This window comes from Alnus glutinosa, chromosome 3, assembly GCF_958979055.1.
Source record: "Alnus glutinosa chromosome 3, dhAlnGlut1.1, whole genome shotgun sequence".
Lineage (NCBI taxonomy): Eukaryota > Viridiplantae > Streptophyta > Magnoliopsida > Fagales > Betulaceae > Alnus > Alnus glutinosa.
The window spans coordinates 24,588,298-24,649,245 of NC_084888.1; the positions used below are offsets into that span (position 1 = coordinate 24,588,298).

The 60,948-nt window shown below is 36.3% G+C and overlaps 3 protein-coding genes and 1 non-coding gene across 7 annotated transcripts; 3 read left to right on the plus strand and 1 right to left on the minus strand.

Annotated features, from left to right (window-relative positions):
* The first annotated feature begins 12,452 nt into the window (after positions 1 to 12,452).
* Positions 12,453 to 15,702, plus strand: LOC133864286 (FCS-Like Zinc finger 8-like). 3 transcript variants are annotated; one of them, XM_062300569.1, is made up of 3 exons: positions 12,453 to 12,605; positions 13,940 to 15,051; positions 15,153 to 15,702. In XM_062300569.1, exons 2-3 carry the CDS (start codon positions 14,015 to 14,017, stop codon positions 15,301 to 15,303), a joined length of 1,188 nt encoding a protein of 395 aa, XP_062156553.1. In that variant the 5' UTR covers positions 12,453 to 12,605; positions 13,940 to 14,014; the 3' UTR covers positions 15,304 to 15,702. The 3 variants fall into 3 exon arrangements, with proteins under 3 accessions (XP_062156553.1, XP_062156552.1, XP_062156551.1); XM_062300568.1 differs by having other exon boundaries at positions 12,459 to 12,718; XM_062300567.1 differs by having other exon boundaries at positions 12,460 to 12,707.
* Positions 15,703 to 32,876: 17,174 nt separating this feature from the next.
* Positions 32,877 to 49,786, plus strand: LOC133863537 (MAR-binding filament-like protein 1-1). 2 transcript variants are annotated; one of them, XM_062299515.1, is made up of 4 exons: positions 32,877 to 33,251; positions 47,304 to 47,344; positions 47,457 to 47,597; positions 47,887 to 49,786. In XM_062299515.1, the coding sequence occupies exons 1-4, from the start codon at positions 32,987 to 32,989 to the stop codon at positions 49,600 to 49,602; spliced, it is 2,163 nt and encodes a 720-aa protein (XP_062155499.1). In that variant the 5' UTR covers positions 32,877 to 32,986; the 3' UTR covers positions 49,603 to 49,786. The 2 variants fall into 2 exon arrangements, with proteins under 2 accessions (XP_062155499.1, XP_062155497.1); XM_062299513.1 differs by having other exon boundaries at positions 32,878 to 33,251; positions 47,301 to 47,344.
* Positions 35,942 to 41,330, plus strand: LOC133863538 (long-chain-fatty-acid--CoA ligase 1-like). Its single transcript, XM_062299516.1, has one exon. It carries the CDS (start codon positions 39,129 to 39,131, stop codon positions 39,807 to 39,809), a length of 681 nt encoding a protein of 226 aa, XP_062155500.1. The 5' UTR covers positions 35,942 to 39,128; the 3' UTR covers positions 39,810 to 41,330.
* Positions 49,787 to 50,405: 619 nt separating the features above from the next.
* Positions 50,406 to 50,479, minus strand: TRNAR-UCG (transfer RNA arginine (anticodon UCG)). Its single transcript has one exon. It is a non-coding gene; the product is annotated as a tRNA-Arg (tRNA).
* Between the last annotated feature and the right edge of the window lie 10,469 nt (positions 50,480 to 60,948).

Here is a 60,948-nt window from a genome sequence, read left to right on the forward strand (position 1 = left end):
TGCACACACACATTTGTTTATATTTGAAGTCAATTTTAATTTTTCAAATGGAGATAATGAAGATAATAATAATATTCAGTTATGTTGTGGGTAGAGATTTTTTAGGCCTTGTGATGAGCATTGAGCAGCTAAAATTCCAATCAGAATTTAAAGATACAACAATTTTGCATCCCCATTAGTGAGAAAACTAATTTTTTAATAAAAATATTATAATTAATATTTTTTTCTAAAAAAAAAAAAAGCTTCACTCAACCTTGTTCCCTTAGGCCTTAAAATGTATCGAGCCGGCCTTGGATAATGATTTATGAGCTTTATGATGAGTTAAAGATTTCATGATATGCTTGAAAGTGTTAGGAAAAGAATGGGATACGAAATGTTGCATAAGTGTGTGAAAGCATATATATGATGATTATGGCACAGATGCATAGCATGGAACAAAATCATTAAAGTTAAACGTAAGACCGTTTGGATTGAAGTTCCATCGGCCACTCATGTGAAAGACCAGTTGGGTAAAAGTCTCATTAGCCTCATCAACAAAACCGTTTGGGTTGAAGTCCCATTAGCACAATGCAATATAAGACTGTTTGGGTTGAAGCACCATTGGCAACTCAAGTGTAAGACCAATTCGGTGAAATTAAGTCTCATTGGCATCAGCAACAAAACAAGAAAAACGGATAAAAGGCAAGCATGACATGATTTATGATTTATGTTAGTTTTCATACTAAATTTATCAGTATGTATATGATTTTGAATAGAACGAAACATATGTATACCATTACGGCTAGTTTGCATATAATGATTTATGAGATATTTCATACTAGAAGTATAAATATGTCTATGACTTTGAATGGAATAGAATATATGTATATTACTGCGGCTGGATTGCATATGATGATTTATAAAGATTCGTGTTTAGATGTGCTTATATGCTTGTATTTTCTAAAGGTTTAGAAAGCTTGTATATGAATATAACTGGGTATGATGTCGTTTGTTTCTTGCTTAGACGTATGTGTAGGCTTGTATTTTTCAAAGGTTTGGAAAGATAATATACGTGTATAGCTGAGTCACATGATATATATATATATATATAGAGTATGATGTAGATGAGTGTGTAAGTGTGTGCTTTAAAGCGGGAGATTAGAACATGTATTTATATTCACAGCTACATGGTATAAATTCATGTATTTATGGAATGTAAGTGTCAACTACGAAACGTTTTTAAAAGGTAGCATTATATCAAGTGTGTCTGTTATTGTAAACGTATGGTAGAAGGAAAAAAAAAAAAAAAAAAAAATCAGCTCATTACGAGAACTTAGTGAGATATATACTACTGAGACCATGGACTCATTACTACACTAATGCGGACGTGGCAACCACCACGATCGTATAAATGATGATGTTTTGGCTGCAAGTATCGCAAACGTAGATGAGGACCCTTTGGTACTATATTTGAGATATTACGACTGAGGCTTCTCCCGTCTGTTGCATGCGTTGGACTTGTGGATAGTCCATCTTTTGAGTTGTTCTATTTTTGTATATAGCCACATGTATCATATGTGACGCCTTTCGTATAACTATTTTTTTCTTGATATGTAAACAATAGTTGATTAAGCCTTAAACACATAGACAATTAAATTGCTCTAATGTTATAATTATATATTTTAATTAATTTCATTGGTTTCCGCTGCTATATGATATCTCTAATTTGTTAACCATATCTTATGAGATGTGTTAGAGTTATGTTGGTTCATGGCTAATTATCATGCCACTGCGATGATCTATGTTGTTTACACCAAAAAATAAATAAATAAATAAAATAATAAGAAAAAATATCACAATATATATATATTAACTAACATATATGATAACATACTTGTTACTATGTTAGTTAATATAATGTATATTAAGTTTGTAGGGAAAAATATTAAAAATCTTCATCAACTAACAACCGATTTTAAAATAGCTCCATGAATTTTGAAGTGTTTTAAAGTGACCCATCAAACTACCAAGGTGTGCTAAAAATGTAATTTTTTCTAATAATACCCTTATTCTCTTAAAAACTAAAATAAAAAAAAAATAAAAAATAAAAATTAATAAAAAAATATATATTTTTTTTTATTTAAAAAAAAAAAAACTAATTTTTCGTATAAATGTAAAATCAATCCCTGTAACTGGCTTAAATTACAAATCGCTCCATACGATATAAAAATAATTCAGAGGCCATCAGAGTAGGCCAAAATAACAATTTAGTCCCTACAGTGAAAACACTTGATAGATTTTGTTAGTGTCCATGTTAGCACTAATAAAATAATGACATGTGTCATCCTTAGTAAAAAAAAAAACAAAGGGAAAAGTGCAAAATTAATTCATGTGGTTTACCTGATTTACAATAAACTATATGTGATATCAAAATGAACTCAAATGCCCTTGTGGTATACCAAAAATACAAATCACTCCCTACAGTCAAATTTCGTTAAAACGCTTGAAGAATTTCGTTAATGTGCCACGTCGAAGCTAAGAAAATGACGATATATGTCAAATGTTAATAAAACTATATATATATAAACTAAAAAGTTAAAGAAATTAAAAATTTTAATTTTTAAAGTTTTTAATTTCTTTAACTTTTTAGATTTTTTTTTTTGTTTAAAAAAACAGATAATTTTTTATTTTAGCTTTTAAGAGAATAAGGGATATTATCCCAAAAAAAAAAAAGGCATTTTTGGCACACCTTGATAGTTTGATGGGTCACTTTATGACACTTGAAAGTTTATGAGACTATTTTAAAAGAGTAATGATTCATTGCCATCTTTTTATACAACTTTTCACCACCTTGTCATATTGGCAAGGTGGTCCCCTACTACTTTTTGAGTTTTAAAAATAAAATCAGGTGGGGGACCACCTTGCCAAATAAGTAAGGTGGTGAAAAGTTGTATAAAAATGTAGCAATGAATCATTACTCATTTTAAAATTTGCTATTAGTTGAAGGGGATGTTTAATATTTTTTCCAAGTTTGTAACATTAACAATATTAGTTAGTATATATGTTCTAATGAATTAGTATGCTATTAGTAATTATTAACATATAGTATACATCAATGCATGTATAGTTTATAGTATGCATTGTATTTAAGTATCTAGGTACTTAATTATTTTATCAATATGAATTTGTATACTTATGTGACATTATGTGACTATAATTTATACTTTTCACTAAATTTGTAATTATATATTTATAAATTATGAATTATGATTCTATGGCACAATGTCACATATAATATAATGATTATATAATTATGTAATCATATGGCATAATGTTATATCATATGATCATGTGATCTAAGTTCTAATAATAATACTTTACTTGTGATTATATAAATATATATATATATTGTTGATTCCAATGTAAATAACTTAATTTGGGATTATACAAATCACATTGTCATTATATATAAATAATTGGGTTAAATACAAAAAAGCCCCCCAAACTACCACTCATTCTCCAGATGGCCCCCCGAACTACCAATGCTTGCAGTCCAGCCTCCCAAACTACCAATTGCTTGTTTTTTCGCCCCATCCGTCAGTTTGTGCCATCTAAGTAGATGGAAACTGAGTCACATGCACGGCACGTGACTCTTTTAACTCAAAAGCCCGAAAATACCCTTCTCCCTGCCCATTGAAATTTCGAAACTGTCCTTAGAAACAATAACTGAGATATTCTCTAAGTCTCCTGCGATATTCTCGAAGGAGACGGTCTCGTGCTTTTCTATTGTTCTCGACCGGTCTGCCACAAATATTTCTAGGATTGTCCATCGCTGGCAGGTGCGTGCTCTTTGCAAAGCCAGAAAGAAACAGACAGAGAAAAGGCACTTGTAAAGCCAACCCAAAAATCCACGACAGATCCAAAACAAAAACAAAAGGACAAACCAGTTAGGAAATTACTTGGACACTGTCATAGCCAGCGAGGTGGAGTAGAGCGTACTAGAGCATGCAGCCATGGCCTGCGAAGAGGACGAAGCGGTTGTGGTTGAACTAGTATGGGTTCTTGGGGTTGTACCTCATGACCTCGTCGTACAAGACGTGACCCATCAGAGCGCACCCCATGGGTAGACCAGGGTGACCCGAGTTGGCCTTCTCCACCGCGTCCATCCCCAGGAACCGAATCGTGTTCACGGACTTCTCCACCAGGGAGGTATCGGTGGTCTTGTCCACGGTGGTGGGCTAGGCAACAGAGATTGGACCCGGCAAATCGGCGGCATGGTGGTGGGAAATGGCTTTGGCTAGGAGGGCTTGTGAGAGCGTCAAAGACGAAGTGGAAGCCATGGCCTACACACACACACACACACACACATAGAGGTGGTATAGAGAAATGGTTACAGAGATACATGAATTAAGAAAGATTAACAAGTACATTCATTTGAAAGGAATGCAAGATGAAACGTGAAGAGAGCAGTCTCAATGGCATGAAAAACATATTAGAGCTGATGAAATCAAGTGACTCTGTTCATCTCTGTTTTCATGTTCTAAAACAGAGCATGATAATAGTTCATGATGAAAACAAACCATGATGAACATAGTTCACAATCATTAGGGATCTTCCACTTATGAAGTTTCCATCTTTTGTTTAGTTAATCAGCCTTATCAACATCTGTCAAGATTCACTTGCAAGTTTCAGCTATAGTTATATTACATATTTTGCCATTTTTCTTCTACTGGCAGTCTTAATGGCATTTAGACATGTCTAAAACCACAAATCTCAAATTATTCAACTATGCCAAGCTAATATAAGTCATCTCTCATCATGTTCATGAGCCATACGTCTAAATTTCTATGTTTGCATTTTCCCTTAAACTTCCAGTTTTCATAGGTTAAAGTGCTAGCCAGGAAGTAGTTTTTGTTGGTGTTGTTATTGTTTTGTTGTCGTTGTCCATGAACGGTAAAACGAAGAGTGAAAAAACGATATTGGGTCGTAGAAAATGAAAGAGAAAGCAAAAAACAAAAAAGAGTAAAAGGAAAGCAGACCGACCAACAGAGAAGTTGACAAAAGCAAACAAAAAACATAGCATGGAAGAAATGCAAGAGAGAGAGAGAGAGAGAGAGAGAGAGAGAGAGAGAGAGTTACGCCAAGCGGGAGAGCTTGAGACACAGAAATCAATGCCCAGAAGCTATTCCTTCACTGGGTGTGGTTGAAACTAATTACCTCCTCCTCCTCCTCCTCTTTACACTTTGTTTTCATGATGTGTTTTTTAGGCCTAGTTTATAATCTGTGAAATTTTGGTTCTTGTCCCTTTTCGGTGGTAGAAACTAGAAACCATTTTTGCTGAAATAGCAGTAAGAGACTCACAAAATACAAAAGGCTAAAAAAAGGAGGACAAGCAAGCCATAAGAACGAACAAAATACAAAACCTTCTTTGTTAATGTTGTTTGGTGCGTGGACGTACGTTTGGTCCTTCTGATCATGATTGGTGAGGGTCTCTTTGCTGTTGATTGTGAGCCCTCAGTGATTCTTCCAGAGTAAAAACAAAGAGGAAGAAGAAAGAGCGAGAAAGTCGGAGAGTTGCCGAAATGATGACGTCGAACATGTTTTGAGAGAGAACGAGGAGGTAGGAATTTCAAAGTGGAAGGGGAGGGGTATTTTCAGGCTTTTGGGCTAAAAGAGTCACATGTCGTGCACGTGGCTCAGTTTCCATCCATTTAGACGGCACAAACTGACGGATGGGGCCAAAAAAAAAGTAATTGGTAGTTTGGGGGGCCGGACTGCAAGCATTGGTAGTTCGGGGGACCATCCGGAGAACGAGTGGTAGTTTGGGGAGCTTTTTTGTATTTAACCCTAAATAATTTATATCATATAATTATTTACTTCTAACATATAACACACAACATAAATTATTTAATATACTAAACTTTATAACATATAATTACATACTTCTAATATTTAACAGATTACATTGTTCAATATACATTTATAAAATATTACAAAAATTATTGAATATACTTATAATATGTAATATATAAGTATATAACATTATAACATCCACTTATATATATATATATATATATATGTCGAGTCTTATTGAGTTTATGAGTATGTATCGTATAATAATCGAGCTTAATTTCATATTCGCAAACGACCCGTTTAATATTCGAATCGAGCTCGAATATGATCATGAATAACTCTATTCATTTAAGGTATTAGTCTAATCTAATATAATCTCTTGATTAGAAGAAAGATTTGATATAACTTAGGACCCAAGCTCATTCTCATTCAAAAAGCATAAGTTCAATTAATGCTTTATCATAATATACAATTAAACATGATTGTATATTATGGAAACGGATCCTCTCCAATTTTATTTGAACGGGAGAATATATAGTCTTTGTAAAAGTAAGGACAAAATTGTCCTTTCACATTTCTTTGGACAATTTTGTCCTTATTTTTATATGAAAATTAGAAATAATGACGTTCAATTGGAAAGAAGTGTGAACTCAATAAAATATGAAGCATATTTTGAACTCATAATTATACAAAGAGGAATGCTACTTTTTACCTTTCTTTATTATACTTATTTTATATTGGTTGACGTAATGTGTTTTAAGTTGCTTCCCAACGTCAGTCACTTCAAAAAAAAAAAATTTTTTTTTAATTTTAAAGAAATCATAAATCTTTTATAAAATCATCTAAAAAAAAGTTTGCTCCGCAAGTACAATATCTCTGATAGGCTCAGGGCAATATCTATCCCATACACAATCTAAGGACTAGTTCACGGCCAATTTGGCCAACTCGTGGGCAGCTTGGTTAGCTGATCATCTCACATGCCAAACTATAAAACTGGTGAACTCAAAAAGTGTAGTGCGTATATCAGCAATCAAGTGACCATAGGTGCTCTAACCTAGCTCTCATTATTCACTGCTTGGATCACACCTAAGGAGTCACATTCAAACTCCATGTGAGAAACCCCTATCTCCCTGCAGAAATTGATGGCCCTCTACAGAGACACTGCCTTGGCTACTATGGAATCATGGACATGATATACCATTTAAACACATCACGTCACCGGATGTAAAATAAGAGTAATAAATAAGTATCAAGGCTAATATTAGTCTTAAAAAAAAAAAAAAAAAAGTATTTAATGCGATTATGGCATAATTAAAAAAGAGAAAGAGAAAGCGAAAGTGTCAAAACTTAAAGCTATCCAATGAATCCTAACCGAGTAACCGGTTACCAATAATTCAGTCCTACCCAATCCAAAAATAAATGGCTCAGTCCTTGCGAAGGACCAAATTGATATTTTTTGTCATTTAGTATCTGACACGTGTCCGGCTGCACTAGCTTTAATTCCACTCACACAGGCACGTGTCTGTCACGTGATGTAGACCCGTGTATGAACAAAATTAGGAGCTCCATTCTTGGCCGTGGATTGTCTTACTGTTGTCATGGAATCTTCGCATCGTCGCCGTCAGATTGCACTAGACCGCATCACGCTAGCAAACACGTGTGGGTCATTTTCTTCTGTAAAAAAATAAATCTGAAAAAGCTGACTCACGCAAAACGACAAAACAGAACTGTGAGTTTGTCATAAAAAAATTAGTTTAAGAAAACAAAAAAAATTTGGAGGGGCTTGTCTCTGGAGGAGGAATCATGGAGTTTATGGTTAGGTTAACTCACGCCGTTAACTGGCATTTCCTGGCCCCACTTTGGATGACGTGGCAGACACGGTTCTGTTTGGACCACGATTTTTTGCATTTTCATCTCTTCCTCCTCCTCTTCCTCCTCACGCCGTTAATTGGCCTTTTCTGACCCCACTTTGAATGCGGTGGCAGACACGGTTCTGTTTGGACCACAATTTTTTGCATTTTCATCTCTTCCTCCTCCTCCTCCTCACGTCGTTAATTGGCATTTTCTGACCCCACTTTGAATGACGTGGCAGATACAATTTCTTCCTCCTCCTCCCGTATTAAGATTATGAAAAATGTTAAATTTATAACACCAATACAACAACTGTACAATAATCCCTCATATGAGGGTGGGTCCCACATACTGGGGCCCACCCTCATGTGAGAGGTTGTTGTACAGTTGTTGTATTGGTGTTGTACAAGAATCAAATCCCTACGATTATATATTTTTGTTAATAATTGTTGCTTTATTTACAAATTTCATTAAGGGTTAGAGGAAAAAAAAAAATACCCATGCAGTTATCAAAAACTACAATTGAGAAAGAAAAAAAAAACCGTTTGAAAAAAATTAAGGGAGCTAATATAAAAAAGGGTCACACTTTTTTGGTATTTTTAGTTTTTTTTTCCATTTTTGTTTAATTTGTTAATAATTTTAATTTTTTCAAATAGTAATTTTTTAATAACCTCAAGAATATTTTGGATAGAAAAAAAAATATTTAATTTAACACGCGTGAGTAGTTGAAGGGACTCCGTTATCACTTTCTAAAATTTAAAAACGTAAGTAAAAATGTGCTTATAATTTATGGAGCTAAAGAATACTTTTTTTAAAAAATAATAAATAAAATAAGTTGATGTTATATAAAAATAAAATAAATTATAAACTTTTTGTGAGTGAAAAATTAGGAATTTGTTTGTAATGTGAATAATTAAATGAGTTGGACTTTTCTTTTCTTTTCTTTTTTTACCAAAAAAAAAAAAAAAAAAGCTTGCTAATGGGGCTGCCAGTAGCAGGTTGTTTGGCAATATCAAGAGAAAGATCACACGTCGGTGGTGAAGTTACCAATACGGAAAATAAATAAAAATAAATAAATAAATAAAATTTAGTTGGCCTCGTTAACTCCAACGGAAAACATGGCTGTTAGTGGGTGCAGAAGACGTTGGTCAGTTATTTTTGAAGCCCAGCAGTGGCCCTTGTCTTTTTGTGCTGACACCTGACAACCGTTAAAGAAGGTAAAGAAAGCTCTTTCTAAACCTCTTTTCTTTAATCAAAGCAATTTTTTAAGCAAATCGGAGGTCTATATTCATGGACCATTCTAACCCTCCAAGTGCAAGAACCATTTGTATTTTGTACACCTCATCATGATCCATCTTCATACCATATATATATATATATATATATACACTATACTTTCATTACATTATGGTGTTTATCAATCATTGTTAAAGAAATTAAAAAAAAAAAACTTCACTTATAATTTTTTATCTTTCATCACTTTTGAAAAAAAATACCAAAATTTTAAAAAATGTCAATTTAGAGTATCCATATTTTTAATTTTTTTTTTTTTCAATTTTAACTCTCCGTTGGAATTTTTCGTTAAATCTTGTCAAACTTTTCAAATTACCCCTCATTTTTTTAGGAAAAAAAAATTTGCTAAGATTTAGGTATTGGAAAGTAAGAAGTCCATTTGGCATCTCCATTATAATTTTTTTGTTAAATCTTATCAAAACTTTCAAAATACTCCTATTTTTTTTAAAAAAAAAAAAAAAAATTATATAAATTTTCAAAGATTCAGGAGTGAGTATTTTTAACCAATACTGAAATCGTAGCAATTTTTTTTCTTCTCTTTTTTGCTAAAAAAAAGTATGGGTTTTTTGAGAATTTTGACAAGATTTAACGGAAAATTCTAACAGAGAGTTGAAATTTAAAAAAATTGAAAGGTGGATACTCTAAAAGGCTTAAGTTAACATTTTTTAAAGTTTAAGTACATTTTTCTTTTCGGAATTCGTAATTTTAAGTAAAATTTAAAAAAATACAAAACAATACAAAAAATCCACATCTTACATGTTCAAAACGATTTTTTTTTTTTAAAAAAAAAAAAAATTATAGTTTTAATGGAAAGAATTTAAAAATTCTCTCCAATGCAAATATTCCCCTTATTATTTTATGTCAATTATGTGATGAAATATAAATTAAATGATTAAACTAATTTTTTTAATTTAAAATTTTAAAATAAATAATAATTTAACATAATATCAAAACAAAAAGTTTTTAAATTCGGACCTTATCTCTACCCGCCCTTTCATTTTCAACCTCCAATATAGAAAAAAAAAAAAAAAAAAAAAAAAAAAAAAAAAAGATCAAAAGGGAAAAGGGGATATAAATATTGGTATTTGAGACAATTTTAAAAGAGATGTGTTTTGTGTCATTCTCATATACATTTCTTATAACACTTGCAATAGCTTTTCTTAAATTTTTCTTAAATGTAGAGAAGCAAACTAATGTTTACTTCTCTATTCAAATAAACTCCACAATAAATTCACTAATTATTTGAATATTCTTTAAATTAAATATTAGGAGAAAAAGAGAGGAAATATAAACTATTTTAATATTGCTTCAAATAAATGTTAGAGGAAAAAGAAAGCTTTTTTATATTCAAATATTGTTAAGGAAACCACTTTTACTTTCCTAGATTTATGGAACAACTTTTGATTCCATTAGTTTAGGAAACAAGAAGAAAATCTGTTTCAAGAGTTGTTTTTAAGGTGTGTTTCCTACATTTAAGGAAAGGAATGAGTTTTAAGAAAATTGTTACTAGTACTTTTGCACATTTCTTTTTCGATGATGGATTTCCACATCTTTTATACGGGAGTAATACTAAAAGGAAGACCCATATCCTCATTGAGTCTTCTCAAAATTAATGTAAATTTTAGATCACCTAAAATGATAATTTATCACACATTTAATAATAATTTTAAAAATTACATCAATTTTAAAACAACTCAAAAAGGACATAGTTCTCCTAAAAAGGCTTAGGGGTCTGTTTGGGTTTCCGATTTCAAAAAGTAGGATTTGGAAAAGTGATTTTTAAAAACACAGCTAAGCGTTTGGCAAAATCGTAACTTGACCTTTAAAATCGTAGGTTAGCCTTTTAAAATTATATGCTTTAAAAAAAACACTCCCTTGCTTACGATTTGAAAAAACAATTTTCTGCATTTTTAAAAATGCAATTTTTAAACGGTTAGGGCCCGTTTGAGTTTGGAATTTCAAAAAGTGCGATTTAAAATAACGATTTTAAAATGTACGATTTGAAAAAGTGATTTTTAAAAACGCAGTTAAGCATTTGGTAAAATCGCAGTATAGCATTTAAAATCACAAATTAACCTTTTAAAATTCTGCGTTTTCAAATAAGCACCCTCTTATCTGCGATTTGAAAAAGCAGATATTTTTCGTTTTTAAATCTCAATTTTTAAAAACGCAGTTGCCAAACGATTTATATTTTGTGATTTGGTTTAAAATCGTACTTATTGTCTATGAAATTGCAATCTCAAACACATTCTTATTTTCTGCGATTTAGTTTAAAATCGTTCTTTTTATCTACGAAACCGCAATCACAAACGCTGTCTATGTGGACTGTATATTTCTTTCCTTTTCCTGCATTCATTTTTTTGTCAGTGGGAAATGGGTGGGCACATTTTGAGTGTATAAAAATCTTTTGAGTGTGAATTCATACATAAGCATTCCTAATAGCCTCACTAAATTTTACTCACAAAAATAGTCAAAAATTATTTTTTCCTATTCTAGTGAGCCACTTTATTAAAATTCCCCCAGCAGCCTCACCATTTTAACTAGTCAATATTCACTATTCATTATTCCATTTAAATAATAATTTTTCAAAATTTTTTTTATTATTTCTCTATTTAATATTTTTACAAAGAATCCTTCATATCCTTTAAAAAAGGACATTATCGTGTGAGAGAGATGGGAGATGGGAGAAGAAAACGAGAGAAAAAAGAAAAAAAGTGTGCTGATCATGTGAGAGAGAAAGGTGAAACAAAATTTGGTGAGTGAATATAGAGCATTCCTAGTAGTCTCACCAAAATAGTTTTTTAGCTATTTTGGTGAGCCAATTTGATGAAAATCCTGAAAAACCACTCCCAGCAGCCTCACCATTTTAACAAAAAAAATTTGATGACTGAAATTACTAACCAAATTAGATGAGGCATTTTCACTCAACAACCCACTCACCAAATTGTGTTTCACCTTTCTCTCTCACATGATTACCACACTTTTATCCTTTTTTCTCTCATTTTCTTCTCTCATCTCCCATCTCTCACACAATAATGTCCTTATTTCATGGATATGAATAATTTTTTGTAGAAAGATTAAATAGAGAATAAATAAATAAATATGAAAAAATTATTATTTAAATGGAATAATGAATATTGACTAGTTAAAATGGTGAGGCTGCTGGGAGAATTTTAATAAAGTGGCTCACCAGAATAGAAAAAAGTGATTTTTAGTCATTTTGGTGAGTAAAATTTGGTGAGGCTACTAGAAATGCTTACTCATCAGGATTGGTGAGTAAATTTCACTCATCAAAACTTTTTGATTAAAATGGTGAGGCTGTTTTTTTAGTGTTTTTATCTAATTGACTCATCAAAATAACTAAAAAGCTATTTTGATGAGGCTACTAAGAATGCTCCTAGAAGTTGCCTCTTCTTAATTAACACCAAAACTGGGAATATACGTAGTTTTATACCATACGTTGTACTATACGTCTAGCCTTGTTAATCATGGGAGAGAGAGAGAGGCAGAGAGGGGGAGAGGAGTATATCAGAAGCCTCAGTGCCTCTGTGTTTCTCTGATTTTTATGCATGCAGGAGGAGCAAAAAGGGGAAGAAAAAAAAAAAAAAAGAGGAAAAATATAGAGAGAGGTGTGCTGGGCAAGTTATATTTTTGTCAATATTTAACTTTGATACATTTGGATTTATCTTCAGAGTTTCAGCTTACAAACCTCATCCGCTGAGTTTGCAGGGGTGAGAACCAAGTGGGTTTTTCATCTGTTACTCATTTTCTCTGGCTTTGTAGCTTTTACCACTGATCCATTTGATGCATCCTTTGATTTTTTGGATCTCAAAATCGGGTCTTGAATTAAAGCCAGGATGATTCATCGCTTAAAAAGTTATTGCTGTTGATATATATATGCTTTTGAGGTTCATTCAGATGCAGTCATGGAGCTTTCTATTTGTGCAAAATCATTCCTGGTTCGGTAGTTTTGGGCACCCTTTTGATGCATTTGGTTGAGTGATTAATCAATTTTTGTGCTTGTGCCTGAACAAAGCTTTTCTTCCTCTTGATTTATTCGTCTGTCCGGGTATATTTAGAAGATGTATTTTTTATTTATTTTGGAAGATCAAGTGGTCATTTGTGCCTTCATCATGCGTATAAGATATATCTGATCTTTAATGTTTTTTTGACTAGATATTTGATGATCTTCCCAATATGGGTTCTTTGTATTGAGCTTAATGCAGTAATAAATCTCTGGTTTCAGAGCTTTTTTAAATGTTTCTATTGGAGTTTCTCATCTGGGTTTTATGGGTAATCATAACCCGGCTATCTTTCATCTTGATCATTAATCTATGTTAGCTCCATTTGCTTTTATTTCTGAACGTTTTGTAGAAATTTCTAATTTGGTTATCTAGATTTACGATTAATGAGTTTCTTTCTTTGCCTTTTGTTTCTTTGTTGCATCCTCATGGTTTGAATTTGATCTGACATATGGGTCGAGGGTTCTTTTTTGTTCCCTTTGTTTTCTCTATGTTGCTCTCACGGGATTCATGGTTCTAAAGATTTCAATTTGCATTGGAAATTCAAAAGATGTTCTATCTCTTCATCCTGCATGAGTTATCTGATTGTATGACCTATAGCCGAGTTTGCAAGGAAGCTTTCCATACTTTGTTTTAAATTTATATTGAGTATTCATTGTCTTATTTTATTTTTCCCCAAGCTTCATTAATGGCTCTAATCAATTTGGGGCTTTTTTTGATACTAAAGAATTATGATATGTGCTTATTTCTTCTTCTTTTTTGTTTTGATAATCAATGTGGAAGCTCCATTTCCACTTCTACCGGAATGTACAATTGAAACTGTCCATTTGGGTAGCTAAATCGATAAGCGGTGTCTATCACATCTTGCCCGAACTAGTTCAAAGCTGCTTGGTCATTTTCTTTTTCTGTTTTTCTCATTACAGTAGTTTGAATTGATGCAGCCAGGAATTGTTTGGCTTTTTAAGAGGACCGAGGTTTGTAGATAATGCTGAAGAAAGGTCATATGCAGTAGTCTAATGGCTGATTCTGCTCCCGAGTCTTTGCAATCTGATATATTGGGCCTGAGACATATAAGCAGCTCACTTTTCAGTATTCCTGGTTTCATTGTAGGGCTTGGAACAAAATGTTTATCAGATTCTGACTCAGTTAGGAGCCCCACATCTCCTCTGGATTTGAAAGTTCTTTCAAATCTTAGTAACCCCTTTGGTCTCAGGTCCCCAAGAACAAAATCTCAAAGTGGGCATCAAAAGAAGTGGGATTGCAATAAAGTAGGCTTTGGCATTGTAGATTCACTTGTGAATGAAGGCAAACCTTCTGTAGGAGTCCTTGATTCACCAAGGAGGAGTAATGTAATTTTTGGAGCACATGTGAAGACTAGCATTCATAATACTTCAAAGCATTACCTTGAGCCACATAATTCTTCTTTAAAATCCAATTCTTTGCCTAAAAACTACATCTTTTCATCGCTTCCTAAAACCCGGACTCTCTATCCCCAATTAGGTGGCACAAATGTTGACTTTGGGAATGAAGGTGGCCCTTTAGAATCTGAACCAACTATAAGTATTACATCTTGCTTGGCGGATTCCACTATGCCTTCGTCCTTACATGTTTGCTTAACTCAAACTCTCAGTTTGAGTTCTACGAATTTTTGTTCAGAAAATAAGACTACCACAATGAGTTCAGGTCCAGTAATTAGCCATGGTTCAGAAGTCTCTTTGGGTAACAAACCAAGTTCGCTTCCAATTTCGATTGGCTCCAACCATGAACTTCCAGGTTCTCTTTCTGCAAGAGATATAGAGCTCTCTGAGGATTATACCTGTATTATTTCTCATGGTCCAAATCCTAAAACAACTCACATTTTTGGTGACTGTGTTTTGGATTGTCACACAAATGAGTTGGCCAATTTTGGTAAGAAAGAAGAATCAGGGACTAACTTATCTCAAGTGGCTAAAACCTCACAAAATTTGACACCACCTCGCTCTGACAAGATTCTCAGCTTCTGCTGCTCATGCAGTAAAAGACTTGAAGACGGGGAAGACATCTACATATACAGGTTTTTTCATTTTTCATTTTTCTTTTTGGTCGCAAACTCGTCTTTTTGTATTTCACTCCATGCAAAATTTTAAGCCTGTTTTTTCCTTCAATTTCTTGCAGAGGTGAGAAAGCATTTTGCAGTTTCGAGTGCCATGCTGAGGAGATTTTGTCCGAGGAAGAAGAGGAAACTTACAATAACTACGCTGAAAGCTCTCCTGAATCAAGCTACAATGAAGATCTCTTCCTGATGGGTATGCCCTTCCCCACCTAATGGGGGCTGTAATTGCTATCTCTAGGCTCCCATGTCCATGATTGATACATGGGTCATCTATTTTTGAAGAGCTGTCTATGTGAATCTTTTTGTAGCCATGGATGATCACAATCTGCTTCATCCCATTTTGCTAGTTGTGTTACTACTTTCATGGTATGGGTAATCCGAGGTAGCCACAGCAAAGAGTTTTTTCATTCTATAAAGGAGACATAGATATATAGTCTTAGGTTTGTTGTTTAGCTTACAGTTTCGATTAGATGGGTTGGAAGTGGCCAGATGCCCTCGCCCATCAAGTTTTCTTTTCTTCTGTGTTTCCTGCTGTGGCCCTTGGTGAGAGTTCATGTAGTAGCTTTTGAACCTTAATGAACTCATTGATGAATGAATGCGGCATTTACGTAACGAATGGCTCTCTCTCTCTCTCTCTCTCTCTCTCTCTCTCTCTCTATGTGTCTGTGTGCAGAGAGATTCCAGACATACAACAATGTAACACATATGTACTTGTTATTATTCTGTTTGATGCAGGGATATAACCTTCTTCCCCCTATTGAACTCCTGCAACATAGCATAAGTCATCAACTTGGCTAATCATGAATTTCCAAAAATCTCTGCTCAAAATAAGCAACAATCTTGGAATTTAACACACAGCAGCTGGCTCACCTGAGATTCAAAGCTTCTACTGGCAATCTCTTCCTAAAGCACTAACTAAGAACACCATCTGGCCCGAAAACAATAACATAACACAAAGGGATTTTATAAGTTGTGGGTGTAATGCATAGTGTTGTATGCATCCACCAGTCAGTCCAAGCCATATCACCACACCTTTTTTCTTGTGCATATATAATTATGTATATGTTTGCATATCGCAATTGCAATGATGATATAAGCACAATATTGCTCTTTCTTTTTTCGTGTGTAATTATTTATATATGCAGCTCATCATTTTTTTAGTAATTAGCTTTCTTTTCAAAGCACTAACGTTGATGGCGGTCTCATGGACTGGTATTTGTTACTTAAATGGGGCTTTCAACCCCACACATGATTGCAAGACAGTGGTTAAGAGGACAGGAGTACCCAGGAGGCATAATGTGGGCTCTTTTCTTTCTTAATGGAAAATTATAATCATATATATAGTTTGTAAAAGTTAAAAATGAGGCATCCTACTCCATTCTCCCCCATTATTCTTTAACAAAAATTCCAAACCTAGAAAAAAAAAAGAAAAAAAAAAGTCTAAACCATTATTCTTTTTCTTGTGAATTTGGAATCCTTGAAACAATAAAATGAAGTAAATGTGTCACAAGTTTTACATGTTAGACTTTTGACAGCTCGCTTGTAACGACCCACCCCCAATAACACAATATTGTCCGCTTTTGACTCCCCCGAACTAGACTTCCCAAGAGGTCACCCATCCTGGGATTGCTCTCGCAGAAGCACGCTTAACTGCGGAGTTCTGATAGGTTCATGGTCATCACGGCTTTAAAACGCGTTGTGTCGTAAAGGGTGCATTTATACATATAAGCACATTCTCATTCCTAGGCGATGTGGGACGTCACAATCACCCCCTCTTGGGACTCAGTGTCCCCACTGGCTACCCTCTTGGGTTTGTGCACGCTCCCACCATCTCAGGCTGGGCAATGGCTCTGATACCATTTGTAACGACCCACCCCCAATGACACAATATTGTCCGCTTTTGGCTCCCCATACCAGACTTCCCAGGAGGTCACCCATCCTGAGATTGCTCTCGCAGAAGCATGCTTAACTGCGGAGTTCTGATAGGTTCATAACCATCACGGCTTTAAAACGCGTTGTTGTGGTATTAGAGCACGCCGCAGCCATGGTGACCCACCCACAATATTGTCCTCTTTGGTATCTTGGGACTACTCGAACCCTCAACCTCAAGGCTTTGTTCCTTACACACAACGCGTCTGGAGCCCAGATGGTTGGGTGTAAGGAACAAAGCCTTGAGGTTGAGGGTTCGAGTAGTCCCAAGATACCAAAGAGGACAATATTGTGGGTGGGTCACCATGGCTGCGGCGTGCTCTAATACCACAACAACGCGTTTTAAAGCCGTGATGGTTATGAACCTATCAGAACTCCGCAGTTAAGCATGCTTCTGCGAGAGCAATCTCAGGATGGGTGACCTCCTGGGAAGTCTGGTATGGGGAGCCAAAAGCGGACAATATTGTGTCATTGGGGGTGGGTCGTTACATCGCTTCTCTCTCATTATTTAGAGGGAAGCTTCCCCTTCTCTCTAGTAGAGAACTTTCCATCTCCTTGTGAGGCCTTTCATAGCTTCTTGCTGGTGTTCTATGGGAGGAGGGATGGAGTTATCTTCCTCCCTCCTCCCTTCTTCCTTTTTCTCTTCCCTTTTCTATGGTTTTTCCCCATTTTCTTTTGTTGTTTTGGTGTTTTCCCTCCCTCTTCAGCAGTGTCAACGACCCAACTATGCTTCTCCGCGCCTCCACCACTGTCGAGTCGAGCCATCCCGCCAGTCCTCTGCTCAGTGTCATATTTTCCACTGGAGAACTTAGCCCAGCATCACCTCTTCCTTCCAAGTCAAATTTGTTCGTCTTCGCCACTCCCGTTCACCAACGTGCCACTCCACAACCTTCCTTAGCCTCATCGCTCTCCATCGCTAACCTCAATGCTTCCACTTGCAACCCATGCACTGCCTACACGCCCCGCTCGCCGATGAGTCATCCATCATTTCCAAGTCAAATTTGTTTGTCTTTGTTGTGCCTGTCCACCAACGAGCCACTCAGCCTCCTTCCTCAACCCCTTCGCTGTTTTCAGTTAGTCTTCGTTCAACAGTTCAACGATGATACTTTTCCCACTTACTCGGCAGTGTTACCTTAATTTCCTCTTCGGGCTTTCCACCCGGGCTGCTGTAGTTTGGGTTTTTTGCTGCTTATTGTTTTGTCTATTTTTCTATTGTTTGCTTTTTTGCTATTTCTTTTTTCTTTTTTCTTTTTTGTATTTATGTTCTTTTTGTTGCTTTTTGTGGGTTACTATCTCATTGTTCCTTTGTTGTTTGATATTGTATATGGAGATTGTTACTCATTGTTGGCAAATTTTGTACTGATTTTGGTAGTGCTATCCCCCCCTCCCCCCCTCAACCGTCTCCTAGAGGTTGTTGTTATTACCAAGTAGAGGTTCGGGTAGAGTTGAAGAGTATTTTGAGGGTCATGCTCTTGTTCGTATCTCTAGGAGTTCGGGGTAGGTTGAAGGGTCTCGAAAATGTCATGCCCTTCCTTGTGCCTTATATTTTAGAGTTTTTTATCACTTTATGTGACATTTATTAAGAGGACCGAGTCATGTTTTTTGACATATTTCATACTATTTATATGTATTATCTACACTATAATTTCTGTTTTGGGTCTGCTGTTGGGAACCCACCTGTTTTTTTAGATCCTTCACTCTCTCTTTTTTTTTGGATTAATTGTATTAAAGACCTTTCTTTGTAACATTTTCCCCATTTCAATTAAAAAAAAAAAAAAAAGGCTTACTTGTTAGAGTATGGAAAATGCTAGGGAGACTATAAGTTTTATTATAATTTCTTTATAAATATTTGTTAAAAACTGAAAGTTCGCATTTTAGTAATTAGTATAATAAATAATGTGTGAATTATCATGTCAGTTTATAAAAAAAACTTAAATTAAAATCTAGAAGACTCCTACCAGCACTTCTAAGAATATATTCTGCTTGAGTAGGCTCTAGCATTTATTTCTCACTTTATTATTTTTTTTTTAAAAAAAAAAATTTTAGAGCACATTTCTTTCTCACTTGTTAATAGAAGAACCAACAGTAAAAAAAATAATAACTATGAAGATTACTACGGTGTCGCCGGTGTGGGATGGAAGTCCAAGGATAAGAAGGTTTGGGATACAAGTTATTTTTCCTTACTTGGCACATTTGTATTGGTGGAAGCTGCTATACAAAATGTACCTGATCCAGCTTACGTGGACGTGATGCCGAAAGAAAAGAGGCACAAGTTACTGTGATATTACGGAACTGCCACATTCAATGCCCCAAAGGCTCAAAACCTCTGGGTCATCGCTCTATACCCCGATCCATCGTAACTTTACAATTTTAAAGTAATTTTAAAATTTTAAATTATTGAATTTAAGTTATTTTTTTTTTAAATTGTACTATGTGATAAATGCTTTATATTATTAAAAATATGACATATTATAGAATAATAAAAAATAAAAAAAATCATTTTAAAATGTTTTTTCTTCACTTTTGAAGATATTTTTTTTTTTTTACTAAACTAAAATACAGTTTTTTGCTCAAAGCTTTTATACGACATAAAGTGTAAGAACCTGACAAAAATATATTCAATTCTTATTGTTAATCTGTAACATTTTTAATATGTAGCATTTTTTATGTCGTTTGATGTATGAAACGACTTAAATTTATATAATTTGAGAATCTACAATTTTTTAAAAAAATGTAAGGAATCTTGATTGAATCAGGATCCCTTAATTTCAAACAAATTATATATTCTCAAATTATGCAAAATTATACATTCTTCTTCGTAAGATCAAAATACAATTTTTGATTCAAAACTTTTTTATAACATAGAAAATAAAAACTTGATAAAAATATACTCAATTCATAACTGCAACATGCCACCTTTTAAATATGTGATTTTTTTTAAACGTTTCGATATTTAAAAACGACTAAAATAATGTAATTTGAGAATTTAATTTTTTTTTTAAAAAAATTTGTATAGGATACTAATCCCTATTTCTCTATGCAAATCAGCTCTTAAATTAAATGAAATTAAAGAAATGCCACCAATTTGCACAGATTTTTGCAGATTTGGTTCTTCCGAGGCTGCAAATGCAGGTGCTGTCGACATAAAAGTGCCAAACAATCAGAATTTAAATTTCAAAGAAAGATTTTCTAAGTGAATTTATTGGAAGAAGAAGCTCATTGGCCTTGTGCTTACCAATTGATAAGCTTGGGTAATGGTGCTTTCATGGCAACGTAAGAAACACAGAAAATATCTTCTTTGCCCTTAAAAAAAATGCATGATATTAACCATTAAACTATATTATAACCAAAGATTGATTACAATTCCAAGGGACATTTCCCCTGCTACAACCTTTTGTTAATGCTTAAATATTATACTTAACTCTTTGCATTGAAACAAGCTAGGAATCACGTACCAAACACAGTCCTTTATTTTATTTTATTTTCCTTTTCTTATGAGAAATTAATGACAAAATGTCATTGGGTTAATCAAGAAACTAAAGGATAAACTCATTAGATATGACCGCTAAATAACTTGGGATATGTATGTGGATAGGGCTAAGCAAAGATCTCACCAAAAAATAAAAAATGTCATTAAAAATATATTAAAAGAAAAAAAGAAAAAAAAAAAAAAAGAAATGCTGGGTGCCCGACCCACCCCATCACCTGGGGGTGGTGGCCGAACCACCCCCAACACTTGAAGGTGGTAGCCAAACCACCCCCAGATGGTTTAGGGTGGCCGAGCTAGCCCCAAGCTTCTTTTTCTTTCTTTTTCGTTTTTTTTTTTTTGTGCAGGCGGCTCGACCACTCCCTATGAGTTTCGAGGGTGGCCAAGCCAACCCCAAGTGTTTTTTTGGAGTGGCTCAGCCTTCCCCTATGATTTTTGGGAGTGGTCCAACGATCACCTCCTTCTTCTTATATATATATATATATATATATATATATGGTCATGCGGGAGCGAGTGCTCATGATCATTTTCAAGGAATTAGACCCCATATGGTTGGCACGGATGTGGAGAGGACTTAGTGAATCTCACCCATATAAAATAGATATCATCTTTATGCTTTATCTTCTTAAGTGTAGGATTTGACTATTGATGTTGGTAACTCTTCAACCTTTGGATTTGGATTTATACTTATTTTTTATGATTGGTCTTATAACCGTACTTTGAGAGCTTCAGCTATCTATGTTATGCTGTTTTTAGTTTATTTTGGCTATTCTTGTTGTGATTGTAGATTTTATAATCATATCTTTATCTTTTTGAGTGAAAGTCTTTGGTGCAGACTCTCTTCAGAGATGATGAGATCTCTGTGTTCTTGTTCTTCTTAGAATAAGACTAGGAGATGAACCATGAAGTTAATTACCAAGTAGTTAATTTCACGGGGGCATTACACGTTCGATTAGGGACACCAAACGTTCGACCAACATAGTACAGCGAATGTTCGAGATTAAGTTGCAAACATTCGATCTTATGATGTATAGCACTGTTCAGACGATCCGGCCTTGTGTTAGGACATACACCGAACGTTCGATAAAACCCTAAGACCGTTGGATAAATAGTACACCGAACGTTCGATAAAAGTAAACCTAACGTTTGATGCTTGGCAAAATTGTGTAAAAGTAGCTCATTCCTATCTTAAAACTTCTAGGCCTATAAATACCCCACCCCTTATGCCCCTTTAGCTCATTTTCACCCATTCCACTCAGTGATCACGTAATGTGAGTGTGTGAGAGTGATTTTGCAACGCCCAGCCTTTTACAAAAAAGAATAAGTGATTATATCTGAATAATCACGTGACATTACTACATCATAAACGATAAATCTCGCCGCGAAAAATATGTATATTTTTTTTTTTAAAACGAAAATGGACAATTCCCTTATAACACATCAGAGCTTGTCTAAAATACCTCGAAATACATATATGAACAAAGTGTTTTCACATAATAAATACATACTAAAGTGGTTACATATGTGCCACATGCGGCACTGATACTACGTAATCATTGTTTTAACCTAATACAAATCATAATGTAAAATATTACATATTAAAAGAAATAGTAAACGATAAGTCTAACATATATACAAAAAATAGACTAAGCAGGGTAGTCCATCACACAAAAGAGGCAGTAGATAGCCTCATCCGCATATATCAAGATTAGTAAAAGGATCCTGGCAATCCTGGTACTCCACTCCTTCCATTCCTGCACATTCATCTATAAGATTGTGGACAAAACCACAATCTCATATACACATAAGTGAGTCAACTGCTTCATTAATACAATGATTACTGATTTATTTAGAAATATATAATGCAATGATATGTGACAGTTTTATATGCACAATCTTATTTATTGGTGTCGTAGGACTTTAACCCCCGATCTTATTATTTATTGGTGCCGTGAGACTTTAACCCCTGGTCTTGTTATTTAAAAATTCATTAAACACAACAGTATGCATAATATGCAATGTTCCATTCACACACATACAATTCAACAAATCTATAATCATTAGATTATGGAAATCAATATCACGCTCAGTAAGTAATTTATACTTACAGTCCATTCTTGCTTCAGAAATATTCACACAAGTGTTCACTGCAATACAGTTTTGTACATGTGATAGTGAATTAGTATAAATCGCTAAAAACCTATTTTAATACTTTTGTCATGTCTGACTTCTATACAACCTAACATAGTTCCTGATGTCCTTTGAATATTATAACGGCATATAAATTTAGGCCTGTTACATGAGCACATATTTTCATGTAGGCATTATTACAACATTTACTAGTAACGCTTAAAATACCTACAAAGTGAAACAAGCATCACAACAACATTAGTATGCTAAATATGTAATATTCTTTGTATAAAAATAGTAATAACAATCCCATTAGTATAAATAATGGGTGTGATATTTTAAAAACATATGAGTGGCATAATGGCATAAATATATATAATTCCTATTTTATCTTTTGATAAAATTTGACCAAATAATGGTATTAGTACGACTAATGTTTAAAAATATTTTAGGCAGTGTAACGACGCTTTAATAAAATAGTTAATTTTATTTGGGCATTATAACGGCTTATTTTATTAATTAAATACACCATTTTGAAAATCATGTTTAAACAAAATATTAAACATTAGATAATTTTAATAACCTTAAAAATCACAAGAAACTATAAACCAAGCTTTTAGAAAGCTTACCAAAATATCTCAAAGTGGGATTGAGATATTTTTAAAAGGACTACAACTCCTAAAATTAGAACCGGCCGAGAGACACATGAGGGTGAGAGAGAACTTTCTGTTTTTCCTTTGTTGTTCCTTCGGGTATTGGCTGACAGAGAGTTTTCTACTTTTTTGCTACTTAAGTGAAACAAAACCCACTACTGGGCCGTGAGGGAAGGAGAGAGACATTGAGTTGAGTGTTTTGCTGGATCAAAACAGAGAAATCAGAAAGTTCTTTTCCTGTTTACATAGATGCTAGAAACATACACAAGGCCCATAATATTTGCTACAGGCTGTGAGAGAGTGTGTAAGAGAAAGAGAGTTTTGAGAGAGAGAGCTTACAGCCGGGAGAGAAAGTATTGGTGTTTTTGTTTTTCTATAAATACCCATTGTTACTATTGATCGTGGGAAGAACAGAGGGAGAAAGGGCTCTTTTTCTGTTACAAAAGAAGGGAGGAGCTACTGTGAACCGAGAGACATAAAGAGGGAAAGCATCTGCTGGTTTATGTGAGAAACAAATAGAGTTTCTGCAAGATAAGCATAAGAGAGAGGAGAAGGAGAAGAGAGCTTCAGCTTTTTGTGCGTGAACGGAGGAGGGGGTTGTACCTTTATTTATAAAGATCTTGGATGGTTGAGATCAACTTGGTGAGAATTGATCAACGTCTGAGGATCCTATTCGTGGGCAGCAAGCTAGGTGTCGAGTCACCTTATCAGATAAGAAAACCAATAATATCTATTATCTCCATTTAACCGGTAGTTTGCTTCTAACTAAGTTAAGTTGTTAACTAATTCAATTTGCTTTGGCCTTCATAATATTTAGGAGCAAGATACTAACGAGGTAGGTTCATGCATGGAAGGGAAAAATCGTCAAACCGGTAATGATGATTTTTATAAAAATCGAATGACAGCTTGTTTAGTGAAGTTTATCCTTTGCAGTTCTCTAGGGATCGATTGCCACTTGTGGATCGATCTCCCTATTTTGGGGATCAATCGCCACCGTGGATCGATCTTCAATCTGTCAAAACAGTTATTTATAACACTGTATTCTAAAGTTTAAGGTCTGTTAAACTTATCTAATAAAATTGGATCTGTAGACGTGCCTTAAATGCCAATGAATATTTAATCTTATAAATATTCATATTTTTGGATTTACAACTTGTATTATTTTTTAGTTTTAAATTATAATTTAAGACACTATATTCAGGATTTAAAATCTAGGGCTCTATAGATTTGGTGCAGAAGGAACTCTCTTAGTATTTTTGTACTTCTTACAATGTAACCTTACTAGCCTAACTCATTTCATTAATTGTAATATTATTGTTTGGGTTGTTTTTATAGCATGACTTGTAGGTTCAAGCCTTTAGTTGGTTTTGTTGACTTTAACCCTAGCATTTTAATGATGTTGGGCGTAACACTTTCTGCATGGATGTATTATTATGATATAAGACTATTAAGAACCATGTTAAAGACTATATGACTTGACTAGAAGCAGTTTTAGTGGGTTTTTTGTTCGGAAATGGGTTTCTGCCTAGCACCGAATGTTCGACCCTTCGCTGGACGGACGTTCAATGTCGAGTCCGAATGTTCAATAGTTGGACAGTGAACCTATTTTGAACTTATTTAAGGTTTAGGGCTTGCTTAGCTTGAGTTTATAGCTAATGATAGGTTTTTTTCTTTGATTTTAAGGTTGATGAATCTCTAAAGGATTTTGTGAAAGAGCCTTACAACATGAGTGAGTGAAACTCACATAGATACTTATAATTTTTTCCGTATAGCATGATTATTTTGTGTATCAAACATGCATGTTTACAACTCACATAAAATACACTTTTGATTATTGCAAACTCTATTTTTATAAAAAATGAGTGATGAATAACAAGATAAAGAACATGATAAGTTTTATAAATGCATGCATGTAAACGACAGTGAATGTTAATTTGCATCGTATTTCATAGTATACCGGTACGTGCGGGATATATGGTTAATGAGATTTACTTTTATGTTTGTCCTTAGATTCAATGGTAGTTTTATGACTAGCGTACCATGTACAGATGAGATTACGGTTACAGCTTTGCTAGTAATGTGGGCCACTCGAGGTTGGACTTGGTGGGGCTGCTGGTATTTGATGGTATGCGTACAATATTCGAGGTATCGGTGCTGTGCTACAGATCCCTTAGGACAACACTAAACCTGTTGGGAAGAGGTTAATTTCTTGAGAAGACTATATGGAATTAAACTATAGCATAATTCTTTTATTCTAGCATATATTATTTCTATATTGCATCCATGATTAATTTGTCAAATGAAAAACTATAACCTTAAATTGCCGCATGTGATTTATATGTTAAAAATCTGAGTTCACCTTATGATAATATGTACATCATGCGCATTTATGCTCACTAAGTTGTGGACCTACACTTGTATATTTTTCACATGTAAAATGAGTTGTTTTATCGACAGTCTAGTAGATGACGGACCCTGTGAGAAGGATGGTTCTTTTGGAGGATTTAGTATATTCTTAAGAATCACGAGACTTTAATATCTTCCCACCAATGACAAATAATAACCGAGAGTGTGGGCTCTCAACTTGCTCTTCAAACTTAAACTTATTCTTTGAAAATTAATTCAAGAATATTAGTTCTTAAAAATTTAAGAACTATGAAGATCAATCTACAGTTATATCTACTAGAGCTTCAGACATTTCTATTCATAGGATCTGAATACTAGGAGAGTGTGAAATATAAGCAATGCGGGACAAGTAGTAATAGAAGTTCTAGTTCAACTAGAACTCTCACTAGGTACATGACGCATAGGGCCATGAAATAATTCGTTCGTTGGCCCTATGCGTCATCTGCTAATGTCCTTGGCCTTGGGTTTTACCCCAAACCCGATCTCCCCTCTTGCATCTTATGTACAGTTTTTCTCTAGCCCATATTTTTATTAAATAAAACAAGCATCCCAATAAAATAAAAAGCCAAACTTGGTTAAATAATATTAGCTTGGTGAGAGACCTGAAATGAAAAAATAAAAACTAGCCTAATAGTGACCCAGTTAACTTCATAATTGTCACTAGGCTAATATATATATATATATATATATTGACATGTTCACACAAGAGGGGGGATGGAGGATTCGAATTAGTGACCATCGCTTCATGAGGCATGATCCCCAGCTGATTGAGCTACCCCTTAAGGATACCAGACTCCTATTTAATTACATTTGATTCCACTAAAGAAATAAAATTGAAATATAGTATTTATTTTTGATCAAATCAATTAATCCCTTAAACTTACTTAATATTGACTTTTGATCCCTCAATAAAATCTTCCGTACATAATTAAAGAAAAAATACTTCCATTTAATTCTCTACCTCTTAATATTTGAGTCACTGATTTTATCCATTATTCTCATATTCGTGAAAGACTTATCACATGTACATTTTTTTTTGGTATCTCATACCAAAATGCTCCGGCCAGAGATTGAGAATAAACAAATCCATAAAATCTATCTCAAGGGGGGAGATGTCTTATCCTTTTAATAAAGGACTTAGATTCATTTTTGAGAAAAACTTTCTCACAATGTTAATTGCAATCAGTAAATGCACCGAGAATGTTGACCATAATATTGGTCTCACTTATAAATGTATCAAAGTGATCTACACTTCACATCTAAGTACACAATCCCCTCAGGATTTAGAATCAATATCATAAGAAGTTTAGGGAGTATGAGTTTTTCCCATCGACTGTATTTTAGTGAAAGAATAATTCCCATAGTCCGTTCAGTGGATAATACCTTCACATCAACCCGAAGCCTTCAACTTTGCTAGATTAAGATAAATTTCAAAGGTTCGATGTGTAACAGTCTTCCCAAATGGAATGCTCAATTCCATTGCCAACTACGAACTACACAAAATTTAAGACTACAAGGATTATGGACTAAAACCTTATGTGATGACCCCATTACTCACACCATGGACCATATTCAATGTAACCCAATGGCCTTTCACATGCAAAATAAACATAATCATTACTAAACATGTAAAATATCGTATGCCTTATGCTAACAAATAGATCAGTGAATGACAACATTTATTCATAACAAACTCATATGTCAACAGGACTTTGAAATTTTATGGTATAAACCCCAACATGGCATGTGGAATGGCGACGGAGATACTCGCTGTGATATGTTGGAGATCTTGCATCTGCTTTACTTTCTTAAGACTATGTTCTGAACCTTTTTGCTATTTTGTGATCTTTTAGACTTGGCTTGTAATATTTATGCTATGTTGGAGACTGGTCTTTGACCGTAACATTGGGAGGTTTCTCTATATTATGATGTTTTAGTTGCTCTAGTTGTTTATGTTATTGTGGCCTTTTAAATTAGTAACATGTCTCTGTATGTAAGTGAAAAGCCTTCCGTTGTAGGCTTTCTTCAGAGAGTGTGAGATCCTTGAGTCTTATTTCATAATGAATAAGGCTAAGAGGCGAACCATGAAGTTAACTTCTGGTTCGTTAATTTCACTAGGGCATTACAATTTATATTTTAAAAATGAATTTTATTTTTTGTGGTACTAGACAAGTCAATTGTCGTCCTATCGAGCCATATCTTAGACTTTCCACTGGATAAATAAATCCAATGTGGTAAAATTTGTGGCTCAGTTTGCTTCTAATTAAGTCTTCTAGAGTCTTTGATCAAAATCATCTTACTTCTTCTGCTGAAACTATTATTGTTGACTCAATCGAACCTTCTTCTTCTACTCTAGCTGCACCTTATGCATAATTGATAGTGCAGCTAATCTAGTACTTTGATCAGCTTAGTCAATAGCTTTATGAGTAGCGATAGTATCAAGAAGTGCATCATAAGCACTTTTACGAGCAAATTAGAGCTGTGAAGAAGACTATGAAGGATGAGATAAAGGTAGTAGAGACCAAGATTGACACATATATCAAGAACACTATTGATCATTTCAATGGTTTGTTTTCTGCCTTGAGATCTTATGTGGAGAACAATGAGACACCCCTTCATCAAGTACAAACTGATGTTCTTGCAGTGACTGATAAAGTCATTCAGATTGAGATGGACATCAAGGCGATCATCTAGAGAGACTCTTTTGAAAATGCAGATGAGACTGCTTGAGTTCCTCCCTTTGTCATTCATGACAAAAAGGGGTTTCTAAGTGTACTATACATGTGTATTAAATCTTATTTAGTGATTGGTTTCTTGGGTTTGGCTACTTCGGAGTGATTTTACATTTGGAGTGTTCAAATGGTTTTCACTTTATCAACAAAATCTTTGTGTTGATTATGTGGTGGTTTATATTTTGTATTCTCATAATTGCTGCAGAATTTTTGTGATAAGTGCTACATTTTGTGTTTTGTTTGTGCTTGGGGTCAAAACCTTCATTTTATAACTAATTGGTTTCAAACCAGCATTGCATGTTTTTAATCTCGTTTAAGTTGTTTAGGACTTTAGAATTGAGAAACTAGTTAGGAGAAGGTCCAAGTGGGACATTTTTGGCAATCCTCGAAATTAGAAATTCAGAGTATTAATTTTAGATTTTTTTTTGAAAATTTTCTTAAGTGAAAATGAGGAGATAGTTTATTTTTTAAGTAAAAAAGGTTTTAAAAATCAAGAAATAGAAATAAAAGGTATTTTCATAGAATAAATATTTATTTAAAATAAAAGGTGTATTTTTTGAGTTAATAATAAAAAAAGGGGGTTTAATTAAGGTTAAACCAAGTCTCTTATAACAAATTCATATTTTCATAACTAGGGTTAGTATGATTAGACTTTAGAGTTAATGCTGATGTGTATGAACTTGTGGTTCATGTAGTTAGCAATTGTTTGACCTTATTCCAATTGAGAGGTAAGTGATATTCCTTACTCCTTTTAAGTGCATGATTTTACTTATTGTTAATTGTTTATGTAAATGCTTATGTTTTCAATGTTATCACGTGCCATATATTTATTCTCTTATGTACAAGATGCTTTACGAAGTTTGGAAAGTTTTATATATCACTCGAACAACATGGATACACTTATGTTTTCAAATGAAGAGAGTGTTCTATTTATGGAAACTCAATAAGAAAGAAAAAATAAATAAAAATCCCTTTCATATTGCCCTCAAATAATGAGATAAGAATTTAAGAAAGAGTAATATAAAGGCATATGAAGAGGTGGATATCTTATGTAAGTATTTGGCCAAAGAATAAGATAAGGCACAATACATTACAAAGTTGAGATGGAACGCAACACATTAAATGACGTTTATGTGAAAATGTGGTCCATCATCATGTTTATCAAGTTGAGTGTACCCAATAGATAATCAGTTGGCCATGGCACATTCGCAGCCACAAATGTTGCTAGATTCTTGAAGGTTGGATCGCATAACCTCATGCATTATGACTGTATCCAAAGGTCATAGTATGAGATTATAAGAAAACAGAATTTGATTTGTAATTCCACGACAGAGGAATCTATCTTTTCTTCTGTTTATAATCTATACAAGAAATGTATATCAAGTTGAATTACAAAAACTGAGAGCCTCATCTTTAGATGAGGTTGTTACAAATATTTGAATTACAACTAAAACATTTGAATCTTAAAAATACTGTTATCTTCTGCAATCTTGAACTTGGTCTTCTACCTGCTTTAGATCTGATGCCTTATCTTGTGAAACATAAGGATTTGAAATAGGTAATACAATACGCTCCTTCAATTGTAACGATTGGGAACAAACGTTAAGATTGGTACGAAGAAATTCAAATCTAGTTGAAACCAAGGGTTTTGTGAGAACATCTGCGAGTTGATCCTTACTGGAAATGAACTTAACCGTTAGTGATTTTTGAGCCACTCAGTGCCGCACAAAATGATAATCAATTTCAATGTGTTTTGTGCGCCCATGATAAATGGGGTTAGACGTCAAATACGTTGTGCCAATATTATCACAATATAACATAGGGGGTGATTTTAGAAATACACCAAGCTCGTTTATCAAAGACTGAATCCACATTAACTCTGCAGTAGCATTTGCTAAAGCTTTGTATTCAGACTCTGTGCTTGATCTTGAAACAGTAGGTTGCTTCTTAGATGCCCATGATAATAGATTGCAACCAAGAAAAGTGCAATATCCCGATGTAGATTTTCTGTCATCTGGACAGCCTGCCCAGTCAACATTAGAGAAGGCAACAAGTTGGGTAGATTAACTGGGACGAATGAGAAGCCCATAGGGAATTGTATTTCTCAAATAGCTGAGGATTCCTTTTACAGCTGTCCAATGCACATCACAGGGATCATGAGAAAATTGGGAAACCTTGTTTACAGCAAAAGCGATATCTGGCCGTGTTATTGACAAATATTGTAACACTCCAACAGTACTTCGGTAGACAGTTTGATCATTCATAGAAATGTCATCAAGTTTACTAAGTGGTCCAGTTGCTGACATAGGAGATGATATGGGTTTAGCATGATGCATATTTGTCCATTGGAGAATATCAATAATGTACCTTTGTTGAGATAAATTAAGGCCAGAAGCTGAATTATGAACCTCAACGCCCAAGAAGAAGGACAAATAACCCAATTTTTTTTTTTTTTAGGAAATTCACTTGAAAGAGACTGTATGAGATCATTTACAACTGACTCCGAAGATCCTATCAAAATGATGTTTTAGTAGACATAGTTTGAGAAAAAAAAAATTGGCGAAAAATTTGACGTTAGTCTTTAAGGCTTTGATACCATATAAGAAAACATAATTTGATTTGTAATTCCATGACAGAGGAATTTTTCCTTTCTTTTATTTATAATCTATATAAGAAATGTATATCAAGTTGAATTATAAAAACTGAGAGTCTCATCTTTAGATGAGGTTGTCACAAATATTTGAATCACAACTAAAACATTTGAATCTTAAAAATATTGTTATCTTCTGCAATCTTGAAATTGGTCTTCTACCTGCTTTAGATTTGATGTCTTATCTTGTGGAGCAAAAGGATTTGAAATAGGTAATCCAATAGAGATGATGTAAAAGTTTTTCAAATTCAGTTTTATGATGAAACAAATAAAGAATTTTCTTTCTTATGTTGAACTAAAAGTTTTTATAGAAAAATGTTTTAACCCAAATTGTTTTTAATCGGTTGGGAATGTTGCTTACTGAACTTTTTCGCTCACCCATTTTGTTTTCCCTTTTCAGGTTAGGATGAGACGAACTAGAAGGTCGAATGCATAATTAGCTAGGGGAGATGCATGTTATGTTATGTTTCATTTCACTTTATTTCCAATAAATGCTTAAGGGCGCAAGAAAGAATTTTAAGAAACTCTTTGCCAAAGTTATGTTTTATGATCTTATGCTATAGTATGTTATAGTTGCCCTATTTAATACCTTTGCGTCTAATTGAAGTTTCATGATAACAAACTTGGAATAGCCCTAACTGGTTGGGGTGGTTACCGTTCTTGTATAAATGGTAACCAAGAAAAACTAAATAATAGTAATAAGATTGATTGGGCATAGATTTTAAAATACCAAGAAATGCAATATCTTTTTCAAGAAAATTGATAAAGTTTATAAAAAAGAATAATGCTATTTAGTAGATTGTTAAATAATTTGATAATGTGGTGGTGAAAATTAGCCATTGAATCAACACTTGTTAAAAAAAAAAAAAAGGCTAATTTTTACTACCAACTCATCTCAATTGTATGACAGTTCTATATAAGGGTGAAAATGCGGGCAGATAATAACTGTCCACATCCTCTGTCCGCACCTAACCACTATCCGTTATCTGATATCCGCACATGCGGATGCGGGTATCAAACCCATTATCTGCATATACAGATACATGTAATGATTTTCGGGTATGCGGATGCGGTTAATAATCACATCTATATTCCCTTTATATATAAATATATATATAAATAAATTTACTAAAATGAAGTCGTTTTGAATTTGGTAAGTTTAAAACTTTTAGGTTATGTAAGGTTTTTTTTCACTATCATCTCAAAGTCATACATAACTACATTTATTTATTATTAATTTTTTTTTTTTTTTTTTTGTAATCTAGTAAAATCTTAATTTATTTAAGCTTGCATATAGTAATAACCACATTATTTAATCTTGCATATAGATTTAGATAGTAATATAAAACGCTAGTAACCTCATATGCGGATAACGGATAATAATTGCAATAATCGCACGGATGCAGATAGTAATCGCATTGCGCGGATACGGTTATCTAAAAGTGATAGCCGCATTTTAAGGATGCAAATATTGCTAATAACCGCATCCGCGTTTGTATTTTCACCTGTAATTTTATATAAAAGTCTATTAAATAGCATTACTCGTATAAGAATCTTTTCATACACACATTATTTTTATAGCTCGTTATTTTTTATGTTATTTTATTAATTTTATTGATATATCATATTTACCAACTTATATAATTCTTAACAATATTAAAAGATATCATTTTTTTTTTTCTTATTACGAAGAGCGAAATATGTCAAATATGTGTAGACCAAAACAAAGGACGGGGCTTTCTGGTAATTACGACAAAAAGCATGGAGTTTTAGGTATTTCGAATTGGTCACAGTAACACAAAACTGGAGCAGAACGATGGAAAGCAAGAACAAGCACTTCGTTTGAGTGGCCACTCTGTCTCTCCTCTCTATCTCTCTCTCCACCAAGATCAGAGGAAAGGCAAAAACAATGGGCTTTGTGACGGGGAGCTCTTGCTTTATGCACTCTCCCATCTGCCAATCTCGCTTTCCTTCTTCTTCTCAATCCATTTTCTTCTATTCCTCAACAAGAAATGCAGAGACCAAGAGGAAGAGCATTGGACCGATGGCTTCTATGCACCATGAGGACCCAAAAAACAGTGTTCACTACAAGAGGAGGGCCATTCTGCTTGTGGGTATTTCAGTTCTTCCATTATTGCAACTCAGGGCCGGGGCTCTTGAAGGCACCGGAACAAGTAAGTTGACAATCAAAACTCTTAAGCTTTTAGAGATTTATGTGTTGGTTCTTTATTTTCTTCTTCTTATTAACTTTTTTCCCTTTGGCTAGCAATTGCTATGATAAAGAAATTTTTATTTTTGGAACAACTTGATGACTTTGGTGATATGAGTCTTCAAAATATTGCTGTTATAATGTATACTTGGGAAGGAAAGTTGTTTGGGTTTAGTTTAGAGTAATTTATTCCCTACTATTTGAATTCGGAACTTAATCCTTGTATTTTTATAAAACAGTTAAGTTTTTTGGTTAGCTGCATTTTATTATATAAATATTCAATTTTTTGTCCTTTCCTTGAGCAAATTAATAGTATTGGTTAGGTAAATCTTTAGTTTTTGGTCTGACTTTTCTTCAGCAGGAGAAAATGTTTTCTGGGGTGGTCCAATTTGTTAATTGCGATTTCCTTGTGCTACTGAATGATTTTAATTCTTTTTTAAAGTATCTAACTATTTATGTATGATATAATGGCTGATTACCTCAAACACCTTCCAGGACAATTGGGTTTTTTGCTGATGTAGCTTGAGGTTTGGGATGTGGTACTCACACAAATAATGATAAGGGAACCAAAGTGAAAATTTAAGGATAACCAGCTGTAAATCTGGATTTGACTCACCAGGTGTTGTGTGAAATGGACTAGTAAAGTCGGTTTTAGTGATTGGGGGAGGATTATAAGAAATTTAAGTTTTGGTGAGTGGAAAAAGTTAAGTTGGTTTTAATAGTTAGCATATAGCTGTTAAATAAAGTCAGTTTGAAACAACGAGATAAATATGGAGCCATATTGGTACTTAAATATATCTTCAAAATAGAGTCATTATTTCGAAACAATAATTATACAAGATATAAATGACAAATATTTATAAAGGAACTTGACTTAATGTAATATTTGATTTATGTGAACTCTACAACAGAGTCTGTTTAGATCTCAAGATTTGATAGTTCTTAATAGTGTAGAGTAGTTATAATTGTCTGGATTCAGGGGAATAAAGAGAGAAGCAAGCTGATCATCGTGTGACCATTGGGGTTTCATATACTGTTATATTTACCCTTCTCTTGTCATTGATATGACGAAGGTTATAAATACAAAAGTATATAATATTATTTGATAAGTAAGTGATCATTGAAAAGAAAAGCACAATAATGAGGTGCAACTCTGTTTTACTAGAAGTATGCAAGAGAAACATCTAAAAAGAAAATCTAAGATTCAAAATTCAAAAGGTCAAAAACTCCGATAAATTTGGGTAGGAAAAACAACTGTGGCTAATTTCCATTCATAGATAGAGCATAAGAACAAAAACTTCAATTTCAGCGCAGGTAATTCACACCCTTTAAAAATTCCACACATTCCTCTCTCTTCTAATACAGCACATGATACACAAGGGAACTGCCTTCCAAATTTCATTAGTATGACGTCTACCAAAATTTCCCTTCCAACACGTCAATAAATCAGCAACTGTTTTAGGCATAACCCGCAAAACTCCAAACAGGCCAAATACCAACATTCACAAATCTCTGGCTATCTCATGGCGAAGAAGTAGCTTATCTGCTGTCTATCCCTTGATTTATGTCAATATTTTACCTGCACCCTTGAAAATGATGGGATTGATGTCAATACTCTTTTTATGCTGAAAAAGAATGGTTCATGCAAGGACGTAAATTTAATTGAGAGACCGAATTCTAATGTCAAGCTGGCTCAAGCCGCAGAAACTTTTGCTAAATTAATTAAGGAATCATCACCCTCTACACTCTCTCTTAGACTTGTGCGGGCACCTTTGGGTGTTGTAAAACTCATTGATTCCTGATGCTGTGCTACTAGTGGTTGAGATTTCAATCTTAACCATGGTGCATGTAAGCTTTGAAAAGCTGGACAAAGCCGGTGGTTAGGTAGACACCCCAATTTCATGGTGTTGCAATGATTATTCTCATGGAGAAGGTGAGGGGCGCAAGAAAGGAGGTAGACCTTCAGTGTCACCTAGGGCATCTGGTGGTGGTTCTTAGAATCCCATATAAACTTACAATATCATGGGAAATGATGAAAACTTAAATGAATTCTTGACCAAGAGAGAGATGTTGAGGGTTAAAATGTAGATTGGACAGAAAAGTTAGTGTTGCTACTACTTGTTCCAATTGGGAGATAATATTGTGGCAAGAAAGCTTGCATTTCTCTTTGCTTCTTCTTGAAATGTCATGGTATGCAAGTTGCATTTAGTGATTCTGGGCATAAAGTTGACTACCCCTCAGTCTAGGTTTCAAAGTTTTTTCCTTTGGCCCTGCAATTATAATTATATTTTCTTCTTCTGGTCTTTTCAACTCATACAATAGTTACATTTATATAACTTAATTTATGATTTGAGAGATCTGAAATACTTATTGATGGGGACACCAGATATGGGCCAATGATTACATGTGTCTTTTGTCCCGGATATGTTATGTTATTTTATTTTTCAGTGTTATGTTATTTTTCAAGCTTTGGGTTATGTTAATTTAGTTGGGCTTTATGTTATTTTAGTGGGCTATCAGCCCAAGTGTCACTAGGGTTAGGGTTTTGGTTTAATCCCTAGTCTATTTAAGCATAATTTTATTTGTAGTAAGCAACTTTTGATGGATGAAGAAAACAATCCATTGTTGTTGTCTTCCTCCTCCCGCCTTCTCTTTTTTTTTTTAGTGCTTTTTCTTCTCTCTCATAAAACATTATCCTCAATTGCTTGTTGTCCGGCATCAATTTTGGTATCAGAGCCAGATTAAATTGTTTTCCAAAACAATCGAGTGGTCACTATCGTGTTCAAACAACGACTCCAATGCTAGAACAATTTTGTTCCACCCTTGCACCATCTTCATTTTAGGCGACCGCAAGGCGTTTCATGAACCACACAAAACCAACTGAACACTCTCACAAAAAATCACACACAACCTTACCACCCACCGGAAACCACAGCAACACCCAATCACCGGCGTAAAAAAAAAAAAAAAAAAAAAGAAAGAAAGAAAGAAAGAAACCCAAATAGAAAACCAGTCAGACATATCCCAAACAAAACCACTGCCCCTCCACCCAACCACAGTTGCTATCCCATCCCATGCCAAGCCCATCACCCCAACACCTAAACCCACCCGAGCCATAGCCAACGACTGGGATAGAACCCATCGCACGACCTGTGCCATCCACGCACCCGACATCCTGTACGCGCTAACGACCACAGAGCCACTGTGCAGTCACTTGCCGTCCGACCACTGCCCAGATGGTACCATGACAACCACCTACTCTTTGCAAAGCAGCTGCAAACAGTATAGAAATGTTCTGTAGCGCCGCCACAACAGTCTTGCCAACGTTCTTGCTGCTGCCATAGTCCCTGTCGGAGGTCGCGCCCACGAGCTGAACCTGCTCCGCGCCACTTGCAAGCCCGCAACTTGTTTCTGTTAATTTTTTTGAAGGCTCGTGTTTTGTGATTGAGAAGGAACAAACAAAAAGAAGCTTTGTGTTGGTCAGCGGGTCAACGCAAGGAAGTATAAAAGAGGCAGACATGCGCACTTATTATTTGTCTGCAGACCAAATTGTGTGTTGGTTTTAATTTGCATGCATTTGCGCAGTGGTCGTTTATTGCCAAATTTTGCATCTCAATCTGTCATGGACCTGACCCAATTCGACACTATTAGCAAACAATGCAAAAACAATTGAATGCCATCCATGACCGACTGGAAAATCTCCACTACCAAATGAGAGTCTCCCAAGACCAGACAAAAGACCTCTTTGGGAGGGTTGAGTCATTTGAGGCTTCCCAATCAAAGGATGGAAGGCCACAATGAGGGTGTGACCTCCCACAATGGAGGCCATTGCAAGACAGGTGAGGGCAGGATACCTCACAGGCGTATCCTTCAGGACCAAGGTCATGATACAAGACATGGGTACCACCATTGTCACCCCAATTAAGGTCATCCAAACCAGTACCATCAGAGTATGGGGCATGGTCATTACAACCAAGGTCAACAAAATTATGTAGACCCGGATGAGAGTTGGACATATCAAACTGGAGGCCCCTACCTTTTACAGTCGTCTTGACCCATGGAGTTTCATTAAGTGGCTGTGTGACATGGACCATTTTTTTTTTTTTGAATGGTACAATTTATCAGATAATATGAGGGTCAAGTTTGCTAAGATGAAACTCATTGGGAGTGCTCATCTTTTTTGGGAGAGTGTTGAGGAACTCCTCATTAGGAGGAATGAGCCTCCTATCACTGATTGGGTTGAAATGAAGCTTAAACTTTAATACTTACCTTGGTCATATCGATGTAACCTTTTGGACTAATGGAACAATTTGAGGCAAGGAAATAGAACTGTCACTAACTATGTTGCACAATTTGATGTGCATAAGATGAAATGTGCTCTAGTCGAGGATGAAGCTATAACCTTGAGTAGGTTTAGGAGGGGCCTCAATGACGACCTTGGGAGGGAACTTGTTCTCCAAGGTATTATCACCCTTGATCAAGCGTATATTTTAGTCCAGGATTATTAGTTGGCCACCAAAACCCAATTTATGAGGCACACTGACACCGGAAACACAATCACCAAGTCTCTGCCTTTGGGTAGTAATTCCTTGTTAGGACCTCCTCCTTTGAAACCCAATTTTAATGGTTCTCCGCTTGTTAGGGATGGCAAAGGTAAGGGAGTAACTAGTGAAATCCACAAGATGCATTTTAGGGTTTGATATGGTCAGATTTCTTAAGGCTACGTGGCAGTACCGTAGCCCTCAAGAAGCCGGCTGTGCAGAAACCCGCAGAGAATAAGTAGTAGTATATCTCCATATTTACTTTCCCTAAATGTTATAACTAATAAGGAATGTATTTCTACTAGTTTATTTCTTTCCTAGTTAATTTTCCTGCGTGATGTAATGATGGCTAAACCTAATGGTTATGTCTTATAACCTAGCCATCTCCTATTTAAGTATAACCCTAATGAATAAAATATCATGCTTGAATATTTATCAAACCTAGAACCTTTGTTGGTATTTTGAAGGTCACGACTCCTTCGAAGTAGTCATTGGAGATCACAGCTCTCTTGAAGTAGCCCATATCCATTTTTCATTGTTCTTTTTACTATTTGATTGCATCAAGTGGTATCAGAGCAAGGTTGATTGTTTTCTACAACAATCTCCGATCCACACCATCACCATGTCTTTCCAAATTTTCTTGAATGAAGAGCAACAAGCAAGGCTAGAAAAGATGCGGTCAGAATTCCTCCCGTGGAAAGATGAATCTAGCAAACGGATGGAGGAGCACATGAGAAGAATTAAAAGTTTTTCTCCACCCCGCACCTCTCCAGCAAGCCAATCCTTGCCCATAACACCTACCTCACCGGTTGCCTCCGTCAGAAAAAAGAGAAAGAAAAGAGCGGTTGAAGCAACAAAAATCCATCCACACCGGTGTCCCACCAAACCACCGTTGACCGGCCGTAAATTTAGAAGGCATTGTACCCAACCTTCCAAACGCGCCGTCATCAACTCACGCCGCGCCTCCATGCCTTTGGGAGTCACTCATGTTCACGGTGGTGCGAGAGAGATAAAGAAGAGAGCTTTTGTTTGGTTTTGGTTCTACAAGAAAGAGACAAGAACTAGAAACAAGAAAGCCAAGGTGATTCCGCAATTATCTTATCCAATTGCATTATTTTCATATTACAATCCAATTCTCAAGCATGGTATTGAAAAGTTCATGTTCACTATAAAAATGTTGGAATACAAGGCTTGTGGTGCCAGATGTCTCCCTAGAGGAGACTGAAATTCTGAGAAAGGAAGCAACAAGGAATGGGATTGAATTGGTACTGCTCACAACACCCACTACTCCAATCAATCAAATGAAAGCAATTGTTGAAGCTGCAGAAGGATTTGCATACCTCGTAAGCTCGGTTGGGGTCACTGGTGCCTGGGCATCCGTGAGTAATTGGGTTCAAACTCTTCTTCAGGAAATTAAAGAGGCAACAACCAAGCCTGTAGCCGTTGGCTTTGGCATATCGAACCTTGAGCATGTGAAACAGGTAGCGGGATGGGGAGCTGATGGGGTGAATTCTGCAAAACCTGAACTGAAACAGAATGGGAAAGAGAAAGAAGAAGAGATGGAGCAAAGGAAAGAAGAAGAGATGGAGCAAAGGGTGGAAGAATTCTTGAGGGTTACTTGCTGTGCCTTTGTAGTCACAGGCTATGGGTTGACAGAAACTTGTGCACCAACTACTCTTGGCTTTCCTGATGAGATGTGCATGATTGGTACGGTTGGTCCTGTTGGTGTGTACAATGAGCTGTGCCTGGAGGAGGTTTCGGAGATGGGTTACAATCCACTTGAAGAGCCGCCGTGTGGTGAGGTATGTGTGAGAGGGAAGACTGTTTTTGCCGCATACCACAAAAATCCTGAATTAACAACAGAATCCATTAAAGATGGCTGGTTTCACATAGGGGACATAGGGGAAGATCAAGATTTGGTCAAGGCTCAATTTCCAAAGTTCTTCCTTGGGGACAAGGAAGTTGTTAGGGGGGAGGGATGATATGGTCAGATTTCCTAAGGCTGATGTGGCACTACCGTAGCCACCAAGTAGCCCCAAGCCGGCGTGAATAAGGAGTATAATTCTCCATATTTCTTTCCCTAAATGTTTTAGCTAATAAGGAATGTATTTTCTATTAGTTTAGTTCTTTCCTAGTTATTTTTCCTGCATGATATAATGACGGCTAGACCTAATAATTATGTCTTATGACCTAGTCGTCTTCTATATAAGTATAACCCTAATGAATAAAATATCATGCTTGAATATTTATCAAACTTAGAACCTTTGTTGGTATCTTGGAGGTCACGGCTCCCTTGAAGTAGCCATTGGAGATCATGGCTCTTTCGAAGTAGCCCATATCCCGTTTTCTTTGTTCTTTTACTATTTAATTGCATCAGGGTTCAATGCTTTAAGTGTCATGGTTTCGGTCATGTTGCCTCTAACTGTGCCAACAAGGCCCTTGGCGTTGATGGGAAAGAGTGTGAGTGAAGAAGAGGGCGTTGAAAAACTGATCTATGAGCCTAACCTTGATGAGTTCAGGGACTTAGATGATGATTGCTCAGGAGATCCTAACCATCTAGGTTGCATTCGAGCTACCTCATTTCAGATAGGTTAACAAGAGAGTGGCCTTGAAATACCCAGAGCAGGTGTAGTAAGGTGTACGCATGACAACCTAGAGAGATTTTTGTGGTCTCTTAAGAGGAGCCAAAGAAAGAGATAGGTTCTGGACTTTCAGATGCCCCTAAGGTTGTCAGTTCTCTGGTCTTCCCAACCTACCTTATGATCACATCAATAGGTCAATAGGCGCGAGTCCATTTGAAGTTGTTAATTGTTATAAGCCTAGAAGACCTTTAGATCTTCTCTTGATGTCCCTGCATGTTAGAGTTCCTGAGTTAGCCGATGCATTTGCATGACATTTTTATGACTTGCATAATGAAATCAGTAAACAAATTCAAGCAACTAATGCACAATATAAAAATGCAACTGAGATTTGTGCAGACGTCTCATTGACTTTCATTTAGGGGATTATGTCATGGTCCAGATTAGATCCGAACGGTCTCCACTTGGATCCGTTTGAAAATTGCAAGCTCGTAGTGCCGGGCTTTTCAAAGTGTTGCAGTGGGTTGGACCAAAAGTGTATGTCATGATGTTCCACCTGACCCTGGTATTAGCTCCAGAGTTAATATATAGAGGATCTAGTTGCTTATACAGGCCCCACTGTTTCCTAGATGATCCTTTCAAGGAGCCTTCCCCTGCCCCTAGTACCAATCCTCCTGATCCCATACAACCATCCTTTCCACCAATGCATAAAGAAACTGTAGAATTTCAGAGTATATTGGCTTTCAAGCTTGCTCATCTAGTGAGCGTGTATGAGATTATATATAGAACATACAAAGTAGTATTGTTTACATGATAAGCCTTAGCTTATAGTATTCTAATCTAACTCAAACTCTTAGATAGAAATCTAGTTACAAATAAATCGTATTCTAATCTAACACAAACTCTTAGATAGAAATCTAATTACAAGTAAATCTCCTCTAGATAATCTTATCCTTATCAATCGGTTGTGTTATCAACACTCACTAGGAGGTTTGATCAACCGGAAGTCTATCAGCAGCCAACGACATTATGGGCTGCTGAAGGAGGGACAAGAGACCAAGTTTGATTTTTAAAAAGTATTAAACTCAACCTGCATAGCAGTCCGCCATTCACTAACCTTGACAGCAGTAGAGAAGCACGTGGGTTCTATAAGTGCTGATTCGGCAAGTAAGGCTCGTGGTAGAGGGTATCTAACAGTCCCATCAGTGAGTTGTCGAATTAGGCGAACATTGTTTTGAGATCTAGTTCGCATAGGGTGAATACGAGAAGGAGGCAATGTTGATGTAACAGCTGGTTCTGCAGAAGAGGGACTAGGAGTAGTAGAAGGAGAAAGAGTGGCAGGGGAGGTGGGAGACACGGGGATTGAAGGAAAGGTGCTGGGGAAAGTAGGAACTACCTCTCGGGTAGGAGAGAATGGAAGAGAAACAGAGACGGAATTTGAGGAAGAAGATACTGTTGGGGAGGATTCTGAATTGTGTTTGGCGTGAGAGAAAGGAAACACTTCCTCATGGAAGATAACATCTCGAGAAACAAAAACACGACCAGTTTCGGGATGAAAACATTTATAGCCTTTATGGTGAGAGCTATAACCCAAGAACACACAGGGTTTAGACCGAAGAGAGAATTTGTGAGAGTTATATGGTCTAAGATTAGGAAAACAAGCACAACCAAACACCTTTAGAAATTGATAATCAGGAGTTTGAGAGAGAAGTTTTTGAAAAGGAGAAATATTTCCAAGCAAGGGGGTTGGTAACCTATTTATTAAGTAGCAAGAAGTTAAACAAGCTTCATCCCAATATTTCTTTGGAAGAGAGCTATCAATAAGAAGGGCTAGGGTTGCATCAATGAGATGACGATGTTTCCGCTCAACACACCCTTGTTGTTGATGAGTGTGAGGGCAGGACACACGATGATTAATACCAATTGTTTGAAAATATTTGTTGAGATTACGATATTCGCCACCCCAATCAGATTGGACACTTTTAATTTTGGTGTTGAGGAGGCGTTCAACCATAGTTTGAAACTTTAGGAAAACAGACATGACATCAGATTTAGATGAGATAGGATACACCCAAGTAAATCTACTAAAAGCATCCACAAATGAAACATAAAAACGATTTCCATTTATTGAAAGATGTGGGGCAGGGCCCCAAACATTGGAATAAACCAATTCTAAGGGATTACAAATAGTAGTAGTAGAACGAGAAAAGGGCAATTGATGACCCTTGGCCTGTGGACAGGTGGGGCATGGCGCATGTGCCTTATTTGTTGAAACTGGAAGCTGAAATTTGGAAAGAACTAGGTTGACAGTTCGAAGAGCCGGATGACCCAAACGTTTATGCCAACAATTTGATGTAGTCCTCTCACCAACGAATGCTTGGGATGGAGATGTGGGCACTTTCGAAGGGAAGAGTTGATAGAGGCCATTGTTAAGTGGACCTTGGTGGAGTGGACATTTGGTCTTGCAATCCTTGATAATAAAATGAGAAGAGAGAAATTCAAAGAAAACAGAATTTGCAAGAGCAAATTGTTGAACTGAAAGGAGATTTTTGCATATAGTAGGAACATGAAGTAATTTCTGCAATAGGAATGGACGATTAGAGAGAGATAAGGAGGCAGAACCAGAATGTAAAATTGGCAAACCTGTACCATTCCCTATGCGAATCTGATCTTGGCCAGTGTACTCATCTGCTGAGATATTCAGATTCTGAAAATTATTTGTCATGTGATGTGTGGCAGCTGTATCCGGGTACCAATTTTCTTCAGGAGGCAGGGAAGGCGAGGAGTAATAAGCCTGAGCATTTGAGTATGCTGGAGGAGAAGGAGCAGCCAGAGCAGGGTCCGGGCGTTGATAACATCTTGGAGCAGTGTGCCCAATCTTGCCACAGAGTTGGCAGATTGGCCGAGAAGGAGCAGTAGGGTCTTGGGAGAAATAATGACCTCTACCTCGGCCACCAGGAGACTGTCCTCTGCCTCTATACGTGGTGCGACCTCGACCACGATATCCTCTCCCACGATTCATGGGAGCCCGAGTAGAAATATTAGCCATTGGAGGGGAAACCTCAGTGGGGGAAAGATTGTGCTCTATCCTCATCTCGTGAGCAAGGAGATGACCATAAGTATCATCTAAGGAGAGAGGATCCAACCGAGTGGTGATGGATGTGACAAAGGGATCATACTCAGATCCGAGACCAGCAAGAAGGTAGGAGGTGCTTTCAAAGTCATTGAGTTGCTGTCTGGCAGCAGCAAGATTATCACACATGGCTTTAAAGGATTGAAAGTACTCTGTGATAGAAGAGCTACCTTTCTTGGCTGTAGCAAGGCGATAGTGAATCTGCATAACCCGTGAACGAGCTTGGGAAGCAAACATGGAGACAAGAGTCTTCCAAAGTTGATGAGCAGTGGCTGAACCGACGGCATGAACGACTAATGGTTCAGTGAGCGTGGAGATCAACACGCTGAGCAGCATCTAGTCACGTTGACACTAGAGAAGGAAGTTGGGATTAGCCATGGTGGCAGGGGCACCAGGAGTGGTGCTAGTATTCGGGATGGTCTGGGCTGGAGGTGGAGTTGTACCATCCAGGAAGCCATACGCATCATTGGCTTTAACAAAGGCCAAAATCTGAGTTCTCCAGCTAGGAAAGTTGCTGTTGGACAGCTTGATATTCAAGGTATGGTTCATATTTGGGACGGTGAAGAGAACGTTGGATGAAGAGGACTTGGAGGAGGAATCTGGGGAGGCAGACATACTGACCGGAAAAAAAAATATTTGGAGACGTGAGTCTATAGAAGCTCTGATACCATGTAGAATTTCAGAGTATATTGGCTTTCAAGCTTGCTCATCTAGTGAGCGTGTATGAGATTATATATAGAACATACAAAGTAGTATTGTTTACATGATAAGCCTTAGCTTATAGTATTCTAATCTAACTCAAACTCTTAGATAGAAATCTAGTTACAAATAAATCGTATTCTAATCTAACACAAACTCTTAGATAGAAATCTAATTACAAGTAAATCTCCTCTAGATAATCTTATCCTTATCAATCGGTTGTGTTATCAACACTCACTAGGAGGTTTGATCAACCGGAAGTCTATCAGCACACTCACTAGGATTCTTAAGAGATTGAATCACACTAGGAGTATGCTGTGCGCTAATAGAAACTATTGATGCTATTTGGATGAGTGTGTTCTTTTTGCCAGGAATGGAGGAGTCTAGCGTTTCCTAGCTTGTTGGAGGGGCCGACTAGACTCAAATTGCACATGGATTGCTAGAGACATGTTGCAGCAGCTTGATCCTGATCCATGGGAGTACTACTAGTGCTACCAGAAGTTATACTCGACGGGGTTGAGTTCTTCCCATCTCGAGAGAGTTGATGGGGACACCAGATACGGGCTAGTGATTACGCATGTTTGGCCTTGATTTTTGTTATGTTATTTAATTTTTCAGTGTTATGATATTTTTCGGACTTTGGGTTACGTTAATTTAGTTTGGCTTTATGTTATTTTAGTGGACTATCAGCCCAAGTCACTTGGGTTAGGGTTTAATCCCTAGTCTATTTAAACATAATTTTGTATTGTAGTAAGCAACTTTTGATGAATAAAGAAAACAATGGACTGTTGTCGTCTTCCTCCTCTTGACTTGTCCTCTCGCACGTGCTTCTTCTTCTTTCTCACTTCTCTTCTATCTCTTCAAACTTTCTTCTAAATTGCTTGTTGTCCCGCTTCACTTAGCATCATACTAGCATGAGATTGGATCATCTAGGAAGTAACCATTTGCGGAAACAACTGATTTAAAGTCTAAGCTTAGATGTAGCAATGCTCGTTGCTGACTAGGCATTTAATAGTGCTTCTTATCAAAAAGCTCCTATTTTGATGACTTTTAGAAAGAGTGTTAGAAAATGCACATTTTTATGTATTAGAGTAGGCATAGGTCACAAACATATATCCTGAACCGATTTGTCTTTACAAAAAGGCGAAGATAAGTGACAAACTCATATTTCCTGCCTCAAAATTTAGTATTCTTTTTGGTCAAACAGTTTGTACCATCTTAATAAGGCTGGAAGGACATTCATCCACCTAAGGTTCTAAAATATGTGGGTACTGCTACTTGCCAGCACATTTTGACAAAAATTATTTATACAGTAATGGCTAGTTGATACAGTGGTAATTATCAAGTATTTAGGGCCTCCTTTTCCGGCGTCGTCTTGGCCGGAGCTCTCGTTGTCAGCAGTTCCAGGGGCTCCTCCGGTTGGTTCGTTTTCTTCTGGGTTCTCTCTGGTGCGTTCTCCTCCTAGGGGTTTGGAGGCTGTTTCGTCGGGGAAGGGTATAGCAGATCCAGGGGTGTCTTTTGCTTTTCCGGCGCCTTCTGTTCGGCCGGAGACCTCGTCGCCGGCAGTTTCAGGGGCTTTTCCAGTTCAGGTTTCTTCTTCAGGGGGAGGGTCTAGCAGCTTGAAGGTGGACCCTAGCTGGGTCACTGCCTCTAAGCCTTTCGGTGCTTCTCTGGCAGTATCCCAACTCACGGCCTCTCCTTCCGCTGGAGCGACTGAGTTGGGGGAGAAGCTGCGCTCTTCTCCTCCCGTGGTTTCTAAGCCTTTTCAGAGGTATTTCAGGAAGGCGAGGGTACTTAGGGAACGGGTTTCGTGGAAGTGGAATGATGTTCTACTTTCAGATTCCTTGAAAGCCTCGAAGATGGTCGCCGACTTAGCTGTTAATAAGGTTTCGGTTGTAGAGCCTCCAGTGAAAAAGGTTGCTGAGCCTCCAGTGAAGGACTTTCTTAGAAATGGATTTCTCAACCCTCGCCCAGTTTTGACAACCACTTCCTCTTCGCCACAGAAGGTCGTTGATGGGGGGATAGTCGGGCATTCCTCCCCTCCTAGAGGTTGCTCCAGTTCTTCACCTATTGAGGGTAAGGGTTTCTCCCAATCTCGGAATTGGCCGATCGGTTTTGATCATAACGGGGAGATTGTGGTTTGGGAGGATGATGTTGATTTTTGGGATGTATTGCCTTTGGATTGGGCGTCAGAGGGTGCTCTTGGGGAGGAGGCGTTGGCAATTCGGGATGCCATGGAAGAAGAATTTCAGCGTGACAAGATGATATAGCGTCAAAAGTCCAAAGGCAAGAGAGAGCTTCTGAATCTGCATAGCTCTATCAACTATGGCGACACTAAGCCTTCTGCTAGGAGTAGGAAAGGAAAAAACCTTATGTTGTAGAGTTGTATGCTTGGGTTGGTTTGTGGGTCGTTCCTCAGGCTTTTGGTTTTTGCTTGGGATCTTTTGAGGGTTGTTGTTCTTGGGTTTTACCCTTTGTTTTTTAGGTTTGCTTGTATTTCGGGTTTAAGGTTTTGGGGGTGTTTTCATGTATTTTGGGTGGGGGTTTCTTCTGGGATGTATTTTGTAGTTTGGGCTTGTTGGGAGTTTCTTCTGGATTTTGGGTTTTTGGGGGCTTTGGGTTTTGTGCGTGCGTAGGTTCTTGTGGGTTTTTTCTGTGGGCTAGCTATGTGTTCCTGTGTATACTTCCTGTGTACTTAGGAGCGCTTTTCGCTTTTTTAATAAAGTTTTCTTACTTATCAAAAAAAGAAAGATATTATCAGAACAAAAGGTTTTAGTGAGGCAGAGAAATAATTAAAGAAACCTACTTTTGCCTATTCCAGCTCATAGTCCAGATATGTCATTATGCTCACTCCTTATTTTCAATTAAAATATTTCTTAGGCCTTTTCAGTTTTAATATGTTACATAATATATCTCACAAGGATTCTGATTATTTGCTTCATCCTTGGGTCCTTTTTCTATCACGCACTTGTCTTTCTCCCTCATAACAACTATTATTATTTGGATCGAGTTTCAATCTCCTCCATTTGTGATTGTTTATACATTTATGCATTTTCTTTCAGAAGAAAGTGAGCTAAAGAAACCAGAGGAGAACCAAAAAGCAGAGGTCTGTATCTCTGCTAGATTAACTAATGAGTCCAGATTAGTAAATTCTATTGATTATATGTTTGTGACTTTGAAACTTGAAATTTTCTCAAATAAGTAGCTTTTTTGAACAGCAAGCACTTCAAAGAGATTCTCCAACAAATCCCTTCCTGTCTCTCTGGAATGTACTCGGAATATTTAGTTCTGGTGTGATTGGTGCTCTCTATGCGTTGGCTCAAAGGGAAAGGACAGCTACTGATGCAACAATAGAATCTGTAAGCCACTAATGACCTTCACTTCACAGTCAAGCTTTTCTTATAAACTGATAGACTTGGAAACCTTTGAGCATTCTAGACAATCCCTTCTGAAGTGGCTCATTTGTTTTCTGTTGCTTCCTCCCCATGAAAAAGGAACATGAGGGGGAAAAATAGCAAGATTTGTTTTCGTTTTTGTTTTTATTTTTTTAAGCTCAAAAGACCAAATTACTATCATTTTTTTGGGCAAGACTATATTTTGGCTGGTTGTTGGATTTTAACCCATATATGCATTGCTTGAGTTGCACAGATGAAGTCCCAACTGAAAGAAAAGGATGTTGCCATTGTTTCGTTGGAGAGAAACTTTGAATCAAAGCTACTGAATGAACAGGAAGAACGAACTAAGCAACTGAGAAAGGCAAAGGAGGAGCAGCAGGCCTTATTGAACCAACTAAATTCAGCAAACAGTACAATTACAGGTTTGGGACGGGAGCTGAAAAGTGAGAAAAGATTGATTGAGGATCTTAAAGTTCAAATCCAGACTCTTGAAAACAGCCTTTCAAAAGCTAGGGATGATAAAAAGGCAGTGGAAGAGAATTTGAAGGAAAAGCTTGATTCGATTGGAGTCTTACAAGAAAGGATCAATTTGCTCATCTTAGAGATCAAGGATAAAGAAGATAATGTTCGAAGTCTTAGCTCTTCTCTTGCTGAAAAAGAATTAGAGTTGAACAACTTGAATTTTACCTACAAGCAAACTAAGGATGAACTAGCTAAAGCACATTCAGAAATCCAAGGATTGGAAGGTGAATACCTGAAAAGTCACAAGGAACTAGAATCAAAAAATTCTTTGTTGGATGAATTAAATACAAGACTAAATTCTTTAACTTCTGAAAGAGATGATTCTAAATGGAAATTTGATGTGATTCAGGAGGAATACAATGATCTGAAGTCATCTTCTGAGAAGAAGGCAGCTTTGGTTGCTAAACTTTTGGGAGAAAAAGAAGAGGAACTTCAGCAGCTAAAGCAAAAGCTTGAACTTGCTCTAAATGAAGTGAGTGGAATCCAAGCAATAATTGCTGATTTGACCCAAGAAAAGGATAGTTTGAAAGAAATGCTAGATATAGAATTGAGCAATGTAAAGCATCTGAAACATGAACTTCAGAGCACTAAGGAAAATCTTGGCAATTCAAGAAATGAGGTGTCTGATCTGACAAATCAACTGAAGCAGTCTGGAGATCTGTACACAGAGCTTGAAGGTGAGGTCTCTAGGGTTCATGCAGAGTTTTCTCAATTTAGGGCATCACTCCAGAGGAAACTTGATGAGGCAAAACTAAGTAGTGAAGCACTGGGCAGTGAGCTTACAGCAGTGAAGGAACTTCTAAAGAAAAGAGAGGAGGAGCTGCAAATTGTGTCCCATGAACTGGCAGCTGCGGTGGAAAATTGTGCTAGCCTACAGAAGGAATTGGTTGATGTGTATAAAAAGGCAGAAACTGCAGCCAATGATTTAAGAGAAGAAAAACGGTTAGTTTCTTCTTTAAACAAAGAACTACACGCTTGGGAGAAGCAAATCTTGAAGGACAAGGAGGCCCGGAAATCTCTTGAAAGAGACCTGGAAGAGGCTACCGAATCACTTGATGAGATGAACCGAAATGCCTTGACACTTTCTAGTGATCTAGAGAAGGCAAATTCTCAAATTTCCGACCTTGAAGATGAAAAGGAGGTGCTTTACAAGTCTCTCACTGAGCAAAAGAATGCGTCTAAAGAGGCCCTCGAAAACGTGGAAGATGCACATAACCTTGTCATGAGGCTTGGCAGGGAAAGGGAGAGTTTGGAGAAGCGAGCAAAGAAACTTGAGGAGGATTTGGCAGCTGCCAAGGGTGAAATATTGCGGTCAAGGAGTCATATTAATTCATCAAAAGCAGTTGTAAATAATCAGCAACCACAGCTAGGTGAAGCTGAAGGCAATGTCACTGTTACTGCAAAGAAAAGTGGGAGGAGGAGAAAGCCTAGCTCCCAACAATCTTGATTCCCATAATCTTTTCTCCACCACCATGTTCAAAATGTTCTTGTATCCTCAGGAGTGAGTACTATGCGTGTTACGTTAGGAGTTTTCATTGCCGGGTTTTTTTTCCATTGTATGTTTTTAAATGTATAGCTTCAGGTTCTGGAATTTTTTTGACTGATGATGGAATTCAAATTTTGTTTACATATCCTTATTTTGATCCAGGCATTTCAGGAAGCATTTTGTTTACAAAATCAAGGAAATGGTTGGTAAAATCAAAATTTATGGCTACCCAAAATATGGGAGTAACTTAAACTGGCAGCCTGATCCATCAAAATTTATGTCTATGCTTTTTTTTTTTTTTTTTTTTTTTCTATTCTAAACTACTAAAACAGTATTGTTCACTTGAATCACATAGAATAAAACGAGCTTGTTTGCTAATGCTTTTTAGGATTTTTATTTATTTTTAATTAAAAGTAAAAGCGTTAACAAACAATTCAAAACAAAAACACTTACAAAACACCCAAAATTGCTTCTACCGTTACGTTACATTACAATCAAAAGGCAAAAAGAGTCGTTTAAAAAGCATTACCAAGCGAGGCCGTGATTGACAATACGTACTTACGATTAACAAATTGGATTCAAGTACAGTTTGAGGCATGAATATGAATTATGAAGTACATGTGGAATGGTGTTGAAGACTAGGCAGCAAAATATCCAAGAAGCCAAGTGGGATGGCTTTTAGAGGTAGAAAAAGAACGACTTATTTGAGAAGTTGGTAAAATAACAATAAAAAAAGAAAGTAAAACATTGTTTATTTTGAAACCCGACCACAGTGGGAGTCGAACCCACGACCTTTTGATCCGAAGTCAAACGCGCTAATCCACTGCGCTATGCGGTCAGTTTATATGGAAACTGTATCAGAAACATATATATATATAAATATAAGAGGAGAGAGCCTACAATTGCAGCGTATGACATCCGATATAACAGACAAGTGGCATAGTAGTAGCATTTTATTTTTTCTAAGAAATTCTAGTGTGTTTCTGGAGTCCTTTTATGCTGAAATGACACCCTGTTTTTAATAAAAAAAAAAAAAATACAGCTTGATTTATTTCTCCTATTTTTATTATAAAATACATAGTGTCATATCAGCATAAAAGGACCCCATAAAGATACTAGAAGGAGTTCTAGCATTCCTCATTTTCTCCAAGCGTTTGCTTAAGTCAGTTAAAACACAATCAAAAGCCAAAAGTTCATTTCCTTTGTAAACTATGAGTTTAAGACTTGGAGTCCAATTTAACAGCCAAGTGGCATTCTATTCTTTCACACTTTCACTCAAACACCGCTTCACCTGACAATAAACCTCAATTTCAGACTTGGTTTCACACTTTCACTCAAATGCGACCGTTATTTAAGAGAAACCATGAGTTTGCCCTTCTCTCAAATATATCTCGCTCACTCACCCGACTTGAAAAAGATTTATGTAGAGAAGTAAATGGTTTGCAGCTCTGCAATGTTGCTTTGAGAGCAAAGTTTTTGTCATTGTTAAAACTTCGTAATACTGTTAGCATTTGCTTTTGTAGTTTGGCTTTTTACTCTCTCCCGTAGAGCAAAACTGAGAAGCAACCCAAAAGAAGGTAAACCATCAAATAATGAAAATCTATTCTGTTGAGAAATAATCCCACCAAGACCGGCCTATTTTAGAGCTATGGGCCAGCCAGATCTGCACAGGCCCATGAAGATTTGTTGAAGCTCCAAAAGACCTAGTTTATCTACATCTTTGGCTCGGTATACACTAGCCTCAGATAAAGGCTATCTTGGGAATGTCATAAGGAATACTTGTACAAGGTCACCCGAGAGGTAGACACGCCCCAATAGAGGCGTCCCTAGACAATGGAAAGAACTTGTTTAGTCCAGCCCGATCCAGGTTGGTCCCGGGACAGATGCCCCTCGGGATTACCAAGAAGAGACCAAAAACAATATATTGGGATCTTCACCCGATACACATGAGGGATTTGCGAGAAGCATCTGCCTTGAAATCCTTGATAGGGTTGTTGTGAGATCTCCACCTCGGATTCTCCGGGACAAACCATTATCCCGCACAATTTAGAATAAAGTTCAATCTCGGATTCTAAGGGATTAGCTCTTATCCCACATGATTTGGGATAAGAGCGCTATTCGAACTCGAATCAGGACTCCCAGGTTGAGTAGGACTCTAGGTCAAGCACGACTTCTAGGTTGAATAGGACTCCAGGTTGAGCAAGACTTCTTACCTATAAATATGCCCATACCATAGCTATGAAAAGGACTATGATTTTTGTGCTTTTATGCTCCATATAAATTGCTTTCAAAGAAACTTAGGCATCAGAGTGGGAACCGGTTGGCACCATTGGTTAGCTCCTTTGCTGACTTTCACTATTTTACAACAATTGGAGAAAGCACCAACAAAGGCATATGTCATTGTATCGAAAAACTGTTCTAACAGTTTGGCGTCGTATGTGGGATACGACATATCATTTCTTACACAAAAAAAAAAAAAAAAACAAAAAAAATCTGCAATGGTGGCTACATGTTCAGAAGATGCTAAAAGAACCAGAATCTCCACACATGATGATATTTCCAAATGACCCCTGGGCGCAAATAGCCCTTTTGAACGATTGGATTGCCCAGATGCCAAAAACCATGGAGACACTAACCAGGCATAACGCCACTCTGCTGCTTTGGATCCCAGAGCATTCCACCACAGCTCCGGGTAATCGCGATGAAGTTCCCAAGAGAGAAAATGAGAGGTTGAACACAGCTGCTAAAGTAATTGGAGAAAGAGCCATGAAGAAGATGCCTGAGTGGAAGACAACCATCGGAAGAACAACCACAAAAAGACCCACCGCTGGAAGGTCTCGAAAAAAGAGAAACTGAGAGACGTTGCGGCTCATTGAAGGATAAAGGTAAAACTTCTTTAGTAAACAATTTGTTGCAAGGAACCACCTTTTCTTTTACTGATCAGTGGCTAAGTTCTGCATCCCCAAGAAATTCAAAGTCCCTAGTATAGCAATCTTCACCATACTCGAAGATCCGCTTGAGCATCTGGAGAATTACTGAGCCGATTTTTTACCTTCACAGTACGCACGATGAAATAGCTTGTCGGGCCTTCCATTTTACTTTAACAGGGAACGCCCGAGATTGGTTCATGAAGCTTCCCCCAAAGTCTATAAATAGCTTCGACGCCCTAAGGCGGAAGTTCGTAACTCAGTTCTTGGTAGGACGGGGGCACAAAAAGCCCTCAGGGTATTTGTTGATAGTGAACGAGCGGCCTAATGAATCATTAAAAGAATACATCATGAGGTTCAATCAAGAGAAAATGTATGTGAAGAACTCCACCGACGAGAGAGTGTTTGCGGCTCTGTACAACGGTATTTGGGGCCAATAGGCCCCTGATGGTGGAGTTGGCTTGGAAGCAATTGACCACTCTTCAAGAGTTTATGGACAAAGCAGAGGAGTTCATAAACCAGTAGGAAACACTCAAGGCTATAATTAGCTCTCGACAACCCTAGGTGTAGGTTTTTTAGGCTTCCGAGGAGGACTCTCTGGGGGTAGAAACGATAGACTTTAAGCCATAAAAAAGGTTTAAAGAGCACAACTTCACGCCCCACAACATTGCAATAACTGAGGTTCGTAGGGAGATAAAGAATGGTCCCCAGGAAAATATCAAAAGATGGGGTTATAAATGAATTATTATATTTTTCTTATAAATTTTAATGGGATTTTACCGAATTGGTTTTTGGGTAGCTTATTAATTGAAAAGAGAAATAGGCTCTATGTAATAATATGTTATTTTGACGGTTAGGAATATATGCAAAACTCATTTAGGTACTTATAATATTGTTAAAATTGAATTTATATATTGGGTATTGTTAAAAGGTTGTCTTGAATGGTTTTATAGCAAAAAATTATGGTTTCAAAGTAATAGGATGTTAGTAGTATAAGAATTTTATTTATTTACAAGGGATGTGTTATTTCTACATCACTTTGGTTTACATCAAGTCTATACCAAGACACATTTGGTGTGGGACCCACGTGTATGGAACCCACATGCATGGGTCTCACACCCTATGTGTCTTGGTGTAAAATTAATATACACCAATGTGATGTAAAAAAATCATTACCCTATTTACTAACAGCTCATGCCATATGTTTTCATTCACATATTTTCTAACCAAGGAAATTGGTTACCGATAATCTTTTAAAGCATTTTCGAGTAAATTATAACAAAAAAAAAAAAACCCACGCATAGTGCGTGTTATAGGTTAGTCTTCATAAAAGAGAAATCAATGAAAACAATTGAATATGTAGCCTCGAAGCAATGGGGTTAAATAACTTATTTAAATATTTATTTAGTCTACTCTGACCCATTATTTTGTCTAACGGCAACAAGATATATTTGGGCAAATATCAATTGACTAAGATATAAGAAATGTATACAAAGCTTGAAACGAAAACCAAATTCACAAAAGCACGAATACATGCAAACTCTCAAAGAGAAAATTAAACAAAATAGAGAAAAAGAATAGATCCGAATGAACAAGGAAAAACTAACATGGTCATCTACAACCTAATCGAGCCAGATCTCCTCTTTGAACTATTTGTGCTAGTGGAGACTTGTGGGTCACAGAAATCTGTGTACGTGTCCATGAAAAACTTGTTTCATTAACAACCAAACAAGAGAACTACGCATTCCAGTACGCAAGCTAGAACTTCTCTAGCAAAAAGGATACAAATCAGAAAACAAGCCAAAATAACACCAAAAACCATTCAAAGTAAAGCAATAGAGTAGCAACTATCTATACAATTTGCCACCTTTGGCTAAACAATATGTCATCCCACTCCATAGGAATAAGAGACTGGTTGCATTTTACATGCATCAATTTAGTACTTTTCTATTGACTGAAGTATTCTACCCATTGCAGCAAAATGTAACAGCATCTGACATCCATCTTCATCTAAATGATTAAAGCACCCTATCAATATTCCTAATGGAATTCTTCTAGACAACAGATTTTTCTGAAATGTAAGACCCTATAGCACAGGTCAAAGTCATCTAGCACTGGTCAGCATTCTAGAATAAACCATTGATCTTTGGACTAAATCGCATCACCTTGCAGGGGATTTGTTGCGTCTTAGTGGAGATGGACCTCTGCCTGGAGATGTGGGCCTATCACCACGTCGATAAGGAGTGTCTACTCGATGACGCACAAGAGAATTTGCATGACAATGTACAGGATAATCTGACAATCGTCTAGGAGATCCACCCCTTTGAGCAATAGGGAATCTCTTTCTTGGTGAGGCAAGAGGCTTTTGATGGGGAGAAGCTAATTCATCGAAAGTAACGAACTATTAGAAAATACAACAAAAATAAATAAGTATAATGTACCACTCCATGAACCTAATGTAAGGGGCATACATTCCCTTTGCCACTTGAGCACACCGTTCTCACTGATATTACCATTGATAATGGCTTTTTAGGGGTGGTAACACCTTTTGTAGCGGAGACAATGTGAAATCTACATCAATACTAGTCCCTTTAAATTCGCTCTACATTAAGCCAAATTAATAGCACTGACACATGTTTCCATGCATCTACTAGTTCTACTCCAGCATTGCACTAAAACCTAGGAACATAGAAACAAGCTTCAAATGACTTCCCTAGGGAAAAAAAAAAAAGAAAAAAAGAAAAAAGACCTACAAACAGGAAACAAGCTTCTAACCATGATGTGACATCCACAACAAACCTATAGTTTCATCCATTGTCAGCTTCACATTAACAAGTTTCCCAAATGAATCAGAGTACAAAACAATGGGTAAGAGCTTAAAAAATCACCAATTGAAATATCAACATATGAAACATCTGCTACTAAAATCCCTCATTAATTTAGAATAAATCTACAATAACTTCATAATGCTAGGACATATTATCAAGTAAAACAAACGGAAAAAGAAAACTGAAAAATTCTATATGACTTCATTGTCATGTGAAAGCTAGCATAACAACAATCAACAGCAATACTTATAGTTGTCGTGTTAAAGCTATTACAAGTACATATGATAGTGACAACTAGCACCGCTTTGTGAACTCTTGAAATAAGAAAAGATGACATTGCGAAAAGAAAAAAAAAAAAAGAAGGTTAATGGTCGCAAACATGATTCTACTTTTCATGCCAAACTGTAAACAACTTTTTTTTTTTTAGCTTGCTCAATAGTTGAATAAAGCGTTTAAGAGAAGAATGTTAGACATCATTATTTATTTATTTATTTTTTTTTAAAAAAAGTGATTAACTTACCAAATTCTTATTTTACATTGCCTTTAGTGACATTCTTGCCAAGGTTGTCAATGCGAGAACACACGACACTTGAATAGAAAAGGCTTTCTTGAAATCAATGTCTATTTTTTTTTTTAATAAGTAATCGAAATATCATTAAAAGCGAAAAACGCATGTATTTTTAACACAAACACATGCAAGAAACGCATAGATACTTCGATCTAGTGATCCAAGAACTCTTTGCCACGCCAGCATATCCAAGGTCCAACTGTCCCCCCCGGCTTGTGGCTCGCACTGGGTCTCCTCCTCCGAATTTTTGCTCATCAATGGCAGATATGCTCTTGCCTTTGACAAATCTAAGCTCTACGTTTGGCATTTCTCTATTCCTTTTCATTCTTAAGGGATAATATAATCACATGGAAAACAAAGAAGTAGACTGTGCTGGTTCGATCTAGTGAAAAACAGAGAATAGAGCAATGGCTCATTCTACAAGTGAAGTCACATAGTTACAATACTTCTTCAAGTAATTGGCCTTCTAGCTCCTACTTCTATTTCACTTTTTTGTGAAAATTAAGTTGCTCAACATATTGCCTCTAATTCTGTGTTTCATGAAAGAATTAAGCATATTGGAATTGAATGTCATTTCATTCGAGAAAGAATACTGAGTGGAGATATATATGGGTTATTCGTGAAGTTTGGAAACCAACTTACTAATCTATTTACAAAGTCTTTGTGCCATAATAAGTTAAGAGTTCATTTGTTCCAAGTTAGGCTTAAAAGAATTATGTGCTCCAGCGCTTGAGGTGGAGCATAAGAACGAAAAGGGACATTTGTCCCTATTCTAGCTGTCACCATTAGTTGTCCATATTCTATAATGATGTAATTGATCCTATATGTAGTAATGAATTATGAGGGTGATGTGTAATTTTTCATTGAGCCTCTCTTTTGCAAATGCCTATATTCTAACAAACTTTTTATTTTATTTTATTTTATTTTTATTTTTTATAAACGAATTATCATTAAAAGAGCAATCCAGATACACATGAAATATACAAGAGAAACGCCTAATTAGGAGAAGTAAAAAGTACAAGAAAATCCTTAAAGCTCATTCTAAGGGAGCTAACAACACATCTGTCCAAGTAATAAAAGAATAAAATAAGGTCTTGAGCTCCTCTAATATCATTTCTTGGTTATCGAAATTTCTATTATTTTATTCCCTCTAGAGGCACCACAAAAGGCAAGAAGGCACTATCTTTCACACGACAGCATTCCAAGAGCATCCACCCATCCACCAGTAAGCAAATAAATCAATCGCCCGATGAAGCATAACCCAAGACAACCCAAAGCGGCTAAAGATAGCATTCCATAAGGTGCTGACAATCTCACAATGGAAAAGAAGATGGTCCACGGACTCTCCATTCCTTTTACACATGCAATACCTATCAACCATGATGACATGCATCTTCCTAAGATTGTCCATAGGAAGAATCTTCCCTAGAGCCACCAAAAAAGAGAAAAAGTTACTTTCAAAGGAACCTTGGTCCGCCAAATACTCTTCCAAAGGAAATGAACATCATCTTTACATTTAAGGATCCTGTAAAAGGATCTAACATCAAACTTCCCTTTGTGAGAAGAGACTCACCAAAGCTTGTTTTCTCCTTCCCATCTCACTCTATGGGAATACAACAAAGTGTAGAAGGAAGCCAAGACATCTACCTCCCAATCGTGAGCCCCTCAAATAAAGCTAACATCTCACTGAAGGGAACCAATAGAAAAGTCCAAGTGAGCTACAACAAATGCGTCCTTCCATGAGCAATGCCATATAAAATCGGGAATGCTTCCTTAAGGATCATCTCTTCGCACCACACATTATTCCAAAATTTGATCTTTGACCCACCTCCCAACTCAAATCTAATATGAATACAAAAGAAACTATATCCCTTATATTCTTCCAAAGCCCCACCCCATGCGGCCCAGGGGTATCAAGAGAACACCCACCCCAAACATTACCAAATTTAGCATACACAACATTTTTTCACCTTGCACATAACGCCACAACAACTTTCCTAAAAGTGTCATATTCTAACAAACTTTATAAAGCATTTAATATGATGACACATGTTATATAGAACAAACCTTCATTTGAAAGTATGAAGTGTGCCACTTGGAATAAGTAATACAGCATTGTTCATGAGAAGGACTAGACATAAGAAAAGATTAACCTCCAAAGTATTACTAAAAATTCCATACTAGGGCTTACACTAGTAGGTAATTTGATAGTTTATGAATTGACTAGACATATGCCATGCCGCTCCTTAGCTCACTTAGTATTTTTTTTTTTCTTTAAGTTGGTAATTGGCGAGTCATTTATTCCATTTTTCACAAAAGTTTGTGTTAGTAACTTCCAACTTTTCAATGGGAGCTATGGATATATTAAAATGAACAACTATACCCTCAAGTTCAAATGAACCAAATTCTTACCATGTCATTGTCATATGGGCATAATTACTACTGGAAAAGGAAATGAAAAAAGAACAATTTAACACAAATTTAAATTTGGGGTCACAACTAACCTACTATATAAATATAGATTTAGCTCACGTAAATGACATTTTTTCCACTGATAGTTCAACAATACCAACCATATTCTAGTTAGGATATTTGTTATTTTTATTTCGACTTTCAACCCCATTGGTAGGGCTGTATTCGAGCTGAGTCGAGCTTGGGGCTACCGAATTTTGCTCGAATACATAGAATAGGGACTTGAACTTGAGCTGAGTTTTGAAGGGTTGTTTGAATTCGACTAACTTAACAAGCTAAAAAAAATAAAATTAAAATTCAGTACAATTTTAACATTGATATATATATATATATATCACGTTTACTATGTTAATATTTATACACTATAATTATAGAATCTTATATATATATACACACACACGAACAAGCAAACAATTCGAGCCGAACAAGTCAAGTAGAACATATACAAGCTAAGTTCACGAGCTTTGTCCGACCCTAGCCGAGTTTATATGAGTATATCTCATTTAATATATGAGTGGATTATTGTGTTCACGAACAACTCAATTATTTTTCTAGCCGAGATCGAATCGAGTTTAAGTGAGGCGACTCAACCAAGTTCACGAGCAGCCGGGCTCATCTAACACCCCTACACATTGGTGCCACTTGAGGGCATTTGTTAGTGTTGACCTAAAATGTCAAAAAGGAGAAGAGGCTAATTTCTGAACTAATCTAGCTGAAAGAAATTGTAACTTCAACTCTGTAGTCATTGTAACCTAGTCAGAATACTTGTTAATTATGTTCACGTGGAATATCCACCAAAAGAAGTGAAGGGTTTTCTCCTTTTGTTTCACCTTTTTCTTTCTTTTTTTCTTTCTTTCTTTTTTTTTTTTTTTTTTGGGGGGGGGGGGGGGGGGGACTATTTTATAAGTAATGAAAACTATCATTAAAAAGATAAGGCCCCCACAGGTACACATGGAGTGTTTACAAGAAAAACCACCTAACTAGTAGTAGCAAAAAGAATAAGAAAATCATGATAACTAATCACTAAAGGAAAAACAAAAGCAATTGTCAAAAAATACAAAGTAATGAAAATTAAAGACTAAATCTCCTTCACAATTCTCTCACGGTCCTCAAAACTTATGTCATTCATTTTCCTCCATAGAAACCTCAAAAGACATGAAGACACCACATTCCACACAACAACACTCCGAGTGCTACCAGCAGTTCACCACTAAGCATACAAGTCGACTACTCAATTAGGCATAACCCAGGACAACCTAAATTGACTGAAGAAAATATTCCAAATGACACAGAACTTCATAATGGAGAAGAAGATGATTCATGGACTCCTCATTTCTTTCACACATGCAATACCAATCAACTACAATGATGTGCAGCTTCCTGAGGTTATCCACGATAAGAATCTTTCCTAGGGTCGCCGGCCAAGCAAAAATTGCAACTCTTAATGGAACCTTAGTCTGCCAAACACTCTTACAAGGGAACCAAAAGTTGTATTATAACCCATGAAACTGTAAAATGATTTAACACGAAATAACCCTCTTTTGGAGAGGACCCACCACAACTTGTTCTTACCTTCCCGTCTCACTCTCACTAAATACAACACCCTGACGAACAAGGCAAAGACATCCACCTCTCAATCATAAGCCGTAAAAATCTTGGTGTCTTGTTTATGGGTTGTTTGATTTATTTTTCCACTACATTGTAGGGGAGTTTATTTTTGGGTGCTAGTTTAACTATTTAATGATAGGTGTTGAATGTTTCATATTTAAGCCCATTTAACTCGCATATCTTAGCCTCTTAGTTTCTTTGTAATATAATGTTTTGTGTTATTTTTGTGTTTTAAGCATTCTCATGTGTCTAAGAAAAAATACAAGCAAATCCATCACTATTAAGGTTCAGACACAATTCCAGCATTCTGCAAGGCAAAGGCTCAAGCCCAACACATAAGAGCTCGAACACAAAGCACTCAAGCTCACCAGATTGGGATCGAGCACATTCGGGGGGCGCTAAAATGTAGAGTAGCAGCAACAGTGCAGGGAAAAGAAAGAAAAAGAAAAAGAAGAGAATATAGATTCTGAAATGCACCCTGCAAAGCAGAAAAAGAGGAGAAAATGTTGAATTTTTTTTTTCTTCATGAGGAGGAAATTTCAAGAATCTGCTTATATTTAGTCTGGACACACGACAAGGGGGAGTCTTGGAGAGGAAGAGAGTTTTGGAGGAGGGAAGTGGTTGCCAACCAAGAAGTTCTACAGAATCCGAATCCAACACTTCCATGAATAGCTAACTCTTCCAGAGGGTGTTGATGTAGCCCTATCCAAGTAACAATGGTTTAATTGTGTTTTCTCTTTGGAATTTTTTGCATATGTATGATGGTTGTACAACCTAGAGAATTGCAACTCTTGTAATTGATTTTTTTTTTTATTCAATTTTCATAAAATCCTTATCTTGTCTTAGAGAGCTTTTTATCTTGATTGAACTCAAATCGTTCTTATTTTTTGTGATTATGAGAATG

Excerpts from the sequence above, each read along its gene's own strand:
- LOC133864286 (XM_062300569.1), top strand. The coding sequence starts at position 14,015 with ATGGCTGATTCTGCTCCCGAGTCTTTGCAATCTGATATATTGGGCCTG. Across the intron at positions 15,052-15,152 it reads GAAGACATCTACATATACAG|AGGTGAGAAAGCATTTTGCA; the intron begins GTTTTTTCATTT and ends AATTTCTTGCAG.
- LOC133863537 (XM_062299513.1), top strand. The coding sequence starts at position 32,987 with ATGGGCTTTGTGACGGGGAGCTCTTGCTTTATGCACTCTCCCATCTGC. Across the intron at positions 33,252-47,300 it reads TCTTGAAGGCACCGGAACAA|AAGAAAGTGAGCTAAAGAAA; the intron begins GTAAGTTGACAA and ends ATTTTCTTTCAG. Across the intron at positions 47,598-47,886 it reads CTGATGCAACAATAGAATCT|ATGAAGTCCCAACTGAAAGA; the intron begins GTAAGCCACTAA and ends TGAGTTGCACAG.
- LOC133863538 (XM_062299516.1), top strand. The coding sequence starts at position 39,129 with ATGAAAGCAATTGTTGAAGCTGCAGAAGGATTTGCATACCTCGTAAGC.